The sequence below is a fragment of the Carex rostrata genome, chromosome 20 (genome assembly GCF_964058835.1).
Source record: "Carex rostrata chromosome 20, lpCarRost1.2, whole genome shotgun sequence".
Lineage (NCBI taxonomy): Eukaryota > Viridiplantae > Streptophyta > Magnoliopsida > Poales > Cyperaceae > Carex > Carex rostrata.
The window spans coordinates 4,271,642-4,343,730 of NC_135937.1; the positions used below are offsets into that span (position 1 = coordinate 4,271,642).

The 72,089-nt window shown below is 33.2% G+C and overlaps 4 protein-coding genes across 5 annotated transcripts; 2 read left to right on the forward strand and 2 right to left on the reverse strand.

Moving 5' to 3' along the window:
• Positions 1-13,445: 13,445 nt before the first annotated feature.
• LOC144572872 (uncharacterized) lies at positions 13,446-14,763 on the forward strand. The gene has a single exon (XM_078322552.1). It carries the CDS (start codon positions 13,667-13,669, stop codon positions 14,630-14,632), a length of 966 nt encoding a protein of 321 aa, XP_078178678.1. The 5' UTR covers positions 13,446-13,666; the 3' UTR covers positions 14,633-14,763.
• Positions 14,764-15,353: 590 nt separating this feature from the next.
• On the reverse strand, positions 15,354-28,905 carry LOC144572815 (formin-like protein 18). Its single transcript, XM_078322488.1, has 19 exons — positions 28,397-28,905; positions 27,426-28,132; positions 27,092-27,313; positions 25,876-26,943; positions 24,770-25,782; positions 24,554-24,677; positions 24,381-24,452; positions 24,142-24,240; positions 23,871-23,912; positions 23,705-23,785; positions 23,285-23,335; positions 23,118-23,199; positions 22,935-23,029; positions 22,771-22,842; positions 17,519-17,635; positions 17,023-17,091; positions 16,848-16,914; positions 16,374-16,661; positions 15,354-15,615 (listed from the first exon to the last, which is right to left on the reverse strand). The coding sequence occupies exons 1-18, from the start codon at positions 28,467-28,469 to the stop codon at positions 16,519-16,521; spliced, it is 4,197 nt and encodes a 1,398-aa protein (XP_078178614.1). The 5' UTR covers positions 28,470-28,905; the 3' UTR covers positions 15,354-15,615; positions 16,374-16,518.
• A 27,199-nt stretch (positions 28,906-56,104) lies between these two features.
• On the forward strand, positions 56,105-60,232 carry LOC144572076 (uncharacterized). Its single transcript, XM_078321475.1, has 9 exons — positions 56,105-56,351; positions 56,956-57,039; positions 57,137-57,514; positions 57,615-57,750; positions 57,843-58,005; positions 58,788-58,916; positions 59,186-59,377; positions 59,538-59,660; positions 59,864-60,232. Exons 1-9 carry the CDS (start codon positions 56,105-56,107, stop codon positions 59,975-59,977), a joined length of 1,566 nt encoding a protein of 521 aa, XP_078177601.1. The 3' UTR covers positions 59,978-60,232.
• Positions 60,090-65,365, reverse strand: LOC144572075 (protein IMPAIRED IN BABA-INDUCED STERILITY 1-like). Of its 2 annotated transcripts, none has more exons than XM_078321474.1 (9): positions 64,697-65,365; positions 63,967-64,251; positions 63,565-63,876; positions 62,972-63,199; positions 62,594-62,691; positions 62,379-62,505; positions 61,692-62,108; positions 61,399-61,531; positions 60,090-61,095 (listed from the first exon to the last, which is right to left on the reverse strand). In XM_078321474.1, exons 1-9 carry the CDS (start codon positions 65,117-65,119, stop codon positions 61,088-61,090), a joined length of 2,031 nt encoding a protein of 676 aa, XP_078177600.1. In that variant the 5' UTR covers positions 65,120-65,365; the 3' UTR covers positions 60,090-61,087. The 2 variants fall into 2 exon arrangements, with proteins under 2 accessions (XP_078177600.1, XP_078177599.1); XM_078321473.1 differs by having other exon boundaries at positions 60,090-61,098.
• Between the last annotated feature and the right edge of the window lie 6,724 nt (positions 65,366-72,089).

Consider the following 72,089-nt stretch of genomic DNA (forward strand, 5'->3'; position numbering starts at 1 on the left):
AGCACAATCTCAGAGATTCATAAAAGTATTTTTTTTTTTTTTAAGATTCATACAAAAAAAAAAAAAAAACTTTTGAAAAGATTCATACACAATCTCTAGAGCACAAGTATCTTTTTTTATAAAAAAAAAAAATACTTTTATGAACATCTTAGATTGTGCTCTAGAACGTGATTATTAAAGAGAAGGAAGAGAGAGGGGATTTCATTTGAGGGGGAGGCAGGGGCGGAAGGTAAGGTAATCTAGGGGTGGCAAAGCCACCCTCAATATTTTTAAATTTTTTTATTAAGTATATAAAAATTGACTTGAAACTTGTATTTTATGTGTATTCAGCCTCCCTATGATAATACAAAAAATTTAAAGGACATGAATGTAAGATGGCATATCTTTTTATATGTCTAAATTTATAAAAATATATATAAATATGTTATGTTAATTATTTTGATAAACATGTTATTTTATTAGTGTTAGTTATTTATTTATTGTGTTTTTTTATGAAATTAAATAGTGAATATTTTATGTTATATAGATTTTTATTTTTATTTTAATATTTTTCAAATATGATGTTTATTCGGTTAGCCACCCCTATATTCAAAGTCAAGTTCCGCCTCTGGGGGGAGGGGCATAATTAGATCCGTTCACCTACTTCAAAAGAAGAAAATTGAAGAGGACGAGGAGTAGAGAAGAGGAGAGGTGAAGTAGTTGTGCAAACTCAACCATTTTCAGTAATTTTCATCACCTTTAAATCAGAGTACAGAGAAAATTGACTTTTACATCAGAGTACAGAGAGAATTGACTTTTACGATACATTATTCTTTTCTCTTTGCGATAGAGTTCTTAAACATAGTCTTAGACTACATCAAAAAGTAATTCGTAGATATAGCTAGTTACAAAGGTCTTGTATTAATATTGATCTATAATTATATTAGATGAGATGACAATTGGTGGATGACAATAAATTATAATTAGGCAGCAAAAATGGCGGTTATGCTGTCATGACTATGGGCCTACCTGGCGTCAAAGCTAACGAGGCCCGCTTACTTGCCTCTTTGATGTTGGGTTTATTATCTTCAGCTCTCAACAATGGACGTGTCCTTTGATTTGTCAGATGGCTCAGATCTCAGATGATAATTCCATCCAAAGCATTTCTGGATGCTTAAGTCTCACCAAAAAAAGAAAAGAAAAGAAAAAGAAGCAGACAAAGGAAAAGGGAACTTAGTTTTCTGTTCCTTTTCATTTCTTTTTTCAAGTAGACCGTTCATGGAGTCACATTTGTAATAAATTTAATTTTGCGTTTCTGTTGTTCCTAGTACATTATTTGTGGGCTTAAATAACATCATATTGTTTTCTACAAACAAACATTATAGGGCCAACGTCATGCTTAGCGGAAAGGCTCGGAAGAAGGAAGAAAATATAAAGAAAAGAATTAAAATTTTGTATTTTTATTCTTTAATTTTTTCAATTTTTGCAAAAATTATTATTAATAGCCCTCTTGTAAAATGAAATTATATCATACTTATTCATCCAGCTTCTCAAATTTTAATTTCAATAGACTGTCAAAATATCTTTTGAAGTATATATTCCACTAAACCTATACTTTCAAATATAAAAATTTATGAATTATTCTTGAATTTGAAAGTATTTATAAAGTTATGCTTCATTGCGCAAAATATTTTATTAACTATGCATCCAAGACTAACTTCTCTATATAAAAATTACAAAAATATACGTAATTTACAAAATTATTATCAATACGTCTCACTTTAAAAAAATTCATGTATACAGTGTGCCCTGTATCTGCAGGAAATAAAAATGTTGTGATTCTTAGAGAATCACAGGACCCTACTTTTCCAAATCCATCCATCTATTTTTTGGAATACACATATTTCAAAATCTGTTGTTTTCTGTGCACAAATCTCAAAACAAATGAATGGGTGGATTTAGAAAAGCAGAGTCTGTGATTCTCAAAGAATCATAGCAGATTTATTCCCGCATCTGCATGCACCTGTTGCGAATTCAAATCCAGTCCAATACTTGACCGTGTAAAATGAGATCTTAATCGCCTATAATTTGATACAAACCTCAACCGGACTTCTAAACTTTAATTAGACACCGAATTAATTTTGATCCAGCAGAAAATATTTTTATTGCAGTGCTGCAAAATAGTCACTCAAATGCTGCTGACTATGGTAGTTATGAGTTACGAAGGGTCGCTATATGTACATCTCATATCATTGGGAGATAAAGTCGTTAGCTTTTATAATTATAGGGGGGCCTGGTACACAATTATTGCCTACATTTAAAAGTGTTAATGGATAATTAAGGCACACCAAAGTTCTGGAGGACAATGCCTAGGTGTTGATAGTCTTGTTGATTGGTTTGTTGAGATGGTTGTTATTCTTTTTTTTTTTATTATTATTATTATTGTTTTTTTTTTTATTATTATTATTATTGTTGTTGTTAGTAGTAGTAGTAGTAGTATGAGCTATAGAAGTATTTACTTTGATACACAATAAAAGGGAGGATAATGTACAAATGGCAATTTTCATAAAAGCTCCAGCTAAATGCCATAACTATCAGAAATACCCACAACAAATAAAAAATATATTTTTCTATAAAAGTAAAGAGCAAGTATATATGATGGATGTCTTGTGCGGTAAAATTATGGTGTTCTTAAACTCACTAAATTTTTTGTGAGCTTAACTTCAAAATCTATCGAATTGATTTCAGACGATAAATTAAAACAGTTAAAACCGATGTACTTCGTAGTAGTGCATTTACATATCAAATTTTTAAGTTTTTGAACTAATTCAATATAAAGTCAAGTGATCGAACATGTCGAAATTTATAAGTTTTTGAACTAATTAGGTTAATCGCTTGACGGTACCATATCCGTTTTTAAACTAATTAGGTTAATCTGACGAGCGCATACCGTTATTTACAACAGTGTTGACAACCAAATTTATTTTACAACATAACAACTCAATAAAATATTCATTTTGATAAGCTTATTTTCCTAATTACACATTGGACGACCAATCAATTTTTAAATTGCATATATATAATTATATACACACACACACAACATTTTTAACATGTAAACATAGAGAATATACCTACAATTCTAATTTATATTGTTTTGATAAGCCACAGTTATATCTTAGTTTTCAACATCAATTTGTTTGAATTTATTTATTTTAAAAACTTTTAATAGTTTGGGAAGCAAGGTATAATATGTAATATTATTTCTTTGTATTTCAAAAGTAACATATTAGTTGTCTTTCATTTTTGCACTCGATTGAAAAATATTTGTTTTTTGAACAAATTAATGTTGGAAGTTAAGCCACCGGTTATTATTCACAAAAGATCATTTTTTTCAGAATTTCGAACTTACAACCTCCCACGTATAAAACATTGTCTTTGTTTTTTATTCAAACATAAATTAAAACTATTTCAAAAAACCTAAACCTTCGTACGGGTTTGCATTATTATTAAGCAAACAATGTAAGAAATACCCACAACAAATAAATAATATAATTTCTATAAAAGTAAAGAGCACAAGTATGATGGATGTCTTATGAAGTAGAATATGGTGTTCTTAAACTCACTAAATTTTTTGTGAGCTTAATTTTAAAATTTATCAGATTGATTTAAAATAATAAATTGATTCAAACAGTTAAAACCATTCTATTACACCAGTAATATATTTCCATGTCAAATTTATAAATTTTCGAACTAATTTAGTATAAAGTCAAGTGATAAAAAAAAGACGAACGTATTAAAATTAACTTAGAAACATTATTTTTAACCGCTTAACTTTATACTAATTAAGTCAAAAATTTATAAATTTAATATGTAAACTCGTAAATTAATTTCAACAGTTTGAATTCGTTTGAACTATTTTAACAGATATTAAAGTTAAGCTCATCAAAATGCTTGACGGGCACAAGGACCCCCTAATTCTACTGTTATTCTACACATCTCATTCTATTCACTTCAAGATGACAATTGTACATCTCTTTTGAGGCCTAGTGGCCTACTAACCCACACCAACAACCAACTGTCACATCTGTAAATAATGGATAAACTATGTTATTCTAATACTTCATGTATGGTTACTTATCGTATCTAATATGGCTCCAAATCTGCTCCTTTTCTTGTCACATCTGTAAATAATGGATAAACTATGTTATTCTAATACTTCATATATATATGGTTACTTATCGTATCTAATATGACTCCAAATCTGCTCCTTTTCTCAGCCTCCTATTTTTCCATCCGGGCCGTTCAAAATTGATTACACGGCTTCATTTACTTTTTTTTTTCTTTTATATCAATATAATATATTAAAACAAATCAAATGTAATTGAAGTCGTGTGATCGATTTTGAACGGCCCGGATGAAAAAATAGAAGGGTGCTCATTTTCTTAAGAAAATGAGCAAATTTGAATCCATTTTATATGTATCATATCGTTGTATCAATATTCTTATTGTTGTATTTAAATCACTTTAAAAATTATTGTATTGTCGTATATGTATCGGTACAATATTCATATCTGTATCCATACAACAAAGTGTATAAAGTATAAACACTAGATAAATGTGAATCTTATTTTTTTTTTTAAATGAATAGACTTTTGCACTTGAGTGAGTCTATGGTACTATGCATATTACGATTTGTTACTGTGCTACGGCTCTATATTCGAGTTTTCAAATCCTAACGGTCGATCCGAACCGTTAATCTTGTTCTCCATATTAATATGTATTTGGAGACCAAATTTTACATTTTTTGAAATTTGTTTACTATTTTTTTAGATTTATTGAAAATCACTGTTTTTGGATGGTCCAGAATCTTCAGATCAAGTGATTTTCTAATTATCTAAAAAAATAGTAAAATATTTCAAAAAATGTAAAATTTGGTCTCCAAACACATATTAATATGGAGAACAAGATGAACGGTTCGGATCGACTGTTAGGATTTCAAAACTCGAATATAGAGCCGTAGCATGGTAACAACCCGTGATATGCATAGTACCATAGACTCACTCTTTGCACTTTTCTCTATATTTCTATATGGTTCATACATGTGGCAAAATTTTATTAGTCGATGATCATCTCCATATAAAGCAGAAAACAAAAGGATTGATTATTTACAAATTGAAAGAGAGAGATATATTAACAACCAAACTTATTTTACAACATAACAACTGATAAAAGATGAGGGTTCAAATGCCTCCATTTTTTGTACCTCTATCATGCCTCTATTTTTAAAAACTTTAATAACCCAAAATTTAAATCTTAAAATTCAAAATAAAACCGTTGGATATGAACTACATCATTTTATCTATGCACGTGTAAAAAATTATGACATTTCAACTTTGTTTTGGTTGTCATCTTGAACTTGTAAAAATATATACTAGTGGATAATTTCTAGACGTTGATTTTTCAACTTATTGATTCATATAAAAGCAAAATCAAAATGCGATAATTTTTTATGGACACATAGAGAAAATAACATAGATCGCATCTAACTATTTTATTTTGACGTTTAAGTTTTACACTTTGAGTTATTTAAGTTTTTAAAAATAGAGGCATAATGGATGCACAAAAAATGAAGGCATTTGAACCCTCCTCCTGATAAAATATTCATTCGACAAGCTTATTTTCCTAATTACACATTGGACTACCAATCAATTTTTAAATTGCACATATACAACATATTAAAAATGTAAACATAGAGAACCTATCAACACTGTAATTTTTAATATTTTGACAAGCCACAGTGGCCATAATTTTCAAAATCATTTTTTTGATCCATTTATTTTAAAAACTTTGAATAGATTGGGAGGCAGAAGTAATATGTAATATTTCTTTGTATTTCAAAAGTAACATACTAGTTGTCTTTCATTCTGGCATTCAGTTGAAACATATTTTGATGTTTTACTCAGTGTTGTAAAAAATGTTCGTTTAAGTCAATTAATCAGTCAATTAGTCGTTGGCGGTAACTAAACTATTACGGATTTTTTTTTATTAATCGGTCGATTATTTTCGATTATTCCCAATTAATCGTTTGACGGTATCATGTCCGTCCAATAATCGCATAGTGTTATTTACAACACTGGTTTTACCCAGACATAAGTCAAAATTATTTCGAAAAACCTAAATTTCGTACTTTTTGCACTACTGTTAAGCAAACAAAAAATTGAAAGACACTAAAGGTCTAAAGCACACTTTTAGCAACACTTTCTACCAAACGAATAGACTTGCTACCAATTATTCATATTTATGGACCGTCGTTACCGAATCATTTATGAATTTTCTTCCTAATTCTACCAAACCCTTAACTCATCTTGTACTAGATGACCTAATTAGATAATATGAGGGATTTAAATTAATTAAGAAATTCCTGCTAGTGGTGAAGTGCCAGTTTCTTGGGCCCGCTTGTCTAAATTTTGAAGGTGCCAAAATTGTGGGTCAAATGCACGGAAATAATTGAAATTAAAAAAATTCCAGATAAATTTAAGCGGCAAGGATCAAATTTAATTCAAATCATGAGTCCCCAATTGAGCGCAAAATTGACCAGCATCATGTACAAACCTAATGCGACAAAAAAAAAAGCCCTGTCCAGTAAAAAAAGGGAATTAGCATCATCTTCTCAAACTTGAGTTACGTAGAAAATTCGGATCGTTCAAACTTTTTGCACGAATCTCAAAGCACAATAATACCTGTCATTGCATTTTGAATAGACACCGAAAGTAATTTGGATCGGCTTTGCATAAACTAAAAATGAAATATATGTATTTGGATGGAGAGGTGGATCAGGAAAAAATAGTGAGTTAATTTTAAAATTGAAAATAAAGCTAATTAAAAATTTTGTTAGTTTAGTAGAATAACAAGGTAATTCACAAAAGACAAAAAATAGTTGGTAGCTTTTGATCTAAATTAAATGTGGATTAGTTCAAAAAATAGTGTTATTTTTGGGTTAGTTTTATTCTTGTTCCAACCAAATGCACTCTAAAGAATAAGGACTTCTCAAAAGTACGGAAAACTACAAAATTATTATGTGCTCCAAAACAGTCTGTATAAAGAAAAGAAAAAAAAAAAAAAAAAAGACCAGCTCCGTATGTCTATCTAATTAGACAGACTTAGTTGGTTCTCTTAATTGATTTCAAAAAAATTGAACCAATTTCACCTCCGCTTCTCTTCTCTTCCGTTATTTTCCCTCAATTTTTTTTCTGTTCTATAACAAGTTAACTCATCTGTCAGATCCGATCACAGCGTCACTCCTCTTTTATCGCCTTTTTTATTATTATTATTGAGTTCTGAAACACAGGGTTAGACTTTCTTAAACCGGATGTTATTCAAATTAAAAAAAAAAAATCAGACAATTTCAATTACTATTCATTAGTTGTATTGAAAATTTGAAATACGGATGGTCTGATCTGATCTGATCTGTCATTTTAACAATTGACATCTGATGGAGACCCCTCTGCCCGGTATTCCTCAAAAAAAAAAAAAAAAGGACATCTGATGGAGACCCTCTAACTGGTTCCAAAAAATTAGAACCACTGCCTGGTGGCAAAATGGGTCATTTATACTTGGTTGGGTTTGGCCAACCAGATGGGTTCCAACTTCCAATGTATAAATACAAAGTCTTCTTCAAGAGTCGAAATTGGATACAGCTTACTGTAAAATACTATTGTGTTTATCTACCGAAATTTTTATAAATGCCCAAAAAAATAACAAATTACGAAATCTACCCTAGTTTGGATTGGATTTCAAAATCTAGCCAATCCGGTTACCAAATAACCGGATTTGGCCTTTCTTTCCGCTGACTGGGTGCCCGGAAATGGAGAAGAGGTCCGGTTAATGGAAAACCGGAAATAGGAAAAATATTTGGTTATTGAATAACCGGTCATAGGTTCGGTTAATGAATTACCGGAATTTGGAGTTTTTGCTTCTTTTTCTTTTCTTTTTTTTGTAAAACAAATTTTTTTTAATTTTTTTTACTTTTTGTATTGAAATATTAGAAATATTGAATATATTTCTTTGAAAATAGATGAAATACAACATAATTTTATTTATTAGAAAGACTGCAACAAATAACCCGGATCAATATTTTTCAAGCCGGTTTTTTCGCGGCTGTAAGAAAAATTAATATATTTCTTTATGTGCTATTGGAAAAAAATAAAAATGCTTAGATTCTGAGTTATTGATCCCGGTTCAAAAGTCACTTCTAGGTAATTCAGAAAATATTGTGATCCTTCTAGGACATTTAATTTATGAAAAGTTGTATCTATTTTAAAAAAAAAAACAAAAACTTTAAATTATTTAATAATTATTATTCAAAAAAATTATCAAAATAGATACAACTTTTTATAAATTAAATGTCCTAGAAAGATCACAATATTTTCTAGATTACATAGAAGTGACTTTTGAACCGGGATCAATAACTCAGAATCTAAGCATTTTTATTTTTTTCCAATAGCACATAAAGAAATATATTAATTTTTCTTACAGCCGCGAAAAAACTGGCTTGAAAAATACTGATCCGGGTTATTTGTTACAGTCTTTCTAATAAATCAAATTATATTGTATTCCATCTATTTTCAAATAAATATATTCAATATTTCTAATATTTCAATACAAAAAGTAAAAAAAATTAAAAAATTTATGTTTTACAAAAAAAAAAAACAAAAACTCCAAATTCCGGTAATTCATTGACCGAACCTATGACCGGTTATTCAATAACCAAACATTTTTCCTATTTTCGGTTATCCATTAACCGGACCTCATCTCCATTTCCGGGCACCCAGTCAGCGGAAAGAAATGCCAAATCCGGTTATTTGGTAACCGGATTGGCTAGATTTCAAAATCCAATCCAAACTAGGGTAGATTTCATAATTTGTTATTTTTTTTGGGCATTTATAAAAATTTCGGGTTTATCTAACTAGCTTACCTACAACAAAACACTACGCAATGTAAACTGTCAAAGATAGTTTACCCTAAATATGCATTCTAATAACAACAGGGACGGGACGGAGCTAGATTTTCAAGTAATGAGGATCAAACGTAAATAAAAGTCAATCATATAAAGTATGTTTTATATTCATATTGATTATAAGGAATAATTTTACAGTCTCATACCATTATATTGTAAATTATATAGAAAATCATATATAAATACAAAAAATAGAAAAAAAAAATATAGAGATCAATTGATCTCATTGTGTCTTAGTAAATCTGCCACTGAATAACAAAACAAAAAAAAAATGTCGTGCCATGAGCGATTTAATAAATTGAGATTGGGTGGTGAAAAAATTAAGTGTAGTACAATTTCATTTTATAAGGAAACTAAAAGTATTGATACATACAAAAATTATAAATTTTAATGAACAAAATTACAAATTTTCAATTCATATGGAGGTCTTTATTCTCTTCTCATTACATTATCATCCGCCCCTAATTGTTCAAGCTTAAAATTATAAAAAAATAAACTTGGTTTAGAAAGTTATTAGATTTACTTCCATTAACGAAACTCGAACTGCTGTCAAATTTTGATGTTGAACTATTTGACGAATCCAATATTTACATTTGAATTTTTTTTACTAAAGTATAAATCAAGAGATTGAAAATTGTTTATAACTCAGAATAGCTCATTTTTCAACATCTTGATCATTATACAAACAAATTTGAAAAATTAAAAAAGTTGAGTTATAAATACTCGTCATTAATTAAATAAAGATTAATAGTTAAAATGTGTCCCCTTTTTTGAAGAGGATTTTAATGTCTTCTTTTTTCATGCATTTATTATCTTGTCTTTTTTTTTTTAATCCTTAAACGATATAAAATGAAAATTGTCAAATAAAATCATTATATATGGTCATAATTTTTTCTCTACTACATTAAAAATTACTGCTTGGCTCAACTTTGAGGGCCATTTTGAGATTTATTTCACCAGTGGCCTTTGCAAGTTTTCGATGTCAAATGAAACAAGGTCTAAATATTGTAATTTATTTTGTGTACACAAAACATGATACAAATCATATCTAAGAGCATCTACATCTCTGAAACTATTAGAGTTTCTAATCTGACGTGGCAATTTCTAATTCAGTTTCAGGGATGTAGGAGAGTTTCTTATTTAGAAACTATGCAGGAAAGTTTCTTATTAAGAAACTGTTTATAAACTCTATGTTGGCCAAATGATTGGCTCAAATTGTTTCTCCTTTTTAATTTGTTACTGACGTGACTTAATAGAAACTCTAAACTGAATTTCAGGGATATGAGAGTTAGAAACTTTAAAGACTATAATTTCTAAAAAGTAGTTAACAGTTATTTAGAAATTCTTTTGAGTTTTAGGGATGTAGATGCTCTAATAGTCTGATTTTGGATACTTGGGTTTTAGATATTGAGTAATTAAAAATTTTAAAAACGAAGACATAATAGAGAGGCAACAAAATAAATAAAGGTATTTGAATCTTCCTCTTAATCTATCTAGTGTCAAAGTTTTTGTCATTCAATTTAAGACCGACATTTTTCTTAAATAGACTACAAATTATTATGTTTTTAATAAAAATAAAATAAATATTTTATAAATTTAAAATGAGTTTCAATATAAAGACAATAAAGTGGGTAAATTTGTGAATTATGGAAGTTTGGAGAGGGGAAACATGTAATTTCAAAGTTTAGATGGAGAAATACGTAATTTTGAAGTTTTTGAGAGGTATGCGTGAAATTCCTCCAATTTAATGTGTCCAATAAATAGCTGTAGTTTTGCATTATAAAAATCAATGACCATTTTCTTTTCTTTTCTTTTTTGTCTTCAATTTGTTCAATGAATATAACTTCCAGAAATTTTGATTTCTAATAATATAATGCATAAATATTTTCATTATGAAGTATAAATACTTTAAAAAAATATAAATAAATACATAGTATCACTCAAATCGTATGGAGTAACGTGCATGTTATTTGTTTGCTGGTACGTCAGTCTAACTACCAGCAAAGTAGTTTCCACCAGTGTTGTAAATAACGGTATGCAGTCATCGGACGGATAAGGTACTATCAAGTGATTAATCGATTATTCTCGAGAATAATCAATCATATTCAGAAATAATTTTTCGATTAGTCGAAAAAATATATAACGATTTGATTACCGCTAACTAATCAGATAATTAATTGACCTAAATGGACCTTACAACACTGGTTTCCACCAATGTAGTAGAACTATAATTTCCCTTTTTTACTTTATACTAGGGTAGAACACAAACAAGAACAAATGAACTTTCCGGAAATAAGTTAATTCTTGTAGAATCCTTTGCATCTACAATTTAACTAAGTTAATTTTATACAATTAAGATTTGCTCGCATCTAGTTTTCCAAAGACAATGTTGAAGTATATGCTCACGAGGGGCTAACAATTTCAGATTCTTAAAATGTATTATAATTCGATCAATGGTCTTGATTTCGTAATTAGTTTTATTATTTGTGAAATGCTCTTTTTAATTATCATCATACGTACATAAGGAGGAAATAAATATGCTGTGATTCTAAAGGGATCGCAGGACCTGTGATTTCAAATCTTGCCTTTCATTTTTTGAAATGCCCAAATCTCAATAGTACTTATTTTTTATGCACGAATCTCTAGATAGATAAATAGATGAATTTGGAATAACAGTGTCCTGCGATCCCTTTAGAATCACAGCAGATTTATTTCCACATAAGGAACATTCGACACTTGGTGAATAATTTTATTTTCTTCAGTTTGATTATTTTCTATTAAAAGAAAAGGACAATACTATATTCAACCTTTCACAATTTTTGGATTATTCAGAAAAATATCAAACCTAATTCGCAAGTGGAGCATGACATAATCTCTGCTGTTGTTTTTTTTCCTCCTTGGGAGAAATCTCACATTACTAACTAAAATTATCACATCCTATAAATAAAAGGACATCTAAATATGACCACGGTTACAAGACTTTTTCCATTCATGTAATCTTTTATTTATTTATTTATTTTGCATTCTAAGGTAATACGTCATTTACATGTAATTCACTAATGAGTAAATATAAGATCAAATATTTTTCTTTGGTATTGAGTAAATCTTTTTAAAGTTCATATATTATGTTCACATCAAGCCAAGTAAAATTGAAGTTTAAGAAAGGGGTTGTCTTTACTCTTCCAAAAAATGGGGCCAAAGGGATTTCTTTTCTATATAAATAAATGGCACTACTTTAGATTAGAAAATAAATTTCACTTAATTTTTAAAATGTGTGCACACTACCAATATATGCTCAAACAAAATAGTAATAGCAAGAGAACGAAAATAATTTTTACCAATATAATGATATACCGTACTCATATATTAATGGAATAGGCTGTGTGTGTGTTTTTTTTTTTTTTGAAGAGGAAGAAGAAGAAGAACATTGAAATAAATTATATTGGCAATAACATTATTTGACAGGTGTGTCCACAAATTTGACGATTATAAGAATAAAAATACTTAAAACTTCTATACATTTTTTTATGGCCTAAATAAGTATTCTATCAAATTTCGTGCAATTATAAAATGAAAAAAAAATAAAGAATATCCAGCAAGCTATTTAAAATATTAGTTAATACGTCATTAATTGATACTTGACTGATGGCCAAATCATTTTCACTCGGCATCAAATTTGACACACGATCTTATAAAGAATCTATAAACTTAATTTAAAGATAAAATGTGGCATTAATTATTATAGTTGCAAAAAAATTCAATTCTCATCATATTTTCCTATATAATTGGCACTTGGAAGGAAAAATAATCTGATGTACTTCTCTAAAAAAAAAAATTGAACTAAAATTTTAAACATTTTACGTTCTCTTACCTGCCCATTTGGCAGGTTTAGACGCTAAAGTCTTATCCTATATCCCTACTTGCACAACCATAAACTACTATTTGATACTATTTGATAGTCTTCGCTATATCCGGCAAATATTTTTCTATACTAGTATAATTTCAACTGAGACGGTGAGACCTCACATTTTAGAATATGGACCGGTAAATTGTTATAAAAAAATTATGAGAGTAAAATATAACCAATAATTATGATGATATTTTACGCATTAGCAATCTTGAATGAGCAGTTACCTGTAGAAAGCAGCAATCTTGAATGGCCAAACTTTATTAGAGATTGTGAGTGGAGATAATATTGGAAATGTTTTGGTCAACATAGAAAAAAAAAGAGGTGAAGAATTAATCCATCAAAATCATTTTAGGCGGAGGTGAAGGAAAAAGGGTTATAAAGACAAGGAAAAGATGTTTACAATTTCCTAATTTCCTGCCAACCAAAAAATGAAAACGGTTGCTTTAAAACCAGACTAGTGGTTAGCTTACAGTAGTTGGCCTATCATTTCATCTATACAAAACACATCACCAAGACATCCAGCTGACCAAACTCTTCAAATAAATCTTGTTTTACAGAAACAGAGAAATCCCAGAGAAACAGAGGAGCATATATAGCATGAACCTCTCCAATTTATCCCAAGAAAGAGATAAATTGTAGATTGGAAAGATTAGTCCTTAAAAGGCCCGCTTCACCTTTCTCTTCAAAAGGCCCCAAAAAACCTGAAAGGTTCTCACTTTCTCTCTCTTTAGAACACAAAACAACTACACAAGGATACAATGGGTATGACAAGGGACGTGATGAGGAGCTCCATCAATGCCTTCTTCAAAGGATACCAGGCCTTCACCACCATTGCCGCAATCTTCATCTTTCCGGCCTCTCTCTCTGTTCTCCTCTCAGAATCCCTCACCTCTTCCTCAGCCTCCGTTATCGCCGCTCTCTCCACTCGCATTCATTACCTTTTCAAAGCTGCTGGCTTCCCAGAAATCGATTTTTTTGCTCTTTTAAACCTCAAGCTCTCTCAAACAATTTTTTCTTTCTCCGTGTCTTTACCCCTCACACTGACCTTTCTACTATTAGCCAAATCTTGTGTAATCCAAATATTTCGTGACTCGCCCCGGTACGGCAAGCATGTGGTACCGCATTTCTCCAAGTTCCTTCCAATTTACCCTTCTCTTCTATCAACTCATATATTCAATACCTTTCTTTTTCTTTCTAGCAATGTGACAGCATTCTCCCTTCTCTTCCTCGTCTTCAATGGTGCTGATCTCTTCGGTCTGAAATCTAACATCTCCGTTCTACTTCTCTCCGCATTTGGTGCAATTGTTTACTCTGTATTCGTCGCCACCACGACGGTAATATGCAATCTTGCAATTATAATCTCCGGCATGGAAAATTGCAATGGATACATATCTATTCTGAAAGCTTGTATTTTAACAAGGGGACGCATCGCCACTGCCTTAGCTCTGGCTTTGCCGACGAGTTTAGGAATGGCTATAATGGAGGCCTTGTTTCAATTTCGTATTATGAGGCAATACCGGGTTTCAGGTAATTTCAGCCCAGCTGTCATGTGGGAGGCATTTTCCATCACATATATTCATTCTATTTTGATGGTTATTGAGATCATTGCAAGTTGCATGTTTTATAAGAGGTGTATCTTGCTAGATTGTTCAAATGGAGAGGAGGAATTTGAGGAGGAATGGGAAGAACTCGAACCAGAGGAGAAGTCCAGCTTCCTTGTTTGAAAATATGCATAGAGATTTTGTTTTGGTATTTTTTTTTTTTTTTTGTATAGAGTTGTTATATTAGGGAAAAAGTTACTCTGCTTTGTACTTTGTTAAAACAGAGTATAGATGCTACACAAATTGTATTACCATTGCAATGTAATGTAGAAAATGAAATACGATTTTTTTTCTTTCAGGAAAAATAGATGCACTGGATACTTGACCACATTAGAACTTTACCTCTTTTTTATATGTAAGGCGGGCGGGTTATCTAAAGGGAATCAGGGGCAGTCTGATCTGTTATCCGATTTGCATCAAAATTTACAATCCTATCTTAAGGTAACACCAGAGAGAATGTTGAGTGTTGACTAAGAGAGCGATGAATTTAGGGGCGGTTAGGCGGGCCTATGATCTAATTTTGACATTTACTTTTAAAGATTGTCTTTGACTTGAAGTTGAATTCATTCATATGTCGGCTTTAATGTTTTCACGCCCAACTTCTACCCAATGCGTGCAATGTAACCAACTTTTTATATATAAAAAGAAAATCAATGTCGACAAAAGAAAAATACATAACTTGAACGAAGCAAAAGGGATACCTAATAACCAAAAAAAAAAAGGCAAAAGGTAGAACCCCTTGCAATAATTTTGCAGATTAGTCGCCTTGAAGTCATATAATGCAAACAAATGGTCAGATTGGGGTATTTGACTACAAATTTTTTTTTTCTTGGAAGCTTTATGCTGAGTTGCTGACTAGTAAAATTGATTCTTTTATTGCAAACCAGCTGGGAATAATGGCATTCCCCTCGTACATTTCGTTTTATTTTCTAAATTTGACATAATCTGACTAACTACAAAAGATGAAAAATATACATGTAAAGCTGCTTTATCTAGACAAATAAAAGAATAAAAAGAATAAAAAGAATAAAAGAATAATGATAAGATGATCTATATTGGTCATACTTTGTACAAAAAATCTGAAGATCTTGAGGGAGTCAATATATCTGCACCCAAAAAAATGCGAGAAGTATGATGTCAGATTAGTTGATTCTAAACAAAAATGTGGATATTTGTTGTCTACAAATTGGTAATATAGAAGAAAACATATATCATAGATATCACGTTAAAGCACAAATAACATAGAGTATGGCTAATATAACATCAGTGTCATTTTAGTCTATATAACACCAACTCCAAAACCTATCAAATCGAGTTCAAATGGTGAATCCAAACCGTTCAAACCAATTTACTTTATGAGTGATGCGTTTACATGCAAACTTTTTATATTTTCGAGTTATTTTAGTATCAAATCAAGCGGCAAAAAAATTGAAAAATGAATGTATTAAAATTAACTTAAAAACTCACACATTTAACCGCTTGACTTGATACCAAATAAACTCAAAAACTTATAAATTTTACATGTAAACGCACAACTAATTAAGTAGATCGGTTTGAACGGTTTGGATTCACCATTTAAACTCGATTTGATAGGTTTTGAAGTTGGTGTTATATAGATTGAAATGACACTAATGTTATATTAGCCATACTCAATAACATATCAATCCTCGATATAAGTTTCTAAATAGTATATATTATTTTACTGAAAGGGGCAGTTGACTAACAATATCAACAAGATCAAATTGTTAAATACAAGGGGCATTATTATTTAATAAAAAATTATTCGATCCCACTTCCATTTTTTTTTGGGCGACCACTTTTAGAAAGTTTCTAGCAAAAAAAAAATAATAATAAATAAATGTACCTGAGGAATTTACAACTCGAAGAACCTAATCTAGGAGGTCATCTTCTTGTGCCGATAAACTATGGAACGCATGGTGTAGTTGTAGAAATGTTAAATTAGTCTATGAAACTATGCTCATATCTTGATACAACTGATCCATTTAGTACTATCTAGCTGTTGGTTTTTCATCCTTGGATTTTTCCAGTTCGGCATCTTTCTGGGCCTTCTTCTTCTCCATTTCGGCATACTTCAAGTTCTCCTCATGGGCTTTTCGAAACAATCTCATAAAATTCAAAATTGTACTTATCACTGCATTTTTGTTGATTTTTATTTGAAATTAGTATATGCTTGAACAAAATGCTCCTGTAATGGTTTTGATGGTGACCTTCGTATAAAGGAAAACAAAGTTTTGTGATGGCATGATACCAAATCTTAGCATAAAAGATTATACAGAATGATCTAGAAAAATAGAGAGACATTAACAAGAGGTGAAACCTTGCTCAAATGGACATTTTGCAGGGTCTTCACCAAAGTACACAGAGAGATCCTTAGCACTTTGATCCTGTCATGTGAGTTTGTCAAAATGGCAACAAACATTGAAGTCATTAATTACCAAGAATATATATACATAGAAGAAAAAATGTGAAGAATCAAGAAGTGGTGAACTTACAACAGCAGTGTAAAGAGCTTTCATATGTTCTACGTCAGCTTGGGATTTAGTCACAAATTCTTCTAATGTCTAAAGAAAATGCACTTTTGTCAGTTTACATCATGCAAATTACATGGGAAGTTGCAGTTGTATGCCCCTGTAAAATAATACATATATCTGATATCTCACATGCTAGCACCTAGGAAACATGGAAATTTATAATGTATCCCTTCTTCCTTTGTGTTTGAAAATAACCAAACTATCTTCTTTTTCTCTAATTTAAGCATAGTTAATTAAATTATATTTGGATGAAATGGAGAAGTCAAGAGCATATGTTAGAATTGCTGCATATCAAGAGGACAGACGATATTTTCCATCCTTTGTAGGAGAATTGGACATCTTATAATTTTGCATAGGCAAAAATGAAATTGTTCCATATAACCAGAGTATTTCTGTTAAATCTCATCAAAATTATACTAAAATTGTGGTACTTTAAAGTACATCATAAGTACTGTACCTGACGAAAGATTTCAGAAACAGGCCCGTCTTCCTTTGAGGCCTTTAATTCATTCTCAGCTCTCTTTAAACCTTTTGAGACTGCTTCTTGCTCTTCAGTCACTACTTTCAGTTGTATCTGTTCTTAGAGAAACACATATATTGAATAGATCAATGTGGCACTTTTGTTTCGATTATTTGCAAGGTCAATTTAATATCATCTGCCATTTATATATCAAGGTTATCTAGAAATTATTGGAGATGCAACCCCCAAAATGTTTGATATAAAAAAAAAATGGAAAGTGCAGTTCTCATTTATAAGCTTGGTTCAGTTAATAATGAAAGATTTTGTGGTTATCTTTTTGAACTAATATGGCTTTTTTTAAATTTGTATGTCATCTTTAACCAACCAATACAAAACAAGTAGTGTGGTCTGTATTAGGTATAGTTCAGATTGTAACAGAAAGTAGTTAGTCAAACACTTGGGTAGTTATGGCTGTTAGTTAGTTACTCAATTGATTGAGATGTAATAGCTGTCTATATAAACAAGCACACTGTAACATTTGGAAATTAATGAAATGACAAGATTCATTCCTTCTATCTCTCTCTCTCTCTCTCTCTGATTGCTTTCATGGTATCAGAGCCAGGTTCTTCTCTTCTCTTCCTACCAAATCACTAATCCTAAACACTCATGTCTTCTGGCGAGGTTTCTCAGCCCGCTCCTCCCACCCCAATCGATCCTGTTATTCACATCACTCTTCCTGTCTCCACGAAGCTGACTCGAGAGAACTTCCTGACATGGAGATCGCAGATTGAACCGATCCTTGACGGTTTTGGTCTTTCACGGTTTCTTGATTCCACTGTCTCTCCCCCTGACGAGCACATCATTTCCACTGGCTTATCCACTCCTAACCCGGCTTTTCAGGCTTGGCATAGGCAAGATCGCTTCTTGTTAGGTTGGCTGCGCACCACCATTACTGAGGATGTGCTCGGTCAGTACGTTCACTGTCAGTCTGCTCGTGCTCTCTGGTCATCGTTACATCAGGTCTACTCAGCTATCTCCACCGCGCGAATCATGGAGCTGAGGCGATCTCTTCAATCATCAACTCGTGGCAATCAGTCGTGTACTGTCTATTTTGAGAGGATGAAGAAGATCGCTGATCAATTGACCGTCGCCGGTGATCCAGTACCTGAATCGGATCTGGTCCGTTCGATTTTGAGTGGTCTTGGTTCTGACTTCAATTCCTTCGTCGTGGCTATCACTACCAGATCTATTCCTGTTTCTCTAGTCGACCTTCATGCCTTCCTCCTCTCTCACGAGGCACTTCTTCTCTCTCAGAATCCTCAGCTGTCTACTCATTCCGCCGATCCATCTGCCTTTTACTCGAGTAGGGGTCGTGGCAGAGGAAGAAGAGGTCGGGGCTCCTATCATCCCAATTCGACTGGGCTCCTTCCCACTCCAGGCCGCAATTCGGGTCACTTTCATTCCTCTCAAGGCCCAATTCGCAACAGTGCTCAGCCCAGTTCTTCAAATGGCCGAAATTCCTCTAATTTTTCTAACAGAACTGTTTTCAGTCCTTCTCAGGCAGTGCAGAATACAGCTGATCGGCCTCTTTGCCAAATCTGTAGAAAGCGGGGCCATGAGGCGCTTGAATGTTGGTACCGGTTCGACAATGATACGTATGCCTCTCCACCACAAGCATTGCTCAACACAACTGCATCCGCACCAAGTGGCGATTGGTTTCTTGATTCCGGCGCAACTCACCATGTCACTTCCGACTTAAACAATCTCACCGCCTACACTACCTATGCTGGCCAAGATCGGCTTCAAGTTGGTAATGGTTCTCACCTTAGCATTCAAAATCTTGGCCATTGCTCTCTACCCTCTAACAATGGTTCTTTGAATTTGAATGGTGTCCTACATGTACCACATATCACTAAAAACCTTATTAGCATCTCTAAATTAACTAAAGACAATGATGTTATTTTAGAGTTTCACCCCTTGTTTTGCATTGTCAAGGACCGCCGCACGAAGCGGACGCTTCTTCAAGCTACACAAATTAATGGGCTTTATCATCTTATTTTTTCACCTCATGCCTTGGTTGGCGAACGTGTGTCGGCTTCTATGTGGCACAAGAGATTTGGACATACCTCTCCCTCCACCACTCACTTCATAATAAATTCGCAATTTTTACCTACTACTTCAAATAATTTGGGAGTTTGTGATGATTGTTGTAAAGCCAAGGCGCATGTTTTGCCTTTTACTCCCTCCTCTTCTCATGCTACTTCTCCTTTATATGTGGTACATTCGGACTTGTGGGGACCATCCCCAATTGTATCAAAAAATGGCTTTCGTTATTATGTTCATTTTATTGATGAATTTTCCAAATTTTCTTGGATTTACTTTCTTCGCACTAAGGATGAGGTAGTGCATGCTTTTACCCAATTTAAATGTCAAGTTGAGAATCTTTTTAGCTCTTCTATCAAGATCCTTCAAATGGATGGCGGAACGGAGTTTAAGCCCATTGCTCGCCTTTTTCCGCAAATTCTCCATAGAACCTCTTGCCCCTACACTCCTCAACAAAATGGTGTAGCGGAGCGCAAACATCGCCATGTGGTGGAACTTAGTCTTGCCATTCTTTCCCATTCGGCTATTCCATTGGAATATTGGGATCATGTCTTCCAAAGTGTGGTCTTTATCATCAATCGACTTCCTCCAACCACTCCACCTCACACCTCTCCCTTCACTCTTCTATTCAACAAAACCCCGGATTACAAGTTCTTTCGGATTATTGGATGCCTATGTTTTCCTTTGATTCGACCATACAATGCGCATAAGCTCCAATTTCGGTCTCTCCCATGTGTGTTTTTGGGATATTGCCAAAACCAAAAAGGATACAAATGCCTTCATATTCCTACTAATAAAATTTACATTAGCCGAAGTGTTCGATTCAATGAACAGAAATTTTCGTTTCATACTCAACTTGACTCACACTCCTCTCCAACACAGCCTGCAACAGATTTTTCAAGTTCTCTGCCTCTCATTTCCCTACCTTCTTTTCCTACGGCCTCCAATTCTACACCAGCTGGCGGCCCAGTTTCTATTCGGCCCAACTCACCTCCTTTGAGGCCTGCTACTGTTCCCTCTCCCATCACCGAGCGGCCTCCAATTCACCTGGTTTATAGGCGCCGCACTCCTCACCCTTCCTCTCCAGTTCGGCCAGCCTTTACTCCCTCCAGTACCGCTCAACCTGGGACAGAGAGGCCTTCATCTGAGACAGAGAAGCCTCCAATTCGACCAGCTCCTGCTCTCTCCACTCCAGCTCAACCAGAGGCTACTATTTCAGGCTCTACTCATCAAATGATCACTAGATCTCGTGCCAATGCTAATCGACTCATGCACATCCCTCATCATGAGTCTCTTCTCACCACCAAACATCCACTGCCTACCATTCCTCCAACTGAACCGACTTCCTTTACAGAGGCTAATAAACATGTTGAATGGCGTGATGCAATGTCCAATGAGTTAAATGCTCTTGCAAAGAATGGCACGTGGATTCTCGTTCCTTCTCGACCCGATCTTAATGTTATTGGGTGTAAATGGATCTATAAGATCAAGCGCAAAGCCGATGGGACTATTGAACGCTATAAAGCTCGCCTCGTTGCGAAAGGTTATAATCAAGAGGCGGGTATTGACTATCATGAGACGTTTAGTCCCGTCGTCAAACCAACCACAATTCGGGTTGTTATTTCTCTTGCCACCTCTCACAATTGGCCGATTCGGCAATTAGATGTCAACAATGCCTTTCTTCACGGGGATCTTCAAGAACAAGTATTTATGTCCCAACCTCCGGGTTTTGCGGTTTTGAGTTTTCCGAATCACGTATGCCTCTTAAAGAAGGCCCTCTATGGCCTAAAGCAAGCCCCACGTGCTTGGTTCCACAAGTTGGCTTCCGTTCTAACCGGCCTTCATTTCAAGCCCTCTCAATCGGATTCCTCCCTTTTCATACGTGGTGATTCTTCTTCTATTACCATCGTGTTGATATATGTTGATGACATTATCGTGACCGGCTCCGACCCCTCTAGTGTGACATCTCTCATCCAATCCCTTGGTTCCCAATTTTCTCTCAAAGATCTTGGACCCTTACACTTCTTCTTGGGAATTCAAGTTCAATCTCAACCAAATGGCGTTCTTCTTTCTCAACCCCAATACATTCGCGATCTTCTTATTCGGTCCAAGATGGATGGCGCCAAACCTTGTTCTACTCCCTTCTCCAAGGGTGATCCTCTCTCAAAATTCCAAGGGAACCCCATGGCCGAACCACACACATATCGAAGCATTGTAGGGGCGCTTCAATATGCCACGATTACTAGGCCCGATATCTCATATGCCGTTAACAAAGCTTCACAATTTATGCACTCTCCAACAGATGAGCATTGGAATGGGGTTAAGCGAATATTGCGATATCTCAAAGGCACGTTGTTCCATGGCCTTCACATTAGTGCGACTTACTCCCTTGATCTACATGCATACTCCGATGCCGATTGGGCCGGTTGCCCCGATGACCGGCGATCCACTTCGGGCTATTGTGTGTTCCTTGGCTCGAATCTATTATCTTGGGGCTCTAAAAAGCAATCAACCGTTTCCAAATCAAGCACGGAGGCTGAGTATAGAAGCATGGCCGGCTCATGTACCGAATTGGTGTGGCTTCAACAACTACTTCGCGACCTACATGTCCCTCTCAAATCAAACCCAGTATTGTGGTGTGATAATTTGGGTGCCACTTTTCTTGCATCTAACCCGGTATTTCATGCTCGTACGAAGCATATTGAAATTGATTTTCACTTTGTGCGCGAAAAGGTGGCTCGAAAACAACTCGATGTTCGATTCATTTCATCCAAGGATCAGCTTGCCGACTTGTTCACAAAGTCTCTCTCAGCCACTCGACTTGAGTTCTTGCGGACCAAACTGACCCTAGTGCTACCAGCGTCAGCTTGAGGGGGGGTATTAGGTATAGTTCAGATTGTAACAGAAAGTAGTTAGTCAAACACTTGGGTAGTTATGGCTGTTAGTTAGTTACTCAATTGATTGAGATGTAATAGCTGTCTATATAAACAAGCACACTGTAACATTTGGAAATTAATGAAATGACAAGATTCATTCCTTCTATCTCTCTCTCTCTCTCTCTCTGATTGCTTTCAGTCTGTAATCGAAAAATATATTGCTGTTTGCAAAAAATATGTTAAATAAAATAGTAGATTTAATATATCTACCTTGGATGCAACTTCCAAACTGACAAGTTCCTCTTGAAAATCCATGAGGTGCGGCCACTTTGCGGCAGTTACCTAATTTTGATTGAGATGATCAATACATAAATAGGTTAAGAATTGAATATAACTGCAAGCAAAAATCACATTTGAACAAAGTTAAATTATACCTTACAGAGATAATGCATTAAGGTCACCTTGCTATCTTTACCACGTGTATCGGCAAGTTTTAATAGGCTATCAAGCCGAAAACCTACAGCTGAACCTGTTAAAAGATAAGGACAGACATTAATCCAGTATCAAAATATGCAAATAGATATAAATAAGAATAATTCTAAAAGCTAGTATTTTACCTCGGGCAGTTCCCTGGTTCATTGTGTTGCCAAGATTGAGAATTTTCTTCATGATCTCCTTTAATTTTTCTGAGTTTCTTATCTGATATAACCACAACACAAAACAACAGTTAATTTGTATTAGATGCAAAAGCCTTTGTCAAACTAGTGACATATCAAAAGAGTACCTCATCGCAAGCGGTACCTACAAGCTGTAAGCTCTTTTTTACGTCTGACATCTGTAAAATGACCAAGAAAATATAAAAAATAATCATTTCCCAACTATTTTATAGTTAAAAAATATAATAAAAGGAAAGTTGTGAATGAAGATAAACCCGCATATCAATTTAATCCAAGTGATCCTATTACACTTGTAAAAGTCAATAACTCAGTTATCCGTTCTTCATTATTTTGTAACTTATTTTACAACAATTCAGAGCCATTGTATTTGTATGGATAAATGAAAAATTGTTTATGATCAACAATTTCTATAAACAAACAATTAGGTGATTCTTGACGGCCTAGTAACAGTATTCAAAATGAAAAGGCATCTTCAATTTTTGCTATTGCTAGAGGAAAAAAAATTAGAAGGAAGGCAGTAAAAAAACCTGTGAAATAAATTGAATCTTGAAAGAGAAAACACGCAACTTGGATTCAACTCGGGGAACTTTCATCAACTCTAAGAAGTACTGCAGAAATTTATTATCATAATATATTAAAGATTTATCTAACTATTTCTCTTTTGAGCTTACTTTTATTCAATTCTGAGGGTACCTGCTCACATTTGCCAAGGGTTTCTTTGTCGCCTGGGAAGTTCTGAAATAGATAATAAAATAGTAATTCAAATTAGAAAAGGGGAAAACATGTAACTTTCATTACAAAAATAGACTGGAGCTTTCTTAATTACCAATGTTTTTTCTCTTCAAAACATATATAGCTCCCATATGTATGGCCCAATTGGTTCTGGTAACAACAGTGTACACGGACCAATATAATAATTATCGATACTGTCGCACCTTGCAAAAGTAAAATGTAACAAGCAAACCTTCAAGGTTTCCATTTCCTCTTTAGTCGGACAAAACTTCAAGAGATTTTCCACCTGGTCCCCATCAAGAATCGAATCATCCATCGCCAATATCGCATTCTAGGGGAGAGCACACATACATAAGGAAAAAAAGAAATATGAAAGAATAATACAGCATAATTAAGAAATCTACATGTTTATTCAAGAAGAAAGATAGCTCAGGAAAACGAATATTGCTCAAATTTGAAGAATATCCTTACCATCATATCAGGTAATGGCATCTTGATTTTTGTTAACATGATTTCAGTGTTGTTAGCACGCCTTAGGTCGATCTACAATGTATTTCATTTCAATATAAAATTTCTATTAGCTTCCTTCAAATATATTAAAGATAAATAATGACTTGAATATGAATCCAAATTAACATTAGTACCAGATGGACTTTATCATTCTTAGACCCAGCAGACTTCTGTTTTTCAGATTTAGATCCATCATGTGGCTTACGAACAACTGCAGAGAAGAGTTGCTCAAGCTCATTCACATCAAAGTCTTCCTGACTACACATCATTTGAAAATACATCACAAATCAAAAGCAAAATCTGTCATCCTATAAGCCATAATTTCAATTATAAGGTGAAGGGAACAATACATTTGAAGTTCAGATGATTGCCGCTGCAGCTCAGCCCATAATGTCCCACTCATGACTCTTGTCACTTTGTTCCAATGCAAAGGTTTTAATGAGGACTTTTTAATTGATGAGGCAGAACGACCAATCCCAAGACCCCTTCCACTGACTAAGTTTCCTGGAAATCCCTTCAAATTAGCTTGTGGATTTGCACCTCTTGGAGGTGGAGGCGGTGCACCAGGTGCCATTGGTGGCCCTGTTATACCCGGCTTATACCCTCCTGGTGGCGCCGGAGGTGGAGGGGCTCCTCCATGTCCTCTTGGTAATGGTGGCGGTGGTGGAGCTCCACTTGTTAGTGCTCCTGGAGGAGGAGGGGGAGGTGGAGCTCCCGTATGCCCTCCTAGAGGCGGCGGCGGTGGAGGAGCTCCTCCATGTCTTCCTGGAAATGGTGGAGGTGGCAGAGCTCCACTTGTTGGTGCTCCCGGAGGAGGAGGGGGAGGGGGAGGTGGAGCCCTTGTATGCCCTCTTGGAGGCGGTGGTGGAGGTGGGGGTATACTACATGCTCCGAGAGGTGGAGGTGGAGATGGAAGTGATCTACTAAACCCTTCCGGAGGGGGCGGGGGTGAGGGCGGTAATGGAGGGGGTGGGGGTGGGGGTGGGGGCGAGGGCGGCAATAGAGGCACATTGCATTTCATAGGAGATGGAGACAATGATGGTTGAGCTTCATCATTTTCTCTAGGAGGGGTTGCTATAGGAGGTTCATTGCATGTTGTAGGAGGTCGTGATGGGCTACATGATTTGAAAGAGAGTGGCGCAGGCGGCAGCAGTTTACTACATTCTACATGAGAAGGTTTGGGTATTTGGGGAGGATTGGGTAGTGATGGCCTACTACATTCTCCACTAGGAGGTTGTAAAGTTGATGATGTTGAAGGAGAACTCAATATTCGAGGAGGGGGTGGTGGTGGTGGCGGTGGCGGTGGCGGTGGCGGTGGAGGTGCAGGTGGAGGTGGCTGTGGAGGTGGTGGTGGAGGAGGGGGTGGTGGTGGTGGCGGTGGAGGTGCAGGTGGAGGTGGAGGTGGAGGTGGCGGTGGCGGTGGGGGCGGGGGCAGTGGCGGTGGCGGTGGAGGTGCAGGTGGAGGTGGTGGTGGAGGAGGTGGAGATGACAGTGGCGGTAGAGGTGGAGGTGGAGGTGGAGGTGGAGGTGGCCCACTACATGATCCAGGAGAATGATCACTGGATACTTTAAGAAGGGGTGGCGGAGTTGGCAGCGATGATGACGGTGTCAAAGATGGCCCACTACATGTCACAAGAGAAGATAACAAAGATGATGATATTAAAGAATCATTAGATGTTCGAGGAGGTGATGGCGGTGGTGGTTGCGATGATGACGGTGGAAAAGGATGTATAACATCACTTCTTGTTGAATCAAGTGGAGGAGGGTGAGATACTCCTTCTCTATTAGATAATAACAGTTCATGATCTTTGTAACAAATTGCAGGTTGTGGTGATGGTATTGTCTGAAGAGGATTCTCTATTTTGCCTTCAAAAGGTTGCACATGCCTATGAGTGTATGATGATAGCGGTACAGGCGGTGGTGGATTCAATACAGGTAGTTGTTGTGATAGAATGGTTGGTATTTCCATTGCTATCAATTGCGGAGAAGATGTGTGCTCGGTATTTTGTTTGATAACATTTCCTTCAGATAAAGATGTAACACTGGCTGTTTCTTTCAACTTAGACCGCAACATAGGCCGAAATAGTAATACTGAAGGTGGTGATGGATCTTGAGGTGTTATCAATTTACACAGAGCTGATAAAGATGCATTTATTTCAACTGGAACCACACTCACACTAGGTTGTACCATCTCCAATTCTTGTTCTGCCTCATGCAAAAAACTCTCTTCTCCCGGTGTCCCCATAATCAAACCAGAGTCATCAGAACTTGTTTCCTCTGAGGCTCGTTTTCTTGCTGATCTTGCAAATGAGAAGTAACTTCCAGCTTCAGCCCTTGGAGTTCCAAATTCAACTGTGTTTCTGCCATAAGGATCAAAAAATAAAGGATCTGGGTCCTTTTGGTGCTCATCATGTAAATCAGGAGTCTCTAACATCTCTTCTGCCTCAAAGAACTCTTCGGCAAAGTCCATCTCAATGTCACTTCCACTGTTATCAGACTCAGGATGGAACTCTGAAAAGAGTACCTGGTTCAGATATCAACTAGAATTCAACTTAACAATCTCATTAATTATCTCATACATAATTTACGTACCACATGATAATCCCAAAGTATAATAATTATTATGGAACCAGCAGTATACGTAAATGGAGTGAACTTCTTAAAATAGTTACCTCTGCTTTGAAGTCTTTGGAGAAGTGGTCTTTGGACTCCCAAGCTAATTCGATGTCATCTAGTGTAAGCACCAAAATATGTGATCGGGTAAATCTTGTGTTGAACATGACACGAAACATAACTTCTTGGGCCTCTAAATTTTTGTCCAAATGGATGCACTCAAGCACCACGTCCCCTTCTACCCGACAACCCACATTTAGTTTTATTGGCGCATTAGATGCCTGTCATGTTTTTACACTTCAGACAAAATAAAATCAAAGTAAACCAAAATGACAACATAAACAGTTTGTCATTTAAAAATGCACTAATGAAATGATTAGTATCAATTTGTACCTTTTGATAATGCTTCACATACTTCTTTGTCTTAGATGTAGAAAAAAGCATTTGCGAGCTTTTGTCAACAAAACCAGAAGAGTCTTTGCCATAAACACGAACTATGGGCCTACATCCTTTTCCATCAAAATTCGGCACTGTTCTAAGGATCAAACAATCCAAAGTAAACGGAATTTGGATTTGAGGCTGTTTCTCGAGCATACTAGTCAACTTTCCAATATACTGTAAATATCTTAGGTGAGATGATGTTGGATTCAGCGGAGATAACAACCCAAGAAGCTCTTTAGGTCCTTGCTTGTACACCATTTCAAGTGTTCTTTGCTCACCTGTGTACTGCTTTCGGTACAACAAAAGACTTGCTAGCATAAATGCCAAAAGTGGCCAGCCGCCTGATTCGCAATGCATCAACATTATATTTTGCGATGAACTATCGGCCGTAAGCCAGGCCTCACACATGATTAAGAACTTGCAAATTGTATCTAGAGGTAGCAACGAACAACCGGAGAACTGGTGCGGGTAGTCTTTTGTGGTTATGTTATGGAGCGAGAGAAGTGATGAGATGAGGCTCTTCCCCTCACCTTGTCGAAAATTGAAAACCATGAAAGATGCATCAGGGAAATGGTCCTGCAGTTGTAATATGATTCCATCTATGTATGTTCTAAACTCCTCCTCCTCCAGTGTTTTGGTCGAGAAACAACAATCGAAGACTACAAAAAAAAAAAAAATCGTATTAAACCGGCTTATTAAAGTTGCAAGAGAATTATGGATATATATCCATAATAGGACCTCTACATTTTCTCAAAAAAATAGCTTAAATTTGAACAAGGCAATGAACACTCTAAAGACAAAAACAAATAATTTGAATTCCAATTGAGAATTGTCACAGAAATCACAAATCATTAAATTGCACAAATTTTACAATGAAGTTTGACTTTAAAAAGATCACAATGAAATATTCTAAATAAAATTACCATAGACGCGGTCGGTGATCTCGAGAAGCCGGTCGGGAGGCTTGCGGTAAAAGAGCCTCCTGAACAGTGCCATCCGTCAGGTGGCGCCGCCTCAGGCGGCTCTCTCCTTCCCGCCAGGGTCCGTATCAGAATACGTACAAATCCAAATAAGCTCCAATTACACTCAATTCAAACCCAATTGTAATGTAGCTCGGTCCCTCTCCTTGATTTCCTTCTACTCCTCTTCTCCTCCTTATATGTTTATTTGAGGCGAATTGGTTGTGAAGAGGATGTTGCAGTGATGATAAAGGCTTTAATTCTCCGTCTAATTTAACAATGTACTTAATCGGACATTGATTCTATCTTTTGTTTCTTAATTTGAGGAAGGTGGTAGAGATAGAGATAAGAGGGAAGGCGAAAAGGAGACGAAAAGAAACCCTTCTTAGCTGAAAATTGGAATTGAAATACTGTATTTTTGAGGTGGCATCTTTCTATTTGCAGATGCATCACCTCTCGCTCCCGCCTTGGCGCCTTCACATTTCTCCATGCAAAAGAGAAACATACTGGTTACACCAATGGGAAGTTGTAAACCGTCAAAATTGGGTCCCACTTTTAATAATAGAAAAAAGAGCAAATAAGGTCCTTTTGAATATGAACCAGGTCCAGCCATAATTCTTGGGTATAACTCGGATAACTTCTGGATGTTTCAACCTTGTTCGTATTCATGTTGTCTCTTATTATCATTGACCAGATAAAATGAAGCGAGTTAGAAACCAGTTTTGATGAATCATATAAAGAGAGATAGATATGAAAACGGTTATAGAATATCCAAACCTTTCCACGACCTATTTTAAGCTAATTAATGTATACAGGTGAGATGGAATCACAAACCCATCATTACGGACCATCTAGTATGACTGTTGCTTAAATTAGCAAAATACAAAAGAAAGAAAGAAATCGTATTGTAATATCATCATGGTATTATGTTGCTTTATCATTTAGTGTGTGTTAATATTATAAATATGAGTTTATAAACATTACGAATAAATTCCGGACTGCATTCTTCTATTCAAACTAATGTTTATGCAATATGATATTATGTTATCATGCCGGTTTGGCGGTTTCAGTGCATAACGCTAATGGGTTCCAAGTATAGGACTAAGAACAATTTCACATTTTTATTTTGAAAAAATAAATTATTAAAGAGTAGTAATGTAACGAGTAAACATACCTTACAAATTAAGTTCCAGACTGCCATTTGTTTTGTTCAATTAAAATTTCAAAGCAATGTTTATGCATCATGTATTCATGTTATTATGTCATGTGGCCGGTTTCAGTGCATAACGCTAATGGGTTCATAATCTATATTATGAAATCCACATAAAGAAGTGCAAGGTTTATGCACTGGATTGAGCCCATTGGAAAGCCTTTTATTTAAGCTGGTGAATAGGCTCAACTATTGTATAAACAGACTTGTTCTGGAGACATGAGTGATGAGTGTAATTTTGTATTCTTATATCAAGCAATCACTGTCTTTTGGGCTTTTCTTTTGGAATTCGTATCAGAAAATGTGCCTGACGACCGTTCAATCGTGATTTTACACGAATCTTAAAGTATGTCTTTCTATTTAGATAGGTCCCGAATTTTTTTAACTCGGCTTTGACTAACCTCACATGGTCAGGTACAGTAGAGATGTAGAAGCTTCACCTTCTGAACAATTGTTAGCTCAGAAAATTAAAAGTCACTGTTGATTTTATTTATTAACAATAATCTTAAGAATCTAACTTGCTGAACCATAGAAATTCTCATGTTTAACTCTTTCTTTTCTTAAATTGATTTTTGACTGATTTTTTTTTTTTTAGAAACATTTTTGATTGATTATCTTACATGAAATTTCGATGCAGCTAAAATTACATAGTGTCTTTGAATTAAATTGACGGTGTTAAACAGAATATGGGTTCAAATCGCACGGGCATATGAATAACAAAAAAAAATTGGGCTGTGAAGATCTCGCTTTCATCGAATCAAAAAGAGAAGATATCAGATAGAACCTATCTAGAAGGGGCACTTCGGTAATTTTATTCATTACAACTTAATTAATGTCGATCACAAAACTTTTTCTTTTTTTGACAATAAGTTACAAAATTTTAGAGTCAACGATATTAACAGAGTTATTTTAACTTTTACACTGTATATTTCTTTGTTTTATATGTATTGACCATATGCTGTGTGAAGTTAACATAGCTCTGTTAACATTTTTAGAAAAAAATTCTTCCAGGTAAGATCTCTACTCTTCCTTTCTCTCTCTCCTTTTTTTTAAAAAAAAGTAGCGCACCTCTCTCATCCGCGCATTTAAATTGGAATGTAACTAGTAATGATCCCATGTTCTAGGATAATAGGATTGTTGCTTTCACACAATTTCTTGTCCGAATTTGATTTTTATGTGTGATAGTAACACACAAACTAAAAGAAGATTCAAAGAGAAAATACTATTATACACACTCTTTTTTCGACAAATTTTCGAATGGCACCTACCAGTTATCAAATCATAACTAAAAAAAAAAGAAATACTATATTAAACAAATCAATTGTAATTTTTCTCTCTGAATATCTATTATACACTTATACTCTCGTTTTTTTTTTTTCTTTTCTATTACTTAATACAAAAGTTAATAAAGAAAAATTGAAAGGAAGGAAGGTCACATGGACATTTGCCTTTGACCTTGAAAAAAAATCTACATATTAGCAGCTCAAATGATTAGTATTTTGTCCGTAATTTTATTATTTTTATATTATATCTAGGTTTTTATATTAATAATGACCTAGATTCCATTTCGAATTTTAATATGTATCAAATTCAAATTCATTAAGATTTTATATTGTCATATATCACGTACAGATTGATATCTACTAATAATTCATGAATAAAAATGAATATGTGTATTCATTATGATTCTGATCATATCTCGGAAAACACCAGAATAGCTAAAATACACATTATGCAAATGAACAATTAAATAAATTGCTTTTATAATAAAGTATAAATTAAAAATAATAATTTTAATTCATCTAATTTATGTGACTAGCTTTATTAAAAAAAAATTAATATATATGCATGGTATATATTTATAGAACAACTCATAGTAAGTAAAATGGATTATTACAATTTGCACGCAGATTTTTAAAATTGAGCTATTGAGTATAATTTAGGACTGATATACTGCGCACAGATCTATCTAAACAATATGTCTTAATAGAATCCAGGTCCTTAGTCCTTACTAAAAAGTACTAATCAAATCATTATAGATATGAAAATCAAGATATAATATAAAAATAATAAAATTACGAATAAAATACTAATCACTTGAGCCGTTGGTATGAAGATTTTTTTTTTTGGAAGGTCAAAGGCAAATACCCAACCTTCCTTTTTTAATTTTTTTTTCTTTTATTAACTTTTGTATTAATGCTGATAGATAAGCTAGAGAGAATGTAAGGGTATAATAGATATTCAAAGAAATTAATTATCTCAGCTCTCAAAATTACAATTTATGCGCTCAATATAGCAACCCTTTAAACTCACTACTTTCTATCTATGATTAATTTTGGAGAAGATTTTCTTTTTAAAATTAAAGCATGTGCTTTTATATTCCAAATTTCTTTTTTTCAGATGAAGATGGAGATTGAACATTTTAACTTTTAATATCTACAAAAAAAATTCCAATTCACGACCTTTCACACACATAAGATATTCTATTAACCTCTAAACTTAGAATTTTATAATTAATTTTTTTTTTTTTTGGTACTGGCTCATATATCTGCGACTTTTGTAATTTGTAAGTAGAACTATATTGATGTTTATAAGGGAACTGTATTGATGTTTTTCTTTATTTGGCTGCAAAAAGAAGCGTGGGAAATTTATTTAACACTTATACTGACTTCTTTTTTTTTTGAGAAAAGTTATACTGACTTGCTGGAAGATTAAAAATGTGAAGAATATTTTTTAAAGGAATTATTAGGCTTTAAATCGTTATCTTCCTGTGAAAGTATCAAATCCAAATGTTTGATCACTTTATTAACTTCTCTGTTTTTTCTCTTGCTTGAGCTTTAATTTAATATTTATTTTGACAATTAAGGTCGGTAGGTATAGATGTGAAGCCAAGAATAGTACACCCAAAAGATGCGAGATCTAAACAAGGATATTTTGATTCTTGAAAATATTCTAAAACTTAGCGTACAAAGCACAAACTAACGACAAAAGGTTGGCATTAATAGCAACAACTCTGGGAAATTTTCATTTCCTGTCCATTTTCAAGATTCTCTTTGGCGGGATATGAAAATTGAGCCATTGAAATATTTTTCTAGTCGACTGCAAGATAGAACTAGAAAAACCAAAAAAAAAAAAAAATTAGTTACCACCACAATACATTAAAATTCTACTTTTATCACTAATTTATGCATAATTGCGAACTTAACACGCGCGCACTGTGATTCTGAACATGACCAAAAAATCATGCACAGATTGGTGTTGTGCATGATAAAGTGGATAAAAATTAAATTGAATACGGTAGATAATCATGCGCGACACCAATCTGCATATGACACCTTGGTCATGTACAAAACCACGATGTGCACGTGGTAAATTCTCAATTTTGCAGAAATTAATGGTAATGTCAAAATTTTGAAATATTGAAGTGGTAACAAAAAAAATTTCGGATAGAAAAATTAAATTGGAGAAGTTTAATGCATAATGTATGACAGTTAAAATTTGAACCTAAGTGTCTATGATTAAAAAATAAAATTCTGACAATCAAGCTACAAATACGTACTTTATGAAGACTGAAGTATACAAATACTTAAAAAAAAATCAATTAAATCTTAATATATATAACTAAAAAAAATTATGAAAGTGACCAAAAACTCTCTAACTGTAAATCTATCCCTGTTCGAATATACATATTATCTCAATACCTGGACTTTAAATTATGTCAATTATTTTACATTTTTAACCACTTGACATATACTTTCAATTCCTTGACTTTAAAATATGTCAATTATTTCACATTTTTAACCACTTGACCATAAGTGCTTTAGCAATTTAGCAGCTTAAGAAATCGAATAACCCTCTTTTATTAAAATACTCTTGAAATTCCTCGGAAAATCCAGGATTTTTTTCTTTTTTTTTGTGGTATGTAGTCTTGATCCATGGAAGGATCTGGGCCTAGCCCACTGCCAGCGATTTTCATTTAAGAAATAACTCGTGGAGGTGGTGCTCCGGGTCTCGACTACTGGCGATAGGGCCCCACAAAGTTATGCTGAGGTGGAGAAGCATGGAGCGCCACGCTAATTCTTGAAAAATATATTTTAAGCCAATTACGCGAGACCATGTTTAAATACCTGCATTGTTGTGTCATTATGTATTTATTTATATTTTTAATAATAAAATTTTATGTCAAAACAAAATTGTTAGATGTAATTTGTATTATTTTCTAAAAAAATTTTGTGTATTCATCATGTTTTTATTTTTCAGTTTTGTTTTTATATGAATTAATATATTAAGAAAACTATTCAAAAATTATCTACATTAGCGTATTTTTTACAAAATCTTGGTAACAATCAAAACAATGTTTAAATATTAATTAAATATTTTTTATATTAGCAAAGATGATATTAGATCATATTCAAAAGTTTTATTTTTTACATTTAAGTTCTAAATTTTAAATTATTAGAAGTTTTAAACTGAAGAAAAAAAAATAAAGAAATTTGATGATTTGAACCCTCCTCAATTTTTAAATAAATACTTCACCATATACAATACTCATTAATAAATTAAGTTGGTTGGTTTGGCCAAATTAGAAGCTGATCAGTTGCTATCTAATTGTGTCATAACTAGTTAAAGGGATTTTGTTGGAAAAATAATACAACGCTAAAATAATTGTTTTTAGACCATTAAATATTTATATCCATCTTAATAAATAATAAAAAAATTAAAAAATATATAAAATTTGATCTACATGCACATTTTAATATATTCATCATATTGAACGGTTTGAATCGAGTTTTTGAACTTTGAAAATGTAGGTTGTAATTTGGTGTCACTAAAAACGATGTAAGTGGATCCCTACGCTATTTTTTGTGACACCCGATTATATGAGGAGAGATCCACTTACACTGTTTTTGGTGACACCCGATTACACCTTACAATTTTAAAGTTTTAAAAGTCCAAACAATTGATCCAAATCTTTCATCATTATGGATATATTAAAATGTGCTTGCAGATCAAATTTTATTTTTTTTAATTTTTTTTACTATTTATTAAGTATTTTACAAAACCGTTATTTTTAGACCATTGAATTTTGTACCCATCTTAATAAATAGTAAAAAAATTATAAAAAGATGTAAAATTTGATCTGCAAGCACATTTTAATACATCCATCATGTTGAATGGTCACACAAAAGCGTATGCACAAAATTTCAATACAGAAAATTGTACATTTTAAACCTTAAACACACTTTTGAGTCAAATTGCAAGTGCACAATTCTATCAAAGTAGTATTTGGGGTGTCGAACCACAGAGAGTAAGATTAAGACTTAGTTTAAACTTTTGTAATTAATTTCAGAAAAAAGCAAATAAAGCAAATGAGAGGGGTTTTGTTCTAATTAATCCTAAATAGAGTCTGCACGTAGGCGCATCCCGTGAGTTTGCTTTCTAGTTGAGGAGATCTAGGGGTATTCGGTCTACAATCCCTTGCTAATTCTATCTATTCGGTATTTGTTTAAGTTCATGTATGATTTGATGAGGTTTCTAACCTAATGTGTCATTAAGGGTCACTTTCGTGAATTAATAACGTGTCTAAGTAATTCAGACTTCACGATTAGGTCCTTCACCCTAGCTACCTAAACCATAAGCTCTTGTTAGTCTCTTCTCTCCTCAAATATTGATATTTCACGATAAAGTCCATCATACCAATACCCGATTCGATTTGAGATGTCATAATTAGGATTTGGCTTCACGGTTAGGTCCTTCACCAAGTCCCTAACCTTAATTTTTATAGTTCCGGCTTAGATTACAAATTGGTTAGATCCTAATCCAAACCTAGGGTATTTGCATTCATAATTTGGTACTATCCTATTGATCCTAGTCAATTTTGGTTCTTTCGAATCCAAAACGGGATAACTACAATTCAAGCACTAATTATGTAATTAACACAAATGATAAATCACAGAAATTAACAATCAAATCCCAGAAAACAATCATAACAAAAACAAATAACCGAATAAAATACAATTGAACAAGTTCATGCATTGACCTAAACCCCTATAGAGAGATCTACTCCCTCATGGAGAGATCCATTACAATGTTTGGCAAAAATAAGAAGAAATGAAATAAAGAAATGATTACACCCTTTATCGAATCAAAAACCTCAAACTTGCCAAAATCTTGCTTAGACCTTCTTCTCCTTCCTAGAAAAGCTTCTGGAACTCCAATAATTACCACAGAATTATCGCTATATCTTATGGAAATGGACATGCACTAAGGGAGAGAGAGATGAGAATGGATGTCCCTTGAATGGGAATTAACCCCCCCCCCCCCCTTTTATAGCCAAAGACTATGCCCAATCAAGAGGCATAGTTGTGGGGTGAGTGGGGTTAGTGGGTGCTATTTTTGGATTGTTTCTCATGCTGCCTTATCCAAGTTTAGCTGTAAAAATGCATCATTGGTGCGCCAAAAATAGAAAAACTGTCAAAAACGCGTATTTCTGGCTGTCTACGGGTCTAGTGCGGATGCCCCGGACCGCACTGGAGGTGAGTGCGTCCGCACTAGGCTCAGACTTTTTTCTGTGAAGTGTTGAGATGCTGAAAATTCGTCTAAGTACTGAGTGCGTCCGCACTGGTGTGAGTGTGTCCACACTGGATCCCAAATTTCTTTTTTTTTGTTTCTCATGTTGTAGGTTTTCTCGCTGGCTTTTCGAAAAGTGGTTATATGCCCAAAACGGAGTTACGAGTCAAAAGTTATGGCCGTTTTAAGTTGAGGCTCCATTTTTGGCTGACTGCTACAGTGCGTTCAGGCCCACCTGCACTGGGCTCGGTTTTTCCTGCGAGACCAGAGTGCATCCGCACGGATTTTTGATGAATAGCTTATTATACATTTTTAAAATTGGTGCACGTCCAGAAATCCATCTAAGTACTTAGTGCGGCCGTATTGCAAACCGTGCGTCCGCACTGAGCATTTTTCTTTGTTTTTCTTCATTTTCTGCAAATTAAAATCAAACAAACGCAGTAACTTGATTCTATGTGTATTCTATTCACTTCTTATTCAAAATACAAGATATTTTGTGTTATTTCGTGATAAAAATTAGATCGAATGTGTATATAATTTAGGTCTATCATTGAACGGTTTGTATCGATTGTTTGAACTTTGAAAATATAGGGTGTAATTCGGTGTCACTAAAAAACGGTGTTAGTGGATCCCTCCTCTTATACTATTTTTTGGTGGCACCCAATTACACCTTATTTTTTAAAAGTTTTCAAAGTCTAAACAGTCGATCTAAATCGTTCAACACGATGGATACATTAAAGGGGAAATTAGTTTCATGCCACTCCATAATGGTGAATTTAGAAAAATGTCATCCCAAAGCTTTCATTTTGCTAAATGCCACTCCAAATCTCATATATTAAGAAAAATGCCACCCTAGACAAATTATTATACATTTGTATTAAAAAATAAATAGAATATGTTGAAGTTACTGAAATAACCTTGATTCAAATTTCACCATTTTCCTTAGAAACGCGATTTCAACATAAATGAAGCTATGAACAAAATTCAAAATTAACGCCCAAATAAGCATACCCCCAAATAAGACTAACTGAGCTATAATACCCCAAATAAGCATGCTTGAAACAACCATTAGAAAAAAGGAGACCAAATGACATCTGAAATTGTAAATAATTGAATAAATAATTTGGATAAATAGGAGACCAAATAACATCTGTCAGCTGGCATGGTACTGTTTTATTAGCCAATTTGCCCAATTTCATTCCAATTTGTTCAATTTTAACCCAAAATTTGAAATACCCAACAAATTAAAATTAGAACACGGTACCGTTTTATTAGCCAAGCATTTGTAGAACACCCTCTCTAGATTGTCGTATGTACTGCTCACAAGCCTTAGTAATTGCTTCCCGCAGTCCGGGCACCTCATACTCGGCAAGGAGGAATCGCTTGGGTGGCTGCGACTGGGAGGAGAGGTGAACGACAGCGACTAGGAGAACATGGTCTGGGAGGAGAGGCGGACGACAGCAACCACTTGCGACTGGGAGGAGAGGCTCGACAGAAGAGAAGAGAGGCTCGACAGTGAGGGTTTTATTATATTGTTTAAACATTTCTTTTGGATCAGATCGGACCCATTAAGGGTGTAGAAATGAAAGGGTGAGGGTATTTTTGGAATATACGAAAAAACTACTCAAAATACAACATATTCTGTTTATTTTTTAATACAAATGTATAATAATTTTTCTAGGGTGGCATTTTTCTTAATATATGAGATTTGGAGTGGCATTTAGCAAAAGGAAAACTTTGGGGTGACATTTTTCTAAATTCACCATTTTGAGGTGGCATGGAACCAAATTTCCCTATATTAAAATGTGCTTGCAGATCCAATTTTATATTTTTCTGAATTTTTTATTATTTATCAAGTATTTTACAAAATCGTTACTTTCACATCATTGAATTTTTGTACCCTCTTAATAAATAGTAAAAAAAAATAATAATAATAAAATTTGATCTGCAAGCACATTTTAATATATCCATCATGTTGAACGGTTTGGATCGACTATTTGAACTTTGAAAATATAGGGTGTAATCTGATATCACTAAAAAAACGGTGTAAGTAGATCCCTTCTCATCCACTTGCACTATTTTTTGTGACACCACATTACACTTTACATTTTTAAAGTTTTCAAAGTCTAAACAGTCTATCCAAGTCGTTCAACGTGATGGATATATTAAAATGTGTTTGCAGATTAAATTTTATATTTTTCTGAATTTCTTACTATTTATTAAGTATTTTACAAAATCGTTGTTTTCAGACTATTGAATTTTTGTATCATCTTAATAAAAAGTAAAATAAATTCAAAAAAATATAAGATTTGATATGCAAGCACATTTTAATATATCCATTATGTTGAATGGTTTGAATCGCATAATGTTGAATGATTTAGATCTACTATTTTAATATATCTATCTACGTGGCATCCCTTGTATGAATGCCTATTTGCATGTGGTGTAATAAGATGAGTATTTAGAGTCAACATTTAATGAGATTTGACTCTACAAACGTCCCTATGAAAACTCTTTTACGTGTAAGTGGCCATATAAGACTACAGCTATTGAGTTTGGCAACCAACAGAACCTATTTGTTTTAGAGATAAAAATGATAGGCGTGCTTTTAAACTCAACAGAACACTTTTTTTTAATCATCAAGCTATATTTATTGTGCATAGTCTTAATCAGTGTAGTAATATTCGGTTTATTTGGCCAAATATTCGGTCGAATATTCCTATTCAGTTGCAATTTGAATATGCGGTTCAGAGCATATTACAGGTTTAGAGTATATTAACAGTGATAAAAATACCGGTTTATAGTATATTCACAGTGGTTTATATCACATATTATCGGTTTAGAGTATATTAACGATTTAGAGTATATTAACAGTAATAAAAATACTTGTTTAGAGTATATTAACAGTGGTCTATACCACACATTATTGTATATTTGTTTATATATACATGAATTTTTATTTAAAATCCGCATATATAAGTCCGTATAAAAATCCGCATATATAAATCCACATAAAAATTCACATATGTGACCGTATACCGCATATGTGGTATGCGGTGGCTTTCCGCATACCGCATATAAACCGAATATTAAAACACTGGTCTTAATTGCTCAAGCTATGATGTATGTGCAGTGTATATGCAAATAAAATTATAACTAGATCAGAGCAAAATAAATCATTATTAAAATTCCGACTTATTTTTTAAATAGAATCACGTGATAATTCCTACGCTAATTGACGTATAAATTGCTCTCAAACCATACCGGATAGGCGGATACATTCAATTCATAATTTTATATTTATTAAGTCTAACATGTATAACTTTACTTAATAACTGTTTTAGTTTTAAAGAAGTAAGAACAAATCAAACATGTATACATCTTGCATGTACGGATAAACCAATCCACTTTAAAGGGCTTGAAGAGCAAACAAACAATTCAGGGTTGATAAGAGAGAGATGGCACAAAAGCTAAAAAAGAAAAAAGAGGCGCCTAGCTGATAATGACAAGTCACTTAACTTAGGTGGGGGCTTTTTTTCATGCAAAACCATTTGTTACTGCTCCAACCAACCCCCATCAATTCTTTTGTCCCTTTGCCTTATCATTGGTTCTTTTCTCAGATCTTAGCATTGGCTCTTTTCTCAGGGCCCTCTTTAATTCCAACTTTTCTTAAATTTTAGAAATTAAAGAATATAAATTATAAAAAAAAGATGGATTATTTTATTTTCCATCCCATATATGGGACGAACGAGTGACTCAGTTCTAGTGAATTAATAATTTAGTCTCAGTAGTTTTTATAAATTCCAACATGTTTCTGTCAAAAAAATCTAAAAACTATTTAAAAAGTATTGATTCGCTCTCAGTAAGAAAAATCCACGGGCCCTCTTCTCTCCATCTTTTTCTCTATCACCTGGGTCTCTATTGGACGGAGGTAAAAAAAAATCAGACAATTTCATTAATTTTTCACATTGTGTAGCTATTGAATCATTGATATTGATATGACACTTGAGAAAATCAATAGAGCTGAACTATTAATTCGGTCCGATTAGCTAATATATTTTTCTAGGAGAAAACAATTATTTTTGTTTTCTATAAAAAAAAATAATTTCTAATAAAAGTTGCTCTAATTCCAGTCCACAAAAAGACATTAATTCTTTGTACAGTGGATCTATCATGGTGCACAGATGAACTGTTTGTCCCTTGGTATCATCAGTCAGTCCATACTCCATTCACGCTTTAATTATATGGAATGGCATTATTGGCATATCCTTTTATAGTTTTATTCTACCAAAAGATAGCTTCCATCAAAGATTGAAACGGACAAAAATAATATAAAAGGGATGACTTTAAATACGGAGTAAAATATCACATCAACTTCAAATACGCTTTTTCCAAAGCGTTAAAGAAAATAGCACGTTCCCATTGCCGGTACAAACGAATCAAAAAGAAAGAAAATGAGACGAACACGGTTAGGGGGAGAACTAGAAAAATTAAAATTAATATTATTTTTAAGAAGATTAAAAGATATTAAATATTTATAAAATTATAAAATGTAGAAAGAAGCTGATTGGTTAGACCTTCTTTTATTTAAAAAAAATATATAAAATGTAAAGGATAAAGTTGTTGATTTTTTTTCTAGCCAACTATGCTTAAATGCATTCAAGTTTTATATTTTGTCTATATCTTTTAATTTTACACACAATTAAAATTTTAAAATTCATAAGTGAAAATAAAACTGTTAAATGTAATTTTGTTTTATTTTTTACATACACATTATCTCTTTATTTTAAATATTTAAAAACTTAGAAGATTTAAAATTCAAATGCAAAATAAAATCATTAAATATGATCTATATTACATTCTCTATGCACATGTAAGATTACAACATTTATATTTATTTTACGAGGGTTCAAATGTCTTCATTTTTTGTGCATTTATCATGTCTCCATTTTCGAAACGTTAATAGTCAAAATTTAAATCATAAATGTAAAAAAAAAAAAAAATCGTTATATGTGATCTATGTTATTTTCTCTATATGCTTATAAAATATTATCACATTTTGATTATTATTTTTATGTTATTCAATGAGTTGAAAAATCACATTTAGTATCCACATTAGTACATTTTTACAAGCTCTTGAGGACAACTAAAACAAAAAATAAAATATCATAATTTTTTACATGTACAATAGATAAAATGATGTATATTATATCCAATGTTTTTATTTTGATTTTTAAGTTTTAAATTTTTAGTTATTAAAATTTTAAAAAATAAAAGTATGATGATGGTATAAAAAATTAAAGCATTTGAACCCTCTTCTTTTTTATTGATATCAAAAATGTATATAAATATATAGTGATTATTTTATACGTGTGAGCACATCTAAATTTTCGTTATTAGAAAATTAAAAAGTAGTAACACAATAAATGCACAGAAAAATGAAGCCATTTTAAGTCTAAACCATTTTTTGGAATTAATTTTTGATAATTTATTCAGACAATAACACAGCTCATGCTTCTTGTTTAAATAATGAAGTTAATACATTTTTTATATGATTTTGCCTTTTGTTTTAATAATGAAGTTCATATATTTTTTATATGATTTTGCCTTTTGTTTTAAAAATGAAGTTCATACATTTTTATAATCTTTTAAACTGGATGATTGCTTACCAGGATGTATGTTAATTGTCTGTATATGATGAACAGATTAAATTGTCTGCGGATGAGGCACACCATTATTTTCTGTCTTTTTTTTTAAGCGTGGTAATAGCTACCAGCATCTTTTTTGTTTGTCATTTTGGCCAATACGAACCACCCTTTGAGTTAGACATGCACTTTTGACTTCAAAACAGTGAAAAAAAGGAAGTGGGGGCTCCTATCTGTAATTCATCCGGACCAACACGGTCACGCGTGCACAAGTGCAGTGCCATATTTGGGAATGAAATCTGCTCCTTTTCTTGAGAAAAGAAGAAAAGGAGGACCCTCCTATTCTCTAATCCGAATTGTTTACAATCGATCAAACGGCTTCAATTACATCTAATTTATTTTAATAAATTATATTGATATAAAAAAAAAAGTAATTAAAACCGTTTGATCGATGTTGAACGGTTTGGATTAGAGAATAGGAGGGTCAGCAGATTGGCTTCCCCATATTTGATACTAGCTAGATAGACCAATTACATGCTTTATTTTTTAGATAGGCGTAGAGTAATTATGTAACGGGCATCTAGGTATTATGAATTTTTATTTTCAAAATTACACAGTCAATCCGAATAATTAAACATAATTTTTAAATAAAAATGTATTGAAAACCAACATTTGCATATTTTAAAACATTTTTACTGTTTTTTTATAGGTAGAAAAACACTGCTTTCAAATTATCCATAATTTTTAGATTAAGCGATTTTTTGCCTATCTAAAAAATAGTCAAAATTATTAAAAAAAAAAGTAAAATTTGGTCTCCTAATAGAAATTCATATGAAAATTATATTTAATTGTTCAGATCGACTGTCTGGATCTTGACAATAAAGATATGAATCTATAGTAAGAAATCAAACTATAATAGAGGGCTCATAGGCTTAATATATAATGAGATAAGTCATGTGGACAATCATAATAAAGAATTTAACATTTTATTTTATCGACACTTAATGAATTTAACGGTTTTATTTAATGGACACTTGATCAGTAAGGAAATCAATTTCAGATTATATTGATTTATCTAAACAATAGTAGCATAGTTATAATTTAAATCGGGATCTATTGACAGTGAATTAATTTTATAATTTTAATAATCGTTTAAAATAATTTATAAAATTAAAACCTCGTAGTTCAAGTGTGATATGTATTTTGTTTGTGCATATCGTTTTTATTGCAAGATGAGTCGTTGATCAAATAATTTAAAATTTACAACATTTCCTATTTAATTACTATTGATGAAATAACAAATTACACTAAAATTGCATGAAATATTGATACATAACAAGTCTATAAGGCTAAAATCATCTATGCAAAATTTATTTTAAATGTTGTCAACATTGTTAGTTAGTCCATCATCAATAAATCCCGATCCTTATAATTTTAGTTTTGAATTTTTTATTAACCATGACGTCGATTTGACAACCATATATTAGAAATGTTTTATATGATAGATATGTTGTGTATTAAATTCGTTGCAATTTATAAATCAATCAGCAACCAAACAAGTACTACTGCTTAACTTTTAAATATGCTAAATTGATTTTAAAATTGCACCAGATTGGATACACGACATATCTAACAAAGAAAAAATATATACAAGTTGATTATTTTGAATATTAATTATGATTTGATCAGTTGTCACGATTATTAAATAAATGTATTATCTATATCTCGACATAACATATCGTATGTATTATCTCAAGTTTAATACAACAACGACGATCTAATACATATCGTTTGTATTCATGTATTTGTTGTTGATCTATCTATATCAGACAACTCCATCAACCTTAACTTACATATAAAAGTCGAATTAAATTAGACATAATTTGTAATTAACAAAGTTCTTGAGATGTGATGTTTTTATGACTTTTTCGTTTTCGAACTAATTAATGTCTCATTTAATATGCCGGTTTTAAATGAACCAGAAAATAAAAGCTATGTGACTTTCAAACAGATTGCACAGCACATTAAAGAATAAAAAAGAAAGAAATGAACAAAAGCTTTGTTATCAAGACGTACTGTTAAATTTGAAGTGTTGTCTTTCTACAGCAATTAAGAATATGTTTGGTTTTTTTTTTATTAGGTTAGTGGTTTTTATACCGAGTAACAATTTCATTGATAAAAAACATATTTACAATGGGTCAAATGACCATAATTTTTAAATTTGCTTATTTATTCTCATAAAATATAATCTAGTATTCTAATCTTCATCTCGCTCCACGATCAGATCCGCTTTTTCGACCGCCGCCGCACTCCGACGGCAACCGGATCTACTTACCGTCGCACTCCAACCGAGATGTTGATCACCATAATACTTTAATCGCCATCTCGCTCTACAACCGGATCTGCTTCTTCGACTGCCGCCGCGCTCCGACAACGATCGGATCTACTTACCGTCGCGCTTCAATCGAGATGTTGATCACCCTAATGCTATCTCGCTCTATAACCGGATCCACTTCTTCGACCACTGCCGCACTCCGACGACGATCGAATCTACTCACCGCCGCATTCTTATGAAGATATGAACTCTACGCTCCGAGCTCCGACGATACCGCACTCTTGGCTTCGCTCAACTCCTGTTCCTCCCCTCTCTCATTCTCCTCTCCGTTCAAGAAGGTAGAACCGAGAGAGATGAGAGATTTGTGTTAAGAATGAAAACTACGAGAAGTGGTGGAGTTGAATAGAAAGAAGGATAGAAGAGAGTTGAGGTGTGGCGGCTGTCTTTTTCTTTAAGAATATATTTGGTTGCAAAATAAGAATAACTAGAAAAACTATTATTTGTCTTATTAAAGTAGTTAAATCTCAAAACTCTTAGGAATAGTCTATTCTAATAAGACAAAAAATTTGGATTCACTATTCTAGTTATTTTAATCTAACCAAATACAAAATAGACTATTCCGAATAGCCTAATTTCAAGAACAATCTATTCTCAATCCAACTGAATGAGTGCTTCTATGAGAATGTGCATCCCTTGTGATATCGCGTGAGATAAAATGAAGAGCAAGGCTTGGGTGCTATGTATAGCATAAGGACTTCCGTACTATGACCTCAAAAATCTATCGTATAAATTTCAAACTTTAATTTAAGTAGTTCAATAAATTAGTTATATAATAAGCTTGTAAGTTACTAATTTTTACTATTTTTTATGATTTATGAAAAATAGCCCAAAAATAAAAGAAAATTATAAATATTTTAGACTATTTTTTACCATCTTTCATAAATCATAAAAAATAGTAAAAATTAGTATTCTACAAGTTTATTATATAACTAATTTATTGAGCTACTTAAATCAAAATTTAAAATTTATACAATAGTTTTTTGAGACGGTAGCACGAATGACCTTATGTTATCCATAGCACCCAAGCCTTACTCTAAAATGAAATTCCAGTTGAGTCATATAAAAGTCGGACCTATTAAAATATAGGGAGCACACTTTAAAATTTGTGCAAACTTACAATTAAACAGTCCGGATGTAACCTGATAGATTAGATACCTAATCCGATTTGAATTTGATTCCTAGAACGGTACAACTCCAAATCCGGATCCCCTGAAGCAACTCAAATTTAGAGTTTACATCCAGACCGTCCGATCAGCATCTGTCCTAATTTCATCCGAAATAAAATGCATGGGATCCCTTTAATATTTGTTCCAAAACAGATATGACAACTAACTGTCCGGATCTAAACTCAAAATTTGTGTTATCAATCCATACAACTCCGCTAAACTATTACATGACAAAAAAACACTCACTTTAAAATTTGGATTCCGTAGCCACAAACAACTTTCACATCATTGAAGGGACGTTTGAGTTTGGATGGAACGTTTCAATTTTTAGAAAAGTTAAAATGAAACAATTGTCCATGCTATTATGCGGTGCGCTTTAAAGGAAAGAAGCAACGACAGGCAGCGGAGAAGTCAATTGTCATCCGATCACCTCTTATTTTAATTGTGTTTGCTTCAGAGGTGCGTACAACGAAATGTACAAGAAAAAGCTGGTTTCGGTTTTTTCCGAATTTTGTGATCCTTTTATCTGGGAGCCAATTATTTTATTTATGTTTATTAAATCGAGTCGTGTCTGTATTTTTTTTTTTTCGTTTTTTAATATATGATAATAATATTTTTCTGAATGTATATATTCAAGATAATATACAAATAAATGTAGTAATATTTTTCTACTTTCTATACGAGGAATTTGAGCTCCTTTTTTTCTTTTTAAAAGGAAAAAATATATAAGGCATTTAGCGTTAAAATAATAATTAAGCCGTGTCTTGAGTGCTTCAATTCGAACAAATTGTGCCTTATATTTGTTTAAGTATGAATCAAAGTATTTTTTTTTTTTTGAACCGTTCTTATAAAATTTGCATGATTATATAATTGTTTTAGAGACACGGATTCAGAACTATTCAGACAATTTTAGTTAGATATAAATATATCTCCAAGGAATTTGAGCCCTTCATGTAGAAAAACAGAAACAATTAGCATTACGGTAATCAGGACAATTTTTAAAACTTCGTTCTTGAAAAAAATGTGCCAAAAAAGAATTTATGTATTAATTGAGTCAAATACTGTAAATTTTGATAGAAATCACAATTGATATACATAAAATCAGGAACATCTCCATATATTGATGGACTTTTATTAGTAAAAACTGGAATAATAGTTTTTCATACAATTAAATTTGATAATAAAATAAGATGACATTACAGCTTGCTTTATAATATTTAAGTTCAATTATTTCATGAAGTATCAATGCATTTTTGTTGCTGTGGTTCGGAATTAATTGTTTGTTAGACTGTCCCTGTAACTAACACCGAATCCAATAACAGGGTCACAATAAGTCAATAACACAATTCAATGTGTTTGCTACTAGCTGCACGTGCGATGAAACATTTTAACTGTGCAGATTATCATTGGCATTGTCTCTTCCGTGAATATATCACAGCCAAGCCAGCTACCCAGCTATAATTCGATCGTGCCAAGCGAAATGTTGTCTGTCCCCAGCACGGTCCCAATTAGCAGATAAGACACTGGATGGGCTGCTGACAGGTTAAAGCTCTGATTCCATCCCCCAGCTAGGATTTCTCCAGTTTTTTTTTTTTTCAGAAAATAATAAATTGAGTATTCAGCAAAAATATTAATTGTTTTTCCTATCCAACAATAGTATTGTTCGACCGAAATTTTGGTCCCGGTATGAGTTAACAGGAAATTTGATTCGGTCTCTTCCTTTCACACCACTATACTATTGACTACACATAATTTCACAAACTAAGTGGACCGAATAAAATATTCAGTCACCTCCTATATCCGAGTCTCAAAAATTGAATAGACCAAATTAAAAATTTTGGTCACCCTTCATATCGGGATTTTAAAAACTGAATAGATCGAACTCAAATTTATGTCGGTAGGGAATTCGGGCATGTTATATTATATGTGTAATAATTCGATTCATTCGATTCAGTTCATTATTTGTTTACTATTTGAAAATTAGAATCAATGTGTAAACTAAATTATAAGATAAATAAATTTTAACAGATGCGCAGAAGTCCTAGCAGCAATCTTCTTCTTTATTCCATCTCGTATCGAATCAACGCAACAGCACAACAACCACGTCTCTATTCTTCTTCTTCTTCGTGTCAGATGAATGCACTAGCAAAGTTGCGTCTCTACCAGTATCCACACAAACAGATTCGAAAACAATCATCAATCAGTATGCTAGTTACCGAATTGACAGGCCTATCTTATTCTCTTTATTTCTCTCTCAGTTTCTGAAGTGGTGAGAACAAACAAATAGATTTCTGGTTTTACCCAAAACCGAAAATGTTGTTTTGCTATTTTTCTGTTTAATCTGAAACTTAACAATTCTTACTCTAATCCGAAAATAAACACTACGTGTATATAAAATACATCGCATACATTCAGTTCGCACCATTTCAGAGAGGTTTATCTGATCAGATCCGATCAGAGAGAGCAGATATTTCGAGCCTATATTTTAATACAACCCAATAAGACTTAATCCATATTTAATTCTTTAAATTAACTATTAATTCAGGTTAAAAAATATTCTGAATTGTTAGTACATATCTAACAATGTCATCCTCCAATGAGTGTTGGTCTCTGAAGCGATGCCCATGTATCCAACGGGGGTCAATTGACCCCTAATAAATTTTATAATTTTTTTGTATTTATACATTATTGTCAATATATAGTGAAATTTTTTAGAACTGTAAAATTGACTTCCATATATAGCTTGAAAATTTTATAAAATTAATCTCCGTAACTTGAAAGTACGGCTTCACTCTTGTTTGGTCCGAGATTCAGTTTTAAAAACTGAGTAGTCTAAAACGTGTGTTGGTGCGAAAGAGAGAGATTGAATCAAAATTTCAGTCACTCCATACCTCGACAAATATTTTGGTTCAATCTTTGCTATTTTTTATTTTTCCAAAAATAAAGATAAGGATTTCTCACCCAAATGCGAAATGAAAATGTAAATCGTGCTTCTTGCCTGATTAGAAGCAAAGAAAGCGATTTTCAGTTGACATGACCGTTTGCACTCACAAGCAAAGGAAGTGATTTCGGTTTTATTTATTTTAATGAAATCAACTCAATTCTAATATGATGGATCCGAATGAAAGCTTGAGCGTGCAAGTTCACGCTAGATCAAATTCATTATTTTGAAAATATATAGAAAAAATAAAGATGCAACAAAACACGCTTCCTTTGTTGGAGGTAATTATAAGTAAGTATTTAGCAATAGATCATAAATCAACTATTTGTTACTGGCAAACAGTTTACCTAACACTTTTTATATGATTTCTTTCTTCATGTAAACGTAAGATATGGTCATTTTAGGAAAATAATAAATAGTCTTGAAATTTCTTCTGTATCCACAAAAGAAATAGAGTTTTTGTTAAAAAAAATTTAGACAAAGCCTTATTCAAAACTAAGTCGAAATTGTTAGATTAACATCAAAATTTGTAGGGACCGTTTAAATTCATAGAGCAGTTTGAATTTATTAAGTTCTAAACTTATCCAAATCCTTCTTAACAAAACTAAGAAAAAAAAAAAATGCCACAAAAGTTTTTGTGAAAGTGCTCCTCTTTCACCAATGTATAACAAGGCTCTTCGATGGCGACCTCTAGCATTTAAAGGTAAAGGTCTAAGGTGACATGTGGATTGCCAGATTGGATAGCTTAGAACCATCATAGTTTCAGTTGCATGAGTTCAGATCCAGTGAAGTAACTTAAAAATTGGGTTTTAAATTTGAATTGTCTGATTTGAATTCATGATAATCTATCTGAAATGAAGTGCACGTATCCCGAGAGGTGAGTTCGAATCGCAAAGGAATCTCAAGCAAAGAATTCAAATCGGATGGTCCAGATCCAAAACTCAAAGATTATGTTACTTTAGGGGATCCGGACCCTGGTTGCATGGCAAGGAAGGTACTAACAACCTTTTATATATATATATATATATATATATAGAGAGAGAGAGAGAGAGTGTGGCTAAGCTCAAATCGTTTGTTCCTGGGCTCAGGAACAAACGATTGGGTTCTCCAATTTTCGAAGTTCAAACGGCCGATCCAAACCGTTAGATGTTTAATCTATATTAAAATGTGCTTAGAGACAAAATTTTATATTTTTTGAAATTTTTTTACTATTTATTAAGAGGGTTTGAAAGTCGCTGTTTTTTTATGGTGCAGAATTTTAATAAAAACAGCAACTTTCAAACCCTCTTAATAAATAGTAAAAAAATTCCAAAAAATATGAAATTTTGTCTCCAAGCACATTTTAATATAGATTAAACATCTAACGATTTGGATCGGCCGTTTGAACTTCAGAAATTGGAGAACCCAATCGTTTGTTCCTGAGCCCAGGAACAAACGATTTGAGCTTAGCCATTCTCTCTTTCTCTCTCTCTATATATATATATAATTTGAAGATATTATTGAACAAAGATAAATATATCGTAAATCAACTATTTGTTGTTATTTTATATTGAAAAAAAACGTTTATGATTTATCCAACACCTCTATGTTATACAAAATAAACTTTATTAGGTATTTGATATTGGACATTTAGTTTCTTTCTTTCCGTAAACGTAAGATAATAAAATGGCCATTTTAGTAAAATAATAAACATTTATTATTATTTTTTTGTTGTATCCACAAAAGAAAGGGTGGAGGTTTTGTCTGAAAGACTTTGAACAAAATCATATCCAAAACCGGATCTAAATTATCCGTTTGGCATCAAAATTTACAAAAATGGTTTTGATTCACGAAACCATTTAAATTTATTAAGTTCTAAATCGTTCACTCAAATCTTAACATATCAAACAATTTGAATCTAACTTTGAATAAAATTTGTCCAAATCTTTTATTAAAAGAAAAATATGCCACATAAGTTTTTGTGCTAGATTTCTCTTCTTTTTCTTTTTCACCAGTGTATAGAAAAGGCTCTTCAATGGGAACCTCTAGCATTTAAAGTAAGGTCTTAAGGTGAGATGTGGATTGAATAACTTACAACCATAGGTTCAGCTGCACAGGAAAGAAGTACGAACAACATTAAATTAAGCCTACAAGAAAAATTTACCTATTTACTGGGTACAGTGTAGTCAACAGAAAAATCAATGCCTTTTATTGTACCGTTTAGGTCCTGTTCGAACGGAAATGGATTCGAGTTCGAATTTAATTTGAATGGTCAAAATACTGTTTTTGTGAAAGAATAAAAATTCACTTTGAATTATTTTTTTTTTCTCTTACGAAAACAGTAAAAGCCGAACATCACCACTTAACTTGGAAGTAATCTCAGTTAGGAGGAACACTACACTCCAAATGTGGGAATTGTCTCTTGTTATTGTGGTTAGATGGAAATTACAATCTGCTTGTCATGTTTTGCGCACAAATAACGAGTAAAATTTCAAGTCAAAAAGATCAAAAAGGATTATTCGAGTGTGACATCACCCCCAAAGAAAAATCTGAAGATTTTTGGTGGGACTTATTTTTTGAGGATCATTAATTTAATGTTTTTTTCTTAAAAAAATGGCTTAGCTAATTCACATATCCTTATAATAAAATATTTATAGAAACTGAACATACCATCACCGCCTATATTATATCTAAGTTAATCATTAATTTGACTCTAATAAAAATAACAAAATATTTTCTAATTAATATAAAATACAATAATCCAACTATATATAATACCGTACAAAATAAAACTGTTGCACGACCCCATTTCTTACTATTTTTTTAATCCTTTGAGGTCTCAAGGAACCTTAAAATGTCGTAATTCGCCGTACATAATTTTTTTTAAAGGTAAATACCAACTTAGTCAAAGAAATTCCCACATATATTAAGCTATGAAGATTTTTTTAAGCTCCTTGAAATTATTTTTGTGCCTCCTTACCCTTCTTAGAATTAGTCATATTTTACCGAGAATACCTATATAGCAATATAATTGGCATAATTATACCAACTAATATAATTTCGATAACTAATGAAATTTAATTTAAATGATGTGATGATGTCAAATTTTGTACATTATGTTAATTAAATTAATATAGTTTTCTAAACTACATAACAAATATAATTGAAAGGATCAATATAATTGAATAGTCATGGTAATAAAAAATCTCTATAAATGTTAAGGAAATAATTTGTATTGCTTATTGAATAACAATATAATTAGATTAGTCCAATTAACGTGATGAATCTTTTTATACGATTATTGTCTTATTTTAATTAGTATGGACGCCATTACCAATCAACTGAATCTAATTAACAGAAAGGTAATTTGATTGATCTTGCAAGTTTTTTCTCGCGCTAATTTTATTCTCTTGTCGAACATGAACATTTTGTAGTAGTTTAAAATATTAATCCTCACACGAGTTATTTTTTAATTTTGTATTGGTCAACGAAAACTCACAGAGAGAATAAAGAAAAGGTTTCTGTCCACTGGGTTTTGTCCACCATTTGTTCACAACCTTATCCACTCCCATCTAACTGTCTTTTTACAGTATACAAGATTCAATTGAAAATTTACAGTATTATTTGAAAATTTTACAGTATACGAGATTCAATTTTACAGTATGCAAGATTCAATTGAAAATTCTACTGTATACAAGATTTAATTTTTACAGTATACAAGATTCAATTGAAAATTCTACTGTATACAAGATTTAATTTTACAGTTCTGCTGATTCAATTTTACAGTATACAAATTTCAATTGTAAATTTTACTGTGTAGAAGATTCAATTTTACAGTATACAAGATTCAACCCAGTGCGGACGCTAATAATTAACTCTAACTGCCAATAACCGCTAATAACTAACTCTAACTGCCAATAACTTCCTATAACTGTAATTTCCGAAAGTACAGTTTGAAAGTACATTTATTTTGTCCTGTTGTGCAAGTTGCAATCTTTTTCTAACTATCATGGGACCACTTCAAATAGTTGCTGGATGTTTTGTGATTAACTAATATATTTTATGTGATATATTGTATAATTATACAGCATGTAGAAGTAATTTTACAGTATTCGTGCAAGTCAAAGCTGTGGACAAATGGTGGACAAAAAGCTGTGGACAATTAGACGCTTCCTAAAATAAAGGCACCTAAGTCTTAATTTGTGAACACATTACATTTACATCATAAAAGTGACTCAAGTTGTGAGAAACGAATTTGTTGAAATTCTTGCCTGTTAACAGTGTTTCTGAAATTTCTGTTTTTTCAAATTCAGCCGTTAAACTGTTTTGAGATGCGTGCACAGATAATCCATTTGTTTTGAAATGTGTGCATAGCAAAAATTGAAAGAATGGATTCATAATTTCAGAAATTTCAGAAATATTGTTCACGAACCAAGTATTGCAGCATATTTTAATTCCAAGTTGTGAACACATTACATTTACATCATAAAAGTGACTGTTTGATAAAAAAAATGTAACAATAAGTCATGCATAATACACATGCATACATTAGATTTTTTTATAAATAAAATAAAATTTAAATATTTTAATGAAACAAGCATAATAAATTTGGTTTTTATGAAAAACAGTTGGTGGAGACATTTTACTATCTAGATAGTAAGCATGATGGAGCAAAAAGGTTTCTGCCTTTACTGATTCTGAATCGATGGAGTTATTTTTCATAATAATCAAATTCAACATGTTTGTTTCATTGAAATATTTAAATTTTGATGCTATTTAAAAAAAATCCATACAATACATGACAAATCTAAACAAGGGTCTTGATGTGAAAACAAACAAATGGATATCTCCAATTGTTGAAACCGGAGAGAAAATGACTTCAAATACAAGTGGTGGTGGGGACAGGGCATTGATACAATTCACGTTGCACGAGCGAGGTTCGAGAAGCTAGTGACCAGATAGTCTAGCGGGTCCCACGCTTCAGTGTTTCGGAAACACACCAATCGAAGACGGTTAACCTAATAGTGCAGGTTTTTGTTGAATTAAATGCACGGTCTCTCACGCAGTGACGTTAGCTGTTTACTTCTAGTCTTCTGCTATCTTCTCTCTGCAGTCTGCAGAGTGCAGACCCAATGATCTATACATACATTTTCAGAAACAACCTTCAGGACTTGATAAATAACAATGTTACTCAGGATTTTAAATAACTAGCTATTACTATACAATAACTGCATAATAACTTTTTTCATATCTCAAAAATTATAACGCTATTAACTACTTTTTATATATAATGATTTTAAATAGCTAGCCCCTCTGTGTGAAGTGAAAGAAAACTATATGTTAAAGTTTGAGCACACAATTTTGCTTCAGCCTACTTGCAAATAAGTTTTTTCTCGTGGTGATGACTACTGAGTCTCATGATATGTCATTACATTAATTCATTGTTGAAACTTTCCTCTAGTATAATAATAGATTGATGATGTTATGATGTGGTGTGTAATATGAGTGTCCTTAAAACTAAAAGCTTAAATTGGTGTGTAATTGCACTGTAAACTCGGATCAACAATTTGAATTGAAAGATTTACAATTTAGAATTATAACACTGATCGATTGGTGTTATTTGTGGCACTGTGAACTTACTTTTCTTGATAACAGTCTTTTCTATTACAATGTTCTCTAATGTTGTAGTCATATGTGTAGATGTATTATTTCCTTTAATTTGGATAACTTTTGAATTGTTTTGATGTCGATTGGTGATAAAGTACTATTATAACAAAATATAATTAAACAAGCGTTTTCAATGAAGTTGAGTTCAAAGATAATAATTCTATTCAATGTCCCTAATTAAAAGTATTTCGATATAAGTAGTATCTTGTTGGACAGCAGTATATATTTATTTATATTTAATATAAATAAATGCCATATTATTTTCATTAAAATTCATCTAGGATAATTTGTTCTTTTCATATATTAAAAGTTTATTTTTTTTACTAGTGATGACCATGCAAGCACAGTTGAAGGGCATTTTTGTATTTTTTTTATGGAGCTAGTATTTTGTAAGGGTACATATGCAAAATTGTCGTCAAAGTAAAACTTATACGAGCAGCTGGGGAGAACAGAGACCGGAAAGGAAAAGGTTAACTAGAAGAAAGCTCGGAAAAGAAACAAGAGGAGAGAAATATCGCGTGCCACGTGGCACGCGATTACGAGACGCGCCGTTGGCCCATTTCTACCTCTCTTTCAGCTCGTGCTTTCTCCCCGTTTCTCCCTTATATATATAACCTTAAATATTTTATCGGAGTTTATTTGACTGAGCTTTCTTTCGCTATGGATCAGCAGAAACAGAGGCCCTTTTCTCCCTTTTAGCTCATGTTCTCTCCACAAAGGTGCGATCTTTAATCTCGTTTCTGATGCTATCGATATTGATCTTTAATTAAAGTCGACTCGGAGCTACAATTTCATATTTGCTCCGTTGAAACTTGAAATAGTTGCGACTTTTAGGAAGTTGTAATCTAATTTGAAAGGAGCATGTGTGCACATGCAAATGGATCTTTACTGGGGTGGAGTTAGAAGTTTCCTATATAATTAGCAATTACATGTTCAATCTTCTCTCATCACATTTTATAGTAATATAATAGATTATTAGCTGTTTTGTTTTTACAATTTTTTTTTATCTGTATTTTATGCATTTTTTTGACTCAGCTGGGTGCCGCGTAGAAACATTAGTTTAAACCCACTATTTAAATTAAACTAAGATCCGATTCTTTAAATTTTATATACCATTCAATCGCTTTTGTTTATTGTCGTCTGTGCTAACAACTTATTTCAAAATTGAATCGGTATTTTCTCCTCTCCCCTTTCCTACGCGTCTGTGCTTCTCTAATCTCAAGTCAACAACTTTGGAATACGCATATTTTAATTAAAAATTCCATGTGCCGAACAAAGTACTGATTTTGAAGCTTCTGTTTTTTTTTCTAAACCATGGAAATTTTATTCTTTCCCTCGCTTTTATTATATGTACATATTAATTATAGCAGAAACTCTATTTTTGAGGTTTATTCTCTCTTAATTTATTTCTTTATTATTATGTTTGAAACATACTTGTTGTTTATTATTTAATATTTGTTCTATCTTTTAACGCTAAAACAAAACCTTGCGTGTAACCATGGTTTCTATTTAAAAAAATGAAAGGAAGTCGAAAAATATACTTTTGTTAGTCCAATTTTTGGATATTAAGATCGCTAAACCTTTTGACTTGACTTGCCTATTCTTGTACTAGAAGGTCATTCCTTCTCTCTCTCCTTTTCCGCTTCTCCTTTTTTTATTAATATTAGTATTTACTAGATTTTAGCTTTATAATTGTAAGCTGTTTTCTGAAAGGTGGAAAGCTCGTTTAGAGGAGTAGAGCCCCATTTCCCCGGCCTTCTAATTTATAAGAAAACTTCTTATAAAATTCTTGCAATTATTTTTTTGTACGCTTTGGAGATGCGAGCAATGTTTTTTTCCCCGGGTAACCAAATGCCTTATCAACTAAAGTTGCATTTATTTGCATAGCTCATTTGATTTTGTGCTCTGTGTAGTTCACCTTGTATCCTCTCCTTTATTTTAGAGCATGATTCAATTATTTGATTCTCTTCAAATTTTGGTTTCTTTTTAGGTTGAAATTCTCACAATTATTGAACTTCTTTTGCAGCTAAACCTGAAATCTACACTGATCACCTTCTTTTGCACTTCAACACCTGAAAAGGCACAAACAATTTACTGAAATGGGAGCATGTGTATCCTCCAACCATGTACCGTCATCACCATCAAACAAGAAGCATTGTTCACACAGGTCAAAGAAGTATCTGAAACGAAAAATATTGTATCGGAGGCGCCGCGGGAAAATAACTGCTTCGGTCTCTGATGCACCAGTGATCCACTTTGAGAAGACTGGTAATGGGTCAAATTTGACCCTGCACCTGACCCAGTTGCAGTGGCACCATAGCGAACTTGATGCTGTAAATGGAAATGGTACTTATTTTCTTTTGTTCCAGTGCCTTTAGTACCCTTTGAGAACTTTCTTATTGTATATTTTATTTTGTTTTAACACTATCCAATCCATTTGCACACCTAGTATCAGAAGAATTCCTAATTTGTACCGAAGGGATTTTAACTATGGTAATTACCAGCTCAACTGAGGGTCTGGTATATGCTTATCTTGCACCAGCATGGGGCATTTTTGTCTTTAGCTCTTTTGGTACTGGAACTAACTGGTGTATATATCAATTTTTACATTTTCTTCTTTACAATAATATACATATTTGGTAGCAATTTAATTATTTAATTATATGCAGAGGAAGCACTACTTAGCTGTTAGAATCTGCTTGCCTGGTACCAGTTTGTATACATGTACCTGTTCCAGACCTGACTTGTGTCCTATTAGTATTGGGCAAAGCAATCCCTAATTAAGGGATATGTTTTGTTTGTTTATTTTGTGTTGCCTTTCTAAAAATATTTTGTGTTTGGCCATTGATTTTGAAATTTGACTAGTATAGATACTGGTAAAGACTGACCAAGACTATAAACAGTGCGATCTTTCTTACATGTTATTTTGTTTCCTCTTATGTATGTTCAGTAATTTGTGAGGAAGAAGCATGGTTTGATTCTGTTAGTATCCTAGAATCTGATTCCGATGAAGACTACAGCAGCGTCAATGGAGGTTTGCACCATTTCAATTACAAAGAAAAGGAAAGAACTATTTTCATAAACTCGTTCAACTTGAGTTTTCATTTCGAATCCGTCACTGGTGTTTTCAGATTTTGCACCTGTCTCATCAAACCAAATCGGGACACAGATGCAAAAATTCGAACAGTACATAAAGAAAGACCCAGAGGGAAATGAACCAATGAGAAGCCCAGAAATGGATGCCCCAGACATAGCCGCAAAGTTGAGGTTGCTGGGAAGCCTCAGAATATCAAGGGAGGGGAGACTTGAGAAGCAGGAGAAGGCCGTGGATAGCCCAATTCGATACGTAACTCCAAATTGCACGCCCCGTTTTGCGGCCTCGAGTTCCAGTAATAAGATCTTGCCCTTGCCGAGTGCTAGCCCGCGGGGCACCCAGAAGAGAAAATCAGCTGTAATTCAGCTTTCTCTGAAGAGGAAATCTTTTGATGGAGATCAAACTACTGAAATTTGTATGATGTTTCTTAAAATTTCCTTTTTCTACTTTAATACAAGATTTGTTATTATTACGTCAAATTTTGAATTGTGCTACAATTTTTTTTGAACCGATAGGTGCTTCTAGAAGATACCTCTACCGCCCAAGAGCCGGGTTATCAGTACCGTGTTCCCCAGTGGAGAAGTCGGTGCAAGGTTTTTGGTCACTTCTAGAACCATCTTCTTTCAAGCTACGGGGAGAGACTTTTTTCAGGCAAGTATAAATTATGTCAGATGCACTAAGAATCTTAACCTAAACGACATTTGTCAGATCTAATAACTTGCGTAATTTTGATGCTTGAGCAGAGATAAGAAGAAAACCCCAGCCCCGGCATTTTCACCATACATTCCTTTCGGAGTAGATTTGTTTGTATGTCCCCGGAAAATAAACCACGTGGCACAACATATTGAGCTACCTCCTGTAAAGCCGCATGACAAAGTTCCTTCTCTCCTTATTGTCAATATTCAGGTACTCCTATAGCATTCATCAAACACTTCCATGCACCATACCAGTATTGTACCAAAAAAAAAATGAAGTTAACACATAATTTCCTCAGATATATATAAATATATAGATAGAGAGAGAGAGAGACTAATATTCATTCGGTAGCATATGGGCCGAAATGCATACGGTTCAAATTTGAAATTTCAAAATCCAAAAAGTCGATCTAAACCGTTCATCTTGTTCTCCATATTAATATGTGCTTGGAGACCAAATTTTACATTTTTCTGAATTTTTTTACTATTTATTAAGATGGGTACAAAAACTAGTCAAATTTAGACCATTGAATTTTGTACCCATCTTAATAAATAGTAAAAAAATTCCAAAAAATGTAAAATTTGGTCTCCAAGCACATTTTATTGTAGAGATCACATCTAACTGTTTGGATCGACGATTTGGACTTTGAAAATGTAGAAAATAGTTGTGGTAACTTGTTGCAACTCAAAAATTGTTGTAACTTGATCCCTCCTCATATATATATATATATATATATATATATTACTCAAAAACTATTATCCAAAATGGTACAGCATGGGTTAGTTACTGCCATGTATGTATTGCATCTCATACGTACTGTATCTGCAACTTTGGTACAGTGCTAGCTGTTTTGTCAAAATCTTTGGGATTGGTATCAAGTTCACTTTAACGCATGGTCTCATCTCATTTTTGAAAATGTACAAAACAATCATTAAAGTTAATTTGTAAATTGTCAGATTAGTCTCTTATCAAGTGTTACTTGTGTTTGTTAGATGCCTACTTATCCAGCTCCTGTGTTCCTCGGAGAAAGTGATGGCGAGGGAATCAGTCTTGTTCTATATTTTAAACTGTCTGAGAATTTTGATGAAGAAATATCAGCTCAATTTCAAGATAGCATCAAGGTTATATAAGTATCTTAATTTATTCATACAATTAGTTTTAACAGTATTTTGACTGGACTTCTTGACACATGCACATTGATTGGACAATAGGCCCTAATTATACTTTTTGTGCAAGAAATACGGACATTTTTGTGTACCAATTCATGTCACAAAGTCTAGAAGGCTTTACCAGCTTATCTATGACTTATAGCCTGTATATCGCACCCAACCTCCTGAGCTATGGATAAGAAGTGATCTTTATTTTTATTTAACATTTTTATTTATTGCAGAAACTTGTAGATGATGAAACCGAGAAGGTGAAAGGGTTTCGGGAGTCGACTGTGCCATATAGAGAAAGATTGAAAATTATGGCAGGTTTAGTGAACTCAGAGGATATGAATTTAAGTGGAACAGAGAAAAAGCTTGTTCAAGCTTATAATGAGAAGCCTGTACTATCCCGGCCTCAACACAATTTCTATACGGTATGTATGACATCTACTTATTTTATTTTATTTTTGCTTAAATGGAAACCTTAAAGTTACTGAACACTTTGATTGTTTTTAGGAGCATATAGAGGATATAATTGTGGATGTTTATATGTAAAGAGAGATGTGAATAACGTCTAAATTGGATTTAATGTAGGGTCCAAATTACTTTGAGATAGACCTTGATGTGCACCGGTTTAGTTATATTTCAAGAAAAGGTCTGGAAGCTTTTCGAGAAAGGTTGAAGAACGGAATTATCAATCTTGGCCTCGCTATTCAGGTATATTTACAACAAGAGAAACAATAAGTTTTAGTACAATATTTGGTATTGTTTTCTCAAGTAGCAACTTTTTAGTTAAAACAAGGGGCATATTACGTACGGTTATTATATGCTTGACTTCGAAATGTGCTTGTAAACTTCAAAATTATTGCACTAGTATTGACTGCTAATTATTTTTCTTTTTTTTGAAAAAATCTTTTCAGGCACAGAAGCAAGAGGAACTACCGGAGCGTGTCTTGTGTTGTGTGAGGCTAACCAAGATCGACTTCGCTGACCATGGTCAAATACCAACACTTGTCACTGAATACGATGAATAAAACATTTAAATGGTTGATACTTCAAATGTGAGGTTTAGAGAGGAGGTGCCTAATTTGTATAATGTCTGTCATAGCATGCTGTGGTCTTTGATGCTATTTCTTAAAGAAAAGGAAAGCAAAGGAAAGGAAAGGTTATCGTGTTGCGTTGTAAGGGAAGAAGCCTTACTGTTGTATTCTTATTTGTAAAGTGCATGTAATTATTTGAAGATGTGCTATAAAGCCGAAAATGCGCCACAAAGCATTTTGGCGAGTTCAGGCTTTGAGTTCCATTTTTTTTCTTCTGAAATTTGAATTTGGAAGTGAATTTGAGCTACCACTATGGTGGCTTGTTTTAAGTTGTTTCAAGAAACGATTTGAAATTGTCAAAATAAAATCCTCCCATTTGGTTTCCCTTGAGAATTTTCTGAGTTTGATTGTGTAAGATAGTAAATGAAACTGTTTTAAATGATTCCACAAAAATTATAAATCCAATTAAGGTGGCCTGTTTGCTTGGTGGTTGTCAGTACTCAATTTCGGTTGTTGGCCTGGTAACTACTTGTACAATATCCTACCAGCGACTTTGGAAAACATAAGATGATGAATGCTTGGATTTAATTTTAATTACGTTGAAAGTTCTCATTATGTTAACTTATTTTGCCTCACATTTTTTTTTTTTTTTTTTGGTTGGTTACTTGGTTCTATTAAAAGGAATCAAGAAACAGTTTATCTGGTAAGACAGCCTTTATGAAAATTAAAAAGTAAAAGAGAAAATGGTAAGATACTAAGATGGCATGTATTAGAGCTCTGTACAGATTCTATTTGTGTATATTTGCTTGGCTCCTTCCCTCGAGCCATTTGATCATTACAAATTTATCCCTTCAAAATCAAATGTACAAGAAAAAACATGACTAACAACTAATGTTTCCCCATTTGTGACTTTCCTTTGCCTTGCCTTTGCTGACACGGTATCAACTGTAGGCAATTGATCATACATCATTATGAGCTTATGTCGAACTTTAATTGGATTTGAAAATAGAGTTACATTCCATCGTGAGAAAAAATATATTTTAATTTAAATTAAGTTTTTCTCTTTGGTGGTGTGTTGTTGCTTCCTTTGTATCTTACACTTTACTATCTCCCTGCTAAAAGAACCAATTAAAAAACAAAGTAAAATAATTCAGCATCTGAAATAAATGAAAGCAAAAAAGTTAAATTAAGTTATCTTTAGACATGGTGATTATTTTGGTCCATTTCCCTTTACAATAATAATATGAATATGTAATCCTACTACAAATGGAACGACCAAATTAGAAAAAAAAAAAAATTGGAAACATGATTGACAATGAAAATGCTGGACATTCTCCTAGTGTAATATTTATCGGTAAAAATTAATGCAAATGATGGAAATCAAGCATGATTGTACTTATGAACCTGCTTAGTACCTTTTTGAAACCACGATCTGCGGACAGCGCTTCTGATATGCTTCTCATGTTTTGTTAGAAAATCATCTACCAGTTGTGACTGCGACAATATCGGGCCTGAGTACTCCATCTGATCACTCCTATCTTCAAAGTTCTGAAAAAATCATTCCAATTTCCAAATAAATGAATAAATAAGCCAATGTAGCTTAGAAAAATCAAAAGTACCAAAGAAATAACAAGTGAAAAGTAACTGTATAGTCTGATATTGAAAAGCCAAGTAATTGGCCATGCACGAACACATCGCAAACATATACCTGTACCAATAGGCCACTGTTGTACGTCTTCTGATCTCTCTTTTTGAAGGAATCTGTTGTATCGACATGGGCCCACTGCTTGATCAAAGCTTGCTTCTCGGTACTCTTTTGTTTGGTGTCATGCCCAGTGCGAGTAAATGGATCCGCAAACAATGATCCGTTAGGGTGCTTGACCGTGCCATGATGGTAGTGTGGTTTCGTGTTACGAGCCAGCTCCTTTGCTCTTTGGTCAGCCCATGCATACCCTGCAGGGCCCACAATATGCATTGGGCCTTTAGATGTTACCTCTTGTTCGACCCGCTTAAGTGTTGAACCCGGTTTAAGATCCACAAACAGTCTGTTTGTTTCCCCGCTATTGTTGTGGTGATGTTCCCGCCTTGTGACATGGCTCGTGTCTTTGTTTGTGAAAAGACTATCCTGTTACAAGGCATAATAAGACAAGGTCAGATTTGCTTAATCTGATTAGTTATCTTTTATATCCATTCACTTCTTTAATTATTAACTGATAAATTGTTATTGAATTAACACTTCTTGTCATTGGATCTTTTTATCGGCACCGGATTGACATGCCACCTGGTACCTGTACAGTAGCGAACTGGTTGCTGATTTATCTAATTTATACAATTTTTAATCTAAAACGTAGCAATGAAAAACCTTAGAATGAGTACTCGAGAGGGAGAGAGAGACCTCAGGGATAGAAGACTTGTAACTGGTTCTAGAATTTTGGGTATTGGTAGTGGTAGCCGTAGCTGTTCGGTTAGGCGCTGCTAGCCTTCTAGAAGCTTCTATTGCTTTGTTATTGTTTGTTCTTCTCCTGAATAAAATTCAAATTACACTTTAGAAAAACTTGTCCTCCAAAATTTCCCAATATTAGAAAACTCTTGTTTAATATTATTTTTTACCTCCTTGCATCCTCGCGTTGTTTAGCATCGATCTCCCTATTAGGTGCATATTTAGGCAAGCTCGACGGTTCACATGCATATGGCTTAGTCTTGAAATACTACATATTGTTTCACCATTTAGAATGAATAGATAGAAAAACAACTGATAAATATACACATGAAAAACTGATTTAAGATATAATCAACGAGAATTTTTTTTTTAATTATTACGTAACTATTAATTTCATCTGTATTCCCTGCAATGTACCCCGACAGGGCAAGGGGTTCCAGGATATTTTATTGTTCCAAGTGAGTGAATTGAAAAATTGGTTATCTTAAAGGGCAGATTTACATTTGGAATTATCTCAATTGTGAATATAAGAAATGAAACTTAAGAACCTCAGATTTGAGAGCACTAGAAGCGGTCCCGCGCATAGCAGGCTCGACAGATAAAAGAGCTTCAAGTAATTGGAAAGCAGAACTCGGTATGGATTTGAAGCTGTCCTTGAGGCGGCTCTCATATGGGTGTGTTGGCTTAAAGACTGCTGCATTTGCCGAAAATGGCTTGCGCCAGAATGGCTCGTCAGGGGACCCACACATCTTGAATATCTTATGAATTTGCTCAACCTTGGAATTATAAATTAATTACAATTAATATCTTTTGGACAAAAGATTGTACATATGAGCATATATAGACCTGTCAGATTTTGATCGAATAGCTGTTGTCAACAATGAAAGATTCTACTGCAATCATGTTTGGTTATTGATAAATATCACTACATATTTATCAGGATGCATGTATTTAATTGATGGATATATATTGGTGCAAATAAATATGCATCCATCCAACCAGCCACATGTGCATGTGCACATTGCACTGATGCTCTAATTCTTGCACATGCACACAATTACAATTAAATAAATCATGTGCGTGCAAAATTGCATGCATGAGATACCTAGACAAGAAGTGGTTAACATAAGAAAATTGTTACCTCAGTTCTTCCTTGTAAAAATGGCTTTCCAATAAACATCTCAGCAAATACACAGCCAGCGCTCCACAAATCAACTGATGCATTGTAGTCGGTCGAACCCAACAACAGTTCGGGCGGTCTGTACCACAAAGTCACCACACGACTTGTTAGGGGGTGACCCGGGGCGTAGAAATTTGCTAACCCGAAATCTGCCACTTTAAGTATCCCATCATTGCTCACAAGCAGGTTCGCACATTTAATGTCACGATGCATTATGCTGCGTGAATGGCAGTGCTCAAGACCAGATAGTAGTTGGTTCATGTAGCATTTTACCTACAATGGTTCAATGATTTAATTACCCTCTGTCTCTCAAGATAATTATACAAAGTACTTGCAAAATGGTAAAAAGAAAATAAGAAGAACCTGAGCGTCGCTAAATTTGATGTCAGGGGAAGAGGTCAATCCTGCGAGGTCATGCTCCATGTATTCAAAGACAAGATAAATATTGTTGGATAAACGGGAAGTGATTATTCCCTCTAATTTTATTATATTTGGATGGTTGAGCCTTCTGAGGATAAGGATCTCTCTTGACATGAACCGCACGCTCTCAGGCTCGAAATTATCGAATCGGACTTTCTTCAGTGCCACAATCCGACCCGTCTCCAATTCACGTGCCTTGAATACACTACTATAAGTCCCCTGGCCAATCTGAAAAGAAGTAATTCACAATGAAATTAATTAAAACAAAAAGACAACTGGAAAGAACAAATTATTTACCATAACACCACCACTGCTAATAATTCAAGGCTTCCATTGTTGCATAATAAATTCAGTAAATATAAGGGAGAAGCACAAAAGTCCATCGAAGTCTCATGAAACAAGGCCATCTCAGGAAAAAAGACAATTGAGGATTTGAAATTTAACATATGATACAAGCCCATCTAAGTCTCATGAAACACAACAAAAAATGTAAGGGAGAAGCACAGAAGTCATTCAACTTGAATTCAATTATTATCCCCAAAACAAACAAATAAAATATTCCATTCAGGCAATCGACCAACCAATCACATTGTACATAAAAAAAAAAAAAAAAAAGCTCCTGATAAAAAACAATAAGAACTCCCACAAAAATTAAAATTAATAGGTAACTTACCTTCTCTAATTTCTCAAAAGAATCAGCCTTGAGTGGGATCCACCCCTGTACCGCCTCAGCAGCCACAGAGCTGAGCCACGCTGGCCACCCGGCCGCCACAGCCTCGCCTTCAATATACTTATGCAAATTCCCCAGCAATTTTGACCCGTTAGAATTTGAATTGCTGGTTACGGTACCGGTACTCATGCTCACGCTACTCGTGCAGTTTGTCACCGAGCTAGTCTTTTCTGATTCATACCCAGAAGCGCCACCAACTCTAGCAGCAGTTGCACTGTCCCCGCCAGCTTGGCGTTCCCTGTCCACGTCATGTTCTTCAGAGGCACCTGTTCTGGGTCTATTCCATATAGAATTTGATGCTAGGAGCTCGCCGGAGTCATAGACCGGGGTTACCGGCGCCGACCTCTTCGACACCGCGCAACCCATTACGCCCGGTTGCTAGGCAGCGTGAGAAGGAAAGAAAGAGGCTGAGGGGCTGGATCTTTTGGGGAGAAACTGGGGGTAAGAAAGGGGAGGGAGAGGCCTCTCGCCCAAAGGCTTCACCTCCCAAAGATAGGAAAAAGAGAGAAAAGAAAGAGACGAGCACTGGTTTATTTCGTTGTGTTTCTCTCTCGGAGGCTTTTCTTTTCTTTCTCCTCTCTCCTTTCTCTTTTCTGCTTTATGGTTCGTTTTGGTTTGTCTTTAATTTTGTTCCTCTTTTTTGCGTCTCGTACTCGGCTCACCAATTCGCGAAGCGGAGTCCGACGCGGGGTTTTCCTTTTTATTGTTTCTTTTCAACTTTCTGTTAAATTATGTGTTAACTTTGTGTAGCGGGTTGTCCTGTAGATAGAACATGACACTCGCTTCTTGTTTATCTGTAGAGTAAATGATATACAGAAATATGATCTATCTAGCCGGGGTTTACGCGGGAAATGCTGGTCCCGCTGGGGCTCCAGATGTGTTTTTCTGCAAATGCATGCTCTCCGGTTCATTTCGAAATGAAGAAATGCTTAATTAGCCACATAGCGCATGCGGTGTCACAGAGACACAGCTTCTGGATAAACAGTATTTATCTGTTTCCGTTGATGGAGTTGGATCTAATTTAATTGCCGTTAAATATTATAATTTTACTATCTATTTGCTATCTTTAGTGAAATATAAATTAATTTTATTTATTTTTAACCATTTACAATATTGATAAGTTCTATTAATTATATGTTAGATTAAAAAAAAAGTTATACATTGAGATAACACATATACTTACTAGATTTCTTATTTTTATATGACTTTTTTGGCTAATGATTTTTGTAGATGCCGTATCATAATTATTGTCAAGTTACTTTTAGCATATTTTATAATTTAAAAAAACAATTTACTAAATTTTCTAACATCCACTGACAACAACAAAAACCTAACTTATTAACTAAAATAACTTACACCGTTTGCGTGCCTTTTAAATTTCCAAAGAAGAAAACAAATAAACCATGGTCTCTCCATTTGGTTACAACTGGAGAGTTTGTTGACCTTATGGGCTCGCCTCATTTGATGTTTGTAGCCTTTTAATAGAGTCCATAGCCGTTGGAGTGATTAAAAAGGCTATGCTTCATTAGTTTTCATTAGTTATCATGATTTCATGTGGTAGTTTATGGATAACAGTTAAACATTATGGATTGCGGATCCTCTACAGGTGATAATTATTAGTTTGTTGCACGGTCCCACCTGTCAGTGATAATTACTTGGCTGTAGTATGGCTTTATCTTTCTCAGAAAATCAGGACCAGACATTAGATAGTGGTGTCCTGGAACTTGGGAAAAAGAGGTTTGTTTGTTCCTGTCAGTTTATTTGTGCAATTTGGGGTTAGAGCATTAGTTCTTTATTCTTTCTGTTTAATTTGTACTGCTAAAGAAATCTTTAAGGTAATTGGGTTAATTTCAGATTTAAAATTTAACTATTTTTGTTGGAGCGTTCACTAATCACTACTATATGTGGGAATATGGGATCCATCTTGATCGGTGCAAATGTTTAAATCATGTGTTTAACCACTAGGTCCTATGTTTTGTCACAATTTTACGTGTAGGTAGAAATTAATACAAGGTGGGGTTTAATCTTAAAATTTATGGACATGAAGAGTTTAAATGTCTCATGTCTTTCATATTTCATTTGTGTCGCATTACGTTTTTATCTTCTTCTTTTTAAATAAAATTCAAACAATTGATCTGAATTATATGATATGATCTCCATATTAAAATGTGCTTGGAGATGAAATTAATTTTTTTTAAATCATTTACTATTTTTTAAATAGGTGCAAAATCATTGTTTTTTAATGGTCAAAAATATTGAATTTGTACTTATCTAAAAAAAAGAAAAAAATTGTAGAAAATAGAAAATTTGATTTGTAAGTACATTTTAATACGGACATCATGTTAAGCGGTTCATATTGAATGTTTGAATTAAAAAAATAGAGATAATTATTTTTGTAATGTAAAGGTGAGAAATAAAAGACACGAGGCATTTGATGAACTTTCCTCTTTCTACCTCGTGTAATTTTGTAAGAGTACTTGCTAAATAAAATTTGTAATAATCATGTAAATGTAAAATAGCAATGTATTTTTTTTAAGAGGGTTCAAATGCACTCAAATTTTTGTGTACTCAAATGCACCCTATTCTTTTTCTTCATTTTCAAAGTCCGAATAGTCAATCCGAACCGTTAGATGCGATCTATATATTAAGATGTGCTTGGAGACCAAATTTTACATTTTTTGGAATTTTTTTACTATTTATTAAGCCACTTTGAAAATCGCTGATTTTACATTTTCTGGACCATTGGATCAGCGATTTTCAAAGTGGCTTAATAAATAGTAAAAAAATTTCAAAAAATGTAAAATTTGGTCTCCAAGCACATCTTAATATATAGATCGCATCTAACGGTTCGGATTGACTATTCGGACTTTGAAAATGAAGAAAAAGAATAGGGTGCATTTGGGTGCACAAAAATTTGAGTGCATTGAACCCTCTTTTTTTAATTGTTGAAAGCTTTTGCTCCTTCGTTTCATACTTATAAGCCCAACTCTAGTGTCATCGAAAAATTCATTTCGGCACAGGTTTGAAAAATTCGTACTTTATATTATTCAGATTTCATCGTGATATTTTAAAAAAATAATTGAAATAAAAAAATTGGGAATCTTATTGTTTGCGCAGCTGGTTTACTTTCTTCTCCTAGATTTTGACTTCTATCAAGCTTGTCCTCTTGCTGAGTCAACAAGATCAAATTAGATCCGAACAGTTCAATGTAAATTTGCGCAAACTTTTAAGTTTGCTCTCTGTATTTTAAATAGGCTCGACTAATACTAAATATCAAGGTTCTAAATAGCGTTTATCGCGTCATAGTGGGGAGCCTCTAAAAAAAGCTATAGCAAATAGCGACGCTATAGCGAAAGCTATGTCACGTAGCGTTTTTTTTTTTTTTTTATAAAAATTATATTATATATTTGTACTAAATATCAACATTATTTAGTCTCATAGAACAATAAATAATACCAAATTGATTAAAAATTATAATATTCATATTGAACCAATACAAAGTCCAAATTGCGACTCAAAATATTCATAGTAATACTAATGTTATAAACTATCGATCTTTTTCTATTCAAAATATCTTCAACATCATAACATAATTTATCTTTTTTCTATTTAAATTTCAAAATAACCTAGAAATTGAAAAGAAAAAAAATTCATATTTCTAGTAAAATAAACAGATGATCCTTGAAGAAATTCTTGTTAGTTCCTAAAATTTCCATAATTTAGCAATTATTTATTTGATTTATCATCAGTTAAAAAAAAACAAGAGCAAAATGAAAAAATTATTATAGCGGACCTGAATTTGATATAATGTAATATTCATCAAAATTAAACAATATCTTCACCATTTATTTATTTTAAAGTCCATATAAATAAATAAAAAACTCATGTTGCATAGCGCGCGCTATTTGCGCTATAGCGGACCGCTATTACCGCTATAGCGTTCGTAGCTCAAATAGCGTGTGTTAATGCTATAGCTTAGCGTTTAGAGTCCAAAAGCGCTATAGCGCGCTATTTAAAACACTGCTAAATATGCACAAATTCATGCGGTATCGTTTTTAAAGCTAAGATCAGCTATACTGGCTTGCGGTATACTTTTTGTTCCCTGCGAAGAATCCCAAAGCATTCAGTCAACAGAGTCATTTTATTACAACTTTTTTAAAGTGCAAAAACAAAGTGGAAAGAATATAAAGAAAAGTGAGCTGAGGTTTACGACAGATTTATGGTTCCTCGGAGAAAAAGCTCAAATTCGGCCCCAAAAAGTTGGAAGTTGTCATGTGGGGGACCTCAGTTTGAGTCTCAGAATCTTTAACTTCAAGGTATTTCTTGTTGCCTTTTTAAACATGAAATTTCCTTATTTTGCAATTTGCACCTTTGTCACTTTAGTTTTTTAATAAAAGAAAAAGAAAAAAAGGGCCTGCATCAATTGCATATGAGTAGGAATTAAGAAAAATTAAAAATTAACTATAATTTTTGGGGGAGCAACAAGGCACCTTTGTGATTTTCTATCGTGCATTGTTTGCAAAATAATATAATTGCATATGAACTCTACAACTAGGTTCTATTAGGCCACGTTACTGTTCCCGTGAAAAAAAAATCAGTTGCTTTTCAGTTCAATTTCTGTGTCCATATCCATTTCTAATTGGAGGCCGAACAGGCCCCTACTGATTTAGCGCCTCATGAGTTTTGCACCTTTATCAAGTTCATTTTGAGACCTCTTTAGAATAAGATGGAGGTCATGTATATTAAAGAATAGCTATTTGAGTACTCTCATTTTAATATTTGCAAAATTTCTGTATCTCATTTAGAAAAAATATATATTATAGTTCTCACTAATTATTATTCTAAAATTCCGTAGCATTCTTTCTCTATAATCTCCACAAATTATATGGTTATTCTTTCTTAGTTTCCGCATCAATCTTCATATAATATATTACCACTTAAAAAATAAGATATTAATACTTTAATGCGTAACTTTTAATGATCATTCTTTTTTCAGTCCCCCAATCTTTTCCGTGCCAACCTTCCTCTAATGAAGTAGTGGGAACTCTGTATCACCGCATCAACCTCCTCCAATTGTCCATGTATCAATCTTCTTCAAAAAAAAAAAAAAAAAAATTGACCGCATAGGTATAAATACTTACAGTACTTAATATTAATACTTTCAGATGTCATTCAGCGTCATATGTAATTTTTTTTTACAAGTATAGATATAAATACTTGCACGACTAGAGATAAATATTTGTGTGACGACGAGCCTAAAAGTATATTATTATCTTGGATCTCATTTGAAAGGAAAAATTGTGTAGAAAAAACGTTTGTGATTTTAGATTCACAAAATCTCTCACAGATCATCAAAATATTAACTAGATTGAATGGAAAAAAAAAAAAACTCACCTCTAAAAAGGTGTATAGTTCCCCATGTAATTTGGGTGATCTCCACAGGTGTTTATGGGCGGGTACGTTTGGAAGATTTAATTTAGAGAGACAATTATTTACATAAAATTTATTCACCTCATAAGTATAAATACTTTCTTGTATAAGTATAATACTTTAAAAAAAAAATTCAATGCTAAAATTTTAGCGGTTCCCTTAAATAATTATAATAGTTTTGTTACGGGTACAGTTATATCCCTGTAGTAAAACAAGGAGTTTCCAAGAAAAAAAACCATCTATAATTTCTTTTATATAAATTCGTAACAACTATAATTGTCACGTGACATCCTTTAATTGTACTCTTTTGTAGTTTCACTGGTCACTAAATTTCTCTTTTGTCTGTTCATTTTGCACCTAAGCTACTAATTGCAACAAAGTTCTAACTGTCCCACCGACTCAAAAAATAAAAAGGACCAGAATCCAGGTGGCCAAACCCACATCCCAAAATTCGCTTGTTGCTTTGTTCAAACTAAAAGATACTATATTTCCTAAAATATATACATGAAGCATTATTTTGGATTTGCTTTTGAGTACATAGGACAATTGAAGAAAAGGTTGGTGAACTAAAGCACTCATTTCATATGAAACGATCGAGAAAAAAAAAAAATTAAAGGAAGCTTGTAAAAGAAGACACTAGAAAGAAGCTGAACTACTACAGTAAGACTTACTAATAGAGTATACCATTAATTGCATGTCTTTGTATGATTGCATGCAAACAACTGAACAAGAACATTAGTAGAAAAAAAATAATAAATGAAATAAAAGGCACAAAAACATAGTAGAGAAGTTTGAGATTTCAAAATTTGTAAGATCTGATCTGGTCCGTCCGATCCGAAACAAATGGATCAGATTAAAAGCTCCACAGAGGATACACTTCCGTCTCTTCCATGGGTTAGATTCGAACAGTTCAAAGTAAATTTGTACGAATCATAAAGTAGACTCATTATATTTTAAATAGGTCTGAATTTTATATTAACTTGGCGTAAACTTCATTCTATCACCTACGATATCGTACGAATATGCACTTGTTAAGTTAAAGGGACGGAGTTTTAAGAATCAGTTTTTAATATAGTGATAATAGTAATGTTTTTTATTTCTCAAAATTCAGATAAATATTTAGATATTAAATAATTGGTTGACTTAACTTCTGATATTTACTAAAAAATTAAAAAAGGAGGTTTTAGACATAATCTTATTCATAATTGGGTTATATTCATTTGATCGGTGTTGAGTCTCGTACGAACAAATTTAGAAGTTAGAACTGTACGATTCTAATCAACTCCATAAATCTAAACTTTTCATACGAATTTCATAGCAGATCAAATGTTTTACGAATGGATGAGTTCACATCCTAACAATTCATATACACGTGTCTAACAGGAACAGAGACGGAACACAGTAGTGAGCAAAGAGGACTAAGTCCTCCCTATAAATTAAAATTGTATACTTTAAATCATTAAATTTTGTAATTCTCATATGTATTAATACTTTTTAACTTTATTATAAAATGAAATTGCACTATATCTAATTTTTCGGACCCCAAACTCTATTTTTTAATTTCGCCCTGAACGGGAACACATGGATTTAAATAATTTCTATGTTGTATTCATTGACCGGGATTTAAATATATTTTTCTACATGCATATGCATATAGACTGGCACAATTATAAACGCATTAGTTCAAAAGATAAATATAGAGTTGTCAAATATATTAAAGTATAGATAATTGTTGTTGTCCATTGAAAAAACTGAGATTAACCCAAGATATTGCAACCGAAGCGAAAAACCACTGATTTTGCTAAAGGAAAAAAGGCCTATTAAACAGGCCTTGGGCTTCTGACCGTATGCTTGGTCTTACAATTCCTACTTTTACTTTTAAGAGACCTCCAAATTATTTCATTAA

Bases quoted from the DNA above. Each gene is read 5' to 3' on its own strand.
- LOC144572872 (XM_078322552.1), top strand. From the start codon at position 13,667: ATGGGTATGACAAGGGACGTGATGAGGAGCTCCATCAATGCCTTCTTC.
- LOC144572815 (XM_078322488.1), bottom strand. From the start codon at position 28,469: ATGGCACTGTTCAGGAGGCTCTTTTACCGCAAGCCTCCCGACCGGCTT. The intron at 23,913-24,141 runs GTTTGCTTGTTA...TATCTATTTCAG, and splicing joins AGGAAATGGAAACCTTGAAG to AACTTCCCAGGCGACAAAGA. The intron at 17,092-17,518 runs GTACAGTACTTA...CATTTTCTTTAG, and splicing joins TTTCTGAAATCTTTCGTCAG to ACATTAGAAGAATTTGTGAC.
- LOC144572076 (XM_078321475.1), top strand. From the start codon at position 56,105: ATGGGAGCATGTGTATCCTCCAACCATGTACCGTCATCACCATCAAAC. The intron at 57,040-57,136 runs GTTTGCACCATT...TGGTGTTTTCAG, and splicing joins CTACAGCAGCGTCAATGGAG to ATTTTGCACCTGTCTCATCA. The intron at 57,515-57,614 runs GTATGATGTTTC...TTGAACCGATAG, and splicing joins AGATCAAACTACTGAAATTT to GTGCTTCTAGAAGATACCTC.
- LOC144572075 (XM_078321473.1), bottom strand. From the start codon at position 65,119: ATGGGTTGCGCGGTGTCGAAGAGGTCGGCGCCGGTAACCCCGGTCTAT. The intron at 64,252-64,696 runs GTAAGTTACCTA...ACTTCTTTTCAG, and splicing joins CTTTTGAGAAATTAGAGAAG to ATTGGCCAGGGGACTTATAG. The intron at 62,506-62,593 runs GTAAAAAATAAT...AATTTTATTCAG, and splicing joins CAACGCGAGGATGCAAGGAG to GAGAAGAACAAACAATAACA.